Source organism: Gordionus sp. m RMFG-2023, chromosome 2 (assembly GCF_954871325.1).
Source record: "Gordionus sp. m RMFG-2023 chromosome 2, tfGorSpeb1-WG-v2, whole genome shotgun sequence".
Lineage (NCBI taxonomy): Eukaryota > Metazoa > Nematomorpha > Gordioida > Chordodea > Parachordodidae > Gordionus > Gordionus sp. m RMFG-2023.
The window spans coordinates 35,313,722-35,385,810 of NC_088776.1; the positions used below are offsets into that span (position 1 = coordinate 35,313,722).

Sequence of the window (72,089 nt, forward strand, 5' to 3'; positions counted from 1 at the left end):
AAATTGATATTCAAATATTTGTAAAATTTTATTTGGGAGGGGGGGGGGTGGGGGTAAATTTTTATTGGTATAATATGATATTTCTGAAAACAGTCAAATTTGAAATGGGGGGGGGGTCCCTCTTCCCCCCCCCCCAATGGTTACGCGCCTGAAATATAGGCCTTGACAAGGGTGATTGTTACTAAAATGACAACAATGGTATAATCAAGGAACGGAGAGGCGATATGTCAAAATGACACAATTGGGTGATACGGTGAATGGGTTGAATAATGAAGATTACAAGATAACAACAAGAGGGGGCGATGATTTATAAAATTTTAATTGTTGTATATGTGTGATATATATATAATGTTATCATAATATTATATAGTAATGCTATGCTAGATTATATAAATTGGGATATTGTAAGGTACTATGGGTATTTGCATTGATGTATGCGTATGTTATGTGCAAGGTATGTATTGATAGTAACCTATGGAAGAGTGATTTCAAAGAATGGATCTGGGTTATGGAGAACAATACACAGTCAGGAGTCAGAGAGGTTGTTATGGCTCTGATTGCTTTACTCGGTAGGGTCCAAATATTTTATGAAAAAATGTATTGTGTGATTAAAAATTATAAATCGATAGACATCATTTCCCTTGTAATATGAGCTTGTAGGCTTGATTAAAGGGGAGAGATGTTATAATGAAAAAGTTTTATTTTGTTATAAATTTTGATATATAATGTCAAGAATATATCAATAAAAAAGTGATTCGGATTGATGAAGATGCAAAAAAAAGATTCTTTTGTTCATTAAGTAATAAATTATATCTATTATAATAATCCTCAAAAAACGTCAATCAAATTTAGCCAATAGTGTTCTTTTATAAAAAATATTTGTCCAATAAAAATGATTATAGCGTAATTAGTCTAATGGTAATCACCATACCAAATTCAAGATTCATTCAATTTAGCTATCAGTTCTATTTTTAAATCATATGGAAAACTCTGTGATATATTATAGTTACGCAAATACATACCCAGATTTCAGAATTAACTTGATAGAAGATTTAAAGACTCAATTGGAAAAAATTATTGTCTGCGAAATTTACAAGAATAATATTTAATATGATAAGAAACTTTTAATGATTAAAGGCAATGATACACCACATTTATTTTCACAGTATAACTAATTAAATTTTTTAAAATCCTTTATTAATTTTATTTCTAGATCCATCAAATATACTTGATTTTGTTACAATTATGTAAGCATATAATCATTTTAAAACCCATAAATAATGATAACCATCAAAACCAATCTATTGAAACAAATTCTCTAAAAAGATAAGCACACTATTTATTAATTATATATTTTATTATTTCTCTAGTCTTACCAATAATCTATGTAAATTATTGTCAATCAGTGGATCCTGGCTTATCCACAAGAGATACAATCATCCCTCTTTAATTAAATGGGCCCTGACAGTAGGGTAAATTTTACTGCCAAACAGTGGATGCAAATTCACTGCAGAGGATGTCCTCTTTTGGGTGGTGGAAGCCACTTAATTGTGTGTTTCCCCAGTGAAGGGCAAGACATGCTACCAGTTCTAACACATTTAACCATGTATGTCTCTAGGAATTTAAGAGTAAAACAATTAATGAGTTGCTCTCGAAATTTGTCATCAAAAGCATTTTTAAAGTATGCTTTGATAATATCCATGTTAGGAGAGGATTCTGAATATAATACGAATGGCATGTTATTTTGACTTCTCCCTTAACACTCAATCCTAATTGCTTATGCATACCTAATAAATTAAGGCTCTGGATTTTGACCCATGGCAATTATTTTTGCTAATAATATTCTAAATAGCCAATATTGCAATGGGATGTATACCACCACAGAGTTTTTGTGACACACTTAGGTTGACCTCATATTTGATTCAAATCTATGATAGGATGTCTTTGTTTAAAAATGAGAAAGCCTTAAAAGCATTTAAATGATCTTTTGAGATAGGTGTAGGTTTTATATGAAATTCATGTGTATATTTAATAGTTCCTCATCACTTAATTATATAAAATATCATGATATATTTCTTAAAAAATCATATTTATTATTATTCTAAAACTGGAGATAGAATAAATACCAATTTTATTTGTATTATTTTAAGAAATATTATCTCTTAAAATCCAAAAATTTTATTGAATAATAATTACTATTGTAAACAAGACAACAGACTAAAATTTTATTTTAAAAATTTTAATAAAATGAATAAAAATTATGGTAATATTATTTTTCTTAATGTAAACAAGACAACAGACTAAAATTTTATTTTAAATATTTTAATATAATATTTTAATAAAAATTATGGTAATATTATTTTTCTTAAAATAATAATAATAAATATTCTTTTTTTTATTGTTATTGACCCAGTAATATCAGGATCTTTATATAAAACCATACAATCAGTTAAAAAAAATCTTAATTCCATTTACATAATACTTGAAAACGTTTTAAAGAATCATACTGGATGAATTGATTATTTTTTGTTAGTGGAATAATATTTTTTTATCAATAAGAAAAAATAGGAAGATAAAAAATTATTTTTGACAAAAATAACCTCTAATTCAGGTGCCAAAATATTTTAATGATTGAAAATGGTTTAACATTTCCATTAGAGATATTCATGGGGAGGCTTGCAGCATATGGGGTGTCAGGTATTAAATAATTATTAACGTGCCTGGGCCAGGACAGGGTTTTTGATAAAAGCCTAAAAAAATTCCATTTAAATTTGGCCTATTAAACTGTGACTAACTTAAAAATATATTGAATTTTTTTTCTTCGAATATTAATAAATGTCAGTATTGCAAACAAAGTGATTGTCTAAATACACAAATATTGTTTATTTTCATTTAAAAAAATAAATTAAATTTTCGGATATGGGCTTGGGCAAAATTTTTGAAACTTATGATGGGCTTGGGTTTAATATTTTATTAAATAAAACCTTTTTATTTATTTAAAAGAATGATAAAACACTAAAATATTAAAACAAGTATATAAAAATATATAAAATTACTAAATAAAGATGAATATATATATTATAAGTATCGAAGGCTCTAAAAAGAGCTTAATTTAATTATGAATATGTACCTAAAAAACAAATATAATTGTGTTTAAAAATTTCTAGTTGAAGTTTTTGTTTAAGAAATATGGATTCGCGATTTTCGTATGTTATGTTAAAAATTTTTCACGATAAAGTTTTTTAAAAAATATGTAGACTGTAAAAAATTGCCCAGGGATGCGAACCCGGCAAAATTTTTGCCCGGGTTAGGTTCGGGTTTAAGATATTATAAAAATAGGTGGGTTCGGTTCTGGGAAATATTTTTGAACCCGGGTTTGGTTCCGGGTTCAGCTCGGTTTTAAGAATTTTTGAATTGATAAAAAAAATTAAATATTTAAATCAAAAAACTAGACATAAATTTGGCATAAAAAATACATTTTTTATTTTATTTATAGGCAAAATATAGTTAAAAATACAAAGCATAGTCATGTATCAATTTTAAAAATTTAATGACATATTTCCTTAAATTAACAATATTCAATACAATAGCTTTTACTTTGACTTGTTCACTTTCATTTTACTCTTAATAAACATTGAGAATAAGTTAAAAATTAAAAATAAATGGCGTAAATTAATTTAATTGTTTAAAATTTATTAACACTCCAATAGGAATCTTTGAGAATAAAATAAATTTAAAAAATGGCGTATATGAATTAAGTTGTTTAAAATTTATTAACACACTTAATTGGAAATTTGAAAATATTTAAAATCTCAATTAAATTACAAATATTTCTATTTACACAAATATCTTAATATATGATTTTAAACAATAAATTGAACCCGGATTCAAATTCACGGGTTCGGTTCGGGGTTTTGGAAATTGTATAATTTTCAGATTCGGTTCGGGTTCAGATTTTTTCCCCAAAGACCCGGGTTTTCTTCTAAGGGTTCGGTTCGAATCCCTGAAATTGCCGTTAGTTGATATGACTATTAGCTGAAATAAAAAAAAATATATATTAAATATGGACTGGGCCTGCAAATTATTTTTACTGTTGACCTAGGCTGGAGGCTGATGAATAAATCAAGCCCAAGAAGGTCTCTAATTTCAATAACTGAATTATTTCATTTTCCATCTGACTTAATTTGAATCTAAATGGGCAAACCACAGATATGCCTTATTTAAATCAATTTAAAAAAAATTCTGATAATTGCTGGATTCAAGAAATTGTTGTACACAAAATAAAGAAAGCCATTGTGAAGTGTATATATGGAAGAAATATTAATCCATTTTTATTTTAGCATATATAACAAAAAAATATGACGCCTGTTTTGACCTTGCCTTTCACATATATTTTAGGGATTTTTTAAGAGCCTGTTATCAAAAATATAAGTTATTAGCTGATAGCCTGTCAAGAATGACGGGGAATCAGATTTTCTTCTTTATTCAATGATGGATGAATAATAAATTTTACCTTTATTTGATGATGAATGAATCAAAAATTTTCCTAACTTATGAGATGTGATTCAGAGATTTATATTATTTAGATGAGAAGTTATTTTAAAATTTTCCATTATTTTTTATAAATTATGTTTATGAAGTATTTGGTTAGTAATTTTAATATATGTGTACAATAAAAAATCTTTTAAACTAAATTTTTATTCATCTGTATTTGTAATTTATTATATAAAAAAGATATTCTTGCTAGATGAGTTTTGTGTAAAAAAATTAAATTTATAAATCACACCTCATAAGAGATAGAAAAATTTCTGATTCATTCATTATCGAATAAAGGTAAAATTTATTATTCATCCATCATTGAATAAATAAGAAAATTCTGATTCCCCGTCATTCTTGACGGGCTATCAGCTAGGAATATTATAATAGCCTCTCTTTGTCTCTGTTCATAATAATAATTTAAAAAATATTTGCATAAAAATATTTGATCAATTTTGTAACCTTAAAACTTAAATTATAAATAAAATCAGTTGTTACAAAATTTATCTTGACCAAAAATGAGTTGAATATTTAGATATTCCAATCCCTGAATATAGTAAATTTCTTTTTTTTCTATACCAGTTCATAATGCTAATATAGTAACTATAGTTTCTCTAATCAACAGTCAATGGCCAAATGAAAGAAATAGATGGTTGTAGAGTCAATCAACATCAAATCGTTTTTATGAGATTTCTGAATTTATTCAGAAGAAACCCAAATATTATGAAGATGTGCAAGAGAAAAATTGAATACAAATTTTTTTTAAATGTGCACAATACACGAATTTTATGTTTTTTTTATTATTTAATGCAATTTATATATAGAATAAATTTTAAAAATATGACTTTTTGTAAATTCATTTTCATGCTTATTAATATACATAAAAGAAATGTCCTTTTCCAAATCTGGTAATAACCCGTAGAAGTGTCTATGTAAAAACATATTATCATTTTTTATAAGATTATTTAGTTTCATTTATTTGTGATTAAAAGGGAATTTAAAATAATAACTTTTCCCAAGCTAGAATAGCTGATTTTTTACATTATCTTATTTAATGAATATTATATATTTTCACAATTATTCCCTTTAAAACTATTATAAGATAAAAATTTGTATAATATGAAACATCCATAGAAACGATTTACCTGGGCTGTTTGATAGCAACAAATTTTTAAAAAGATCAATAAAATAAGTTCTATTTAGAGATAATAGATGTTTCTTATGATTTCCACTAGCGATGTTAGATAATAATGAGGAGACCGATCTTATGAGCCTTACGGGTTTTTTTCTAGAGTACTCAACTTTAATGGTTAATTTTTTAACCAAATATGTATAACTAAATAATGCTTACGTGTCTACATTCTTTTTAATATCGGATCAAATATAATATTTTTATAAAACAATGATTTATACCCACAAAATAACTTATTAAATGATGCAATTATCAAAAATAGTAAAGGTTTAATTTTCCAATAACTATTTTATATAAAAGATTAAACCCTATTCTATATAAAATTATTTTTAATTTGAATGAAAAAAAATAATTAAATTTTATTGAATCTAGGTTTACTTTTCATAAGTTCATGACTTTTTGGGCGTTATTTTAAAAATTTACTTTTGCTTATTGAAATTTCAATACGGTAAGAAATTAAGAAAAAAATAAGGCACAAATGATGAAATCATTAATATATTAATGAAAATCTCCTTGCTAGCTGTTATGGAAAAAACAAACTTAGGTTATGCAACAGAAATAAGATATAAATTAAGATTAATGAATTCAAGTGCAAGAAATATTATATAATTATCTATAAAATGTTTATGGGTCTTGTCTCACAATGCACTTTTTAGGCACACGGATCCTTTTACAATTTTAATCCAATATGGCTTATTTTTATCGAAAAAGTAGTTAAAATAATATATATTATATTTTAAATATTTAATATTTTGCAGCTCAAAAGCGACTCATGGGAAAGCTCATAAAAATTAATACTGGTGAAAACGTACAATTTTTTTAAAATTATTTTTGTATAGCAGTGTAAATAAGTGGAATAAAATGAGATATTTATTTATTCAATATTATCAAGTAGTTTTAATTTTGTTGAGTGATGTTTGTCTTTTAGGGTCGCACTACCCTATTTACTATTATAAATAGTAAAACTTAAAAGAAATTCACTGTTGGTTGAAATTTTAAAATTACCATTATTAGCAATACATAATTTCAAAAAAGCATTGGTAGGTAGAATTTTTCTTTTTTTTCAAATTTATCACAATAGAATGTTAATTAATAATTTTGGCGCTCATTAAATTAACAATTTATATTTTAAATTTAAAGATCAATTGGTAATTTCTTTATGAAAGATGTCGAAATATGAAGGGTTATAAAACATTGTAAACCTGCATTAACACTCATTCCAGCAAATTTTTATAGAACAGCTTTCTACATATTTTGAGTTAAATATGCAATTTTATTACAGAATTTGATTTTACAGCATCTAAGAGTTATAAAACAAGCATTATCAAATCACTAATGGTAAGATCCAACAATATGAAATCTAGGAGATTTCTAGTATTTTTTTCTCAACTAGAGTATATCCTTGCTTTTTTATATTTGAATCGAGTAAAAATTGAATCATTTGGCTTTAACTGGTCGAATACTGAAATTGATTGAAACAATGTATATTTATAAATTTTTACGGAATTATAAAAATGTATTCAATATATTTATAAATATTTTGTCGCAAATAACATATTTTATGCATTTGAGCAGTCAAATTAATCCAATGTCAACCCTGTGTATTGCAAATTTGAATAAATAAATTGTAATTAAATTCCATGTTACGATTCTATGATTGATATTTTTTTATATGCATAATACGTCTAAAATTAATTGAGATATTTATTAAAGGAATGAATAAGTATTATAACAACGTTTGACCGAAGAACTTAATAAATATTATACTATATTTTAAAGGTGCTAAGGTAGATTTTACTATAAATATATACTATTAATTAGCGAAAAGTAAGATTCCTAAAATTATATACAATATACGAATAATGTTAAGAGACAATTTAAATGTGATGTTAATGTAATAATTATTAGAAGATTGTGCAAAATAATTGTTTTAATATATTTTCATAAATACAGAAAGCATAATTCGCCAATTATAATATAAGATATAAAACAAATAAATATTTGGAATTATATAATATGTATAATAATTACTAATACACGGAACGTGCAAGGCTATAGATATACAACTTTGATTAATTTATATATATAAATATTTAAATACTTTACATATTATGCATAATATAAACAGCATTATTAAAAATACATGTGCATTTGTAAATTAAATTTGGTTTGTGAAATATAATTTTTTTACCCAACTGAAAAAAAAAGAGAAGACTGGTTAAAATCGATTGAAATAAAATTTCTAAAATTATAAACATTATATTTCCAAAATTTTATATTAAAAGTAATAAAACCTATATTAAGGTGAAATAAAAAAAGACAATTCAAATTATTTTTAATCTATAATATATTCGAAATATACGATCATTAACAAAATTTCAATTTACCTACAATTATATAAGGGCTATAATTTAGTAAAAATCAAAATTAGACTATCTTCTTTAATGCAAAAAACAAAATTAGGTGATATATTTTCATATTTACAAATTATTATAATGCATTAACATATTTTGAAAGAAACAAAAATATTATGCTCTGGAATCTACAAATTTTTATTCTATAAAAAATTAAATACGTAAGATTATAATTTTTCTGTAAAATAGGTTTGCAATTCCCCGAGATATACTCTTTTAATCGATAGAATTATCCAGTCACTTGGAGCAAAAATAATTATGAACCGGAAGAGATGTAAATCCGGCCAATGATATACCTGTGGTATCGGCTAGAGAAGCTGCTCCCAAACAAAATTCCCTTTCGCTGCAGTCTTCGTGCTATACGGTAATTATTTTAGAGATATGCAAAGTTAGGCCCGGCCCGTACCCGGCCCCTTCGGGCCAGGCCAAACTCGGGCCTAATTCTATTTAAAATAATCGGGTTCAGGCCGGGCCTAATATTTTTAAAAAAAATTCGGGCCGGGTCGGGTCGGACCTTGGAATTTTTTTAAAATATATCTAAATTTATCAATTTTATATTAAATTTTTTATGAAAAATAAAAATATTTGATTTTATTTATTGAAATTAAACGACATATAACATATGTCTTTTATTTTGAGTAATTATAAAAATTAATTTATATATTTAAATAAATTGGGGCCGGGCCGGGTGGGTAAATTTTTTTAAAAAAATTTCGGGTTCGGGCCAGGTTGGCAAAACCTTTTTAAAAAAATTTCGGACTAAATCATTTATCATATTTATCTGATGTTTATAAAAGCAAGTTCTAAAACCCGTATGCATAATAATGGGGTAATGATATAAAGGTTAGGATTTTATTATGATTTTGGGACAGACAAAACATCTGCTCATTTCTGGTCAGTTTCAGTTTCTGACAGGTAATCATAACGGTTTAATTCGTTCCGGGTCCATGGTCATAAATGACATTATTTTAAAATAATTTGTATAACTTATATTATAAACTTATTGAATGTTTTACTTACATCGTAAGCAATTTTGTGAAAAGTATTGACATATGCTGCACCACCTATAAAGCCTTCGAAGAAAATCAAGACAAACACTATCCAAATGGTCGGAATGAAGAAATAGTGAACGTTGGCTAAGAAGATACACACGTTAATAAGCTATTCAAAAAGATTTTTTTTATAATAACTAAATGTTGGAGGATTCTATAAATAGTAAAAGTTGCTCTAATTATGATTCACTATTCTTTCTTTCATTCATTCATTAACAAATAAAAAACGTGTATAAAAGTGAATAAAAAAGCTTCAATAGACTACCCTACATCTAAAGCGCAGAACTACAATTTTTCCGTATATAATTAAAATAAGTTAAAATCCATGATATTAGTATATCTTAATTTATCTACATTTATAACATATTTATAAGGCATAACTATTCAAGATAGTTTTATTAATACTGACCAAAAATTATGAGATATGATACGTTAAAAAAAATAGTATATCCAAATCAAACTAGTCGCCATTTCAGCCTTAATACCAGGTTACATTGTCTTTAGAGCTAATGATAGCTCTACTTCCTTTAGTAGAGTTCATCAAGGTTTCATACCTTTCTTTTGAAAAATTTCCCACATATGAACATACCAATCAAATGGCATTTGTTATTAGGTCTAAATGTGCCAGTATTTTTTTAAAAAAAGCCTAGGCACATTTTCTATTAGATTTTAATCGGGACTTGATATAGGCCACCCCAGTAAAACCACCATTGTCTAATATAAATTTTTTGTTCGATTTTTATTGCGACATGATGTAAACCATATATTCGTCAAATCAAAAGAGCTCTTTCGAAAAAAATCTTAATATTTGGGGGAATTTATAATAAGCAGTGGCGTAGGCATGGGCGGGGTTTTTAAAATTAGATAATTTACTAAATTGATAATAAATGCTTGAAATATAAAAAACAACTATTTTTATGTTTTTAATTTATTATAAATAATAATTGATCTACAGTATTTGATTATTTATATATTTTTTTAAAATAAATTTTAAATTATTTTGCATTGCACAAAACTTGCTTGGACAGCGACATGACAAAATACAGACATATGTAATTACCAATGACTATTCATAGTGAGCTTTTGCGACGCGACACGACATTCCTGCCAAATTTGTCGCATTAAACATAGATATCAAGTTACAAATCATTTTGTTTTTTTTTCCAAAGCGACATAACTACATGGCCGAAAAAGAAAATTTGCAAGTAATTTTTGAAATGCTATTAAAATAATAAATGTTATATATATATTAGAATATAAATAAATATTATGTTAATAATTTTTTATAGAAAATCAATAAAGAAGATTTGATCAACTCCATTAGACACCATCAGCTGAAAACAATATTGAGACAGGTAATTAAAGAGTATATTAATTTGTAATATTTTTCTTTTGCAGTAGAGATGGCCAAATCAGCATGGAAAAATCTAAGAGATTGCTTTATGAGGGAACATAAAAACTATAGAGCCATGGATTCAGTATACCAATTTGAAAAAAACAAATCCTGTTATATCTAAAATTGATGAAGCAAATATTCCTAGAGCACTGTATGAGCAAATGAGTGGTAATGAAAATTATCAATATGAAGATGGTAAATATACTAATTTTTCTTAAGGTTTTATTAATACATAGCCATTGAAATCCCCTGCATAGAGAAAAGTAGTGAAGCTACATTTTTAAGGAATGATTGTAATCATATTTTATATAAATAATATTATATATATTTATCATCACCATCAACTAGTATAGAATCAAATTTATCTTGCAAAATTTAATTAAAAAGAGGGATATTGATCAAGGTAATTTGCATTTGCAAATATATTTATAATTTTAAACTAGATCTATTTGAGCAAATTCTTGAAATAGAAAAAATAAAAGAAAATAGATTATCAACAAACTCTTGGAGTTATGTTTGAGCAAACCTTTGCAAAAAGATATGAGGGGAAAGAAAAAACTTGTTAAAATTATTTTTGATTTATTGTTAAATTATGAAAGTGATCATGAATAAAAAATATTATATTGCATTGTTATTATTTCTTTGAAGAGCCTTTATATTATTTAATCATATTTAAGACGCATATAATAAATAAACTTTCTTTTTATTAAATAATTACAAATCAATATAAAAAAAATAGAGTAATATTTTTAAAATTTATTAAATTATAAAGCTATAATTGCTATGATAATTTATTTCTATAAAAATATTCAGAAAAGGCATCTCTAAATCTTTAGAAACCTTTGAGAGGTTTTTTTATAGATTGAGGATTCTATAAATAATTATTTTGTTTAGGATCTTGAGTATTCTTGGGGTAGAGATCTATGTTTTCTTTATCAATAACCAAATTGTGTAATAGTGCATAAGTTTTTATAATTGTTTCGCTATTGGTGACATTGACATCCAAGGCTCGATTAAGAATACACCATTTAGTTGCCAATATACCAAAGGTGCATGTCACCATTCTTCTGGCCCTTGAAAGGCGATGGATAGTTACATCCTGTTCCCTAATATCTAGGCAATTTTGATTATATAAAATAAAATTAATATAAACTTATCATCAATTTTTCTTCTACTGATGTAGGATGGATTATTTATAAGTTTTGGGAATAGTACTGAGAATTCTCCTTCCTCTTCTTTTCTAACATTCAGATTATTTTTTCTCCTTTTCATATAAGGATATAATAGAAATAATTTTAAAGTTGTATAGATACCTTTTTTTAAAAAAAAATAAAAATATGCTTGTCGCAACCACTATGAATGCTATGTCGCTTACGACACATCAGCTGCTCTGTCGTTTGTCGTGTTGTGTTTGTCGTGTCGCTTTCTACTGTGAATGCACCCTTAGTCATATTCCATTATAAAAATATATATTTGTCAATATGAAAAAACAATCATTAATTTTTTCCTATTTCAACAAATGTCAAGCACAGACACAACTTATACCTATTAATTATTTCACACCATCAAAAAAGAGGGAGCTGTTTATTCGAACGTATCATGATATTGACTTAAAGAATCAAAAAATAAATTAAAATGATTTTGTCCGACTAGATTCATTGAAAGACAAGAGTCGTTGAAACTCTTGAACTATATGATGTTGTATTTGCAGCACTGGAATTTATATTTTAAGCAAGGAAAAAGATTAAGCAGATTCAATGTGTTTATTTTTTATTTAATTATACATATGATTTTAGCAAAATGCTACAAAAAATTGATTTGGATATAAGGGAGGTTATTATAGAGCAAAGGATATTGTTGAAATAACAAATATCAGAGAGAATGTGGATGAAAAATTTCATGAAATATATGAGAAAGTAAAGGAAATTGCTAATATGATTGAAATTTAAATTTTTAAACCTAGAGTAGTTTCTAGACAATCCAATCGCTCAAATATTGATGCATCTACGATTGAGGATTTTTATAAAATAAAAATTTTTATTCCCCCTTATAAATGCATTTTTATTTCAATTAAAGGAAAGATTTATTTATCATAATTTTATTTTCTTTTTCCGGTTGAGTCTAAACTGTTGATTACACTTAAAACAGAGAGGCCATTAAGAAAATCTTAGTTTTACGCTGATGATTTAGTAGATAATAAGTAGGGCTGTGCCGATATTAAATATCGCGTCGGATTGGCACCGATAATTAGCATTTTTCAAAATCGGATCGGGCCGATAACAATCTTTTTTTGTTATTTTATGTTATGTATATATATTTTACATTATTATAATATTTTCTAAATAATTTTTTTTTAAGCAATGCAAATGCACAACACCCTCTAAATTTTATTACTTTTTTAAAAATAGCTTTATAGTATTTTAAAAGTTTTTTTATAAAAATAGAAAGGAACACCCAAAGTTTTATTTATTTTAAATCTTTTCAAATAATAATGCCAATTTTATTATTTATACTTTAAATAAAATTTTTTTTTAATTTGGTATTTGAATTATAAAAATATTTTATAAAAATCTAATATAATTTTGCAAAATGCGTTATCTGCGGAATCATCTAAGTCTGTCTTCAGTACGGCAGGAGATATAGAGAGTCCATATCGTAGAAGGTATTGCCAGAAAATCTAGAGGCTCTCATATTTATTTAAAAAAAATCTACTATATTATAATTTTATATATTAAATATTACAATATAATTTATACCAACATAAAATGGATATATTATTAAATATATCCATATTTTTAATTATAATTTTATTTGTAGAAATAAAAAAATTAAATTAAATGAACAATTCATTTTTTTGCATAATTTTGCATAATTCAATTTTTTGCATATAAAATATTGATTTCTTAATTACATTTGGTTCAAAAGGGGGTGGTGAAAAATCAGTATAAATATCGGATCGGTATCGGATCAGGTTTGAAGCAATATAGCAAAATATTGGATAGGATCGGTGAAAAATATGTGGATCGACACAGCCCTAATGATAAGTTACTTTGTGATGGGAATTTTGTTATAAAAATCTTGACGGAATAGATATTCTTTGAGACTAAAAAATGCTCTGCAGGACATTTTCAGGTGTAATTGCACTTTAGATTCTCTGCCTAATATCAAAACATTATTAACCTTTTAGCTACCGTACCAATTAGTACTAGCACTAATGAAAAGTTTTTTCCAGTATAAAATGCTTAAAACCCTATTTAAAAAAATAACACCGCACAAAAACGTTTAAATGGATTAGCCCTATTAAATATTTATAAGGAGATTATTGATAAAAATTTGATTCTAGATGAATTAGCAAAATCTAAGAGAATAGTTCTCTTTATAATTCAAATCGAAAAATTGCAATATGATCAAATTAGTTTTAATATATAATATTTATAATAAAAAAATTTCGCAAAATGAATTCCTAACTATAACATTTATATAATTTTTGTATTAACTCTTAAAATTTCTGCAATTAATACTATATTTAATCAAAGTACTGTGTATTAATTATATTTTGATAATATCGTCATATATTATTAAATATCATTATTTTCATAAGAATTACTTTTATTTATGTAATTGTTAAATTACATTTTTTAGTTTTTACACAATAAACCTTTTATTATTATAATCTGTATAAAATATCTAATATTGAAATATATTTTAAATAATATAAATAAATATATGATTAAATTAAGGAATGTTATTTATGCTAAAATATTTATATATAATAAATAAAATCTATAATGAAATACTCTCTAAAATTTTGTTATATACAAATATTTAAAATAAAGCAATTAAATGATCATAAAAAATGAGAGATTTGGGGACTTCACCATCCAACAAATTTTTAAAACCCCCATGAGAAAATCCTGGCTAAACCACTGACCTTAAGCAAACCACATGTTACCAATATCTTTTACCGTTCTACAACCCCAACCCATAGAATAAATATTTCAGTACAGTTAAAAGCGATCAATTTGAAGCATAAATGTCATTTTGGCATACTATTTACTAAAGTTTAAATATTTTTAATAATGATTAATTATATGGCAGGTAAACTACATTATTCTCTAAGGAATGTTATGTTGAAATTTAATAATTAAGAAGATAAATTTATGGGGATGATTATAAGCAAAAAATATTTATTTCGCATTAAAATAAAACTCTGAAATAATATATTTTTAAATTTGAACTTTACATTAATAAAAAAAAAATACACGAAATAAAGTAAATCTAAAAACCTGAAGGCAGGGGAAAATCCATAGATATGGCATGGGCAAGACTTTGAAAGATGATCTAGATATAAATACTCCGAGTTGATAGTCTACCAGATACCTATATAATACATTTATTTACAACGTCCAAAAATAATATATGAGTATGGAAAATGCAAGCAAATAGTGTTGTTAAATGGCTCACTACAAGTAAGACAGGCAGCGAAATTACCAGAAAAGGAAAATTATTTTGAACTCCATAAAAAATTAGACCTTTTAACTGTGCTAAATGATAAGAGCTATAGAAACCAAACGTGTGTGTAAGTGTAATTATTTTAATAACTTGATGAGAAAATAATAATATGGCTTACCATCGATATTGACTAGAGTGATCCAACCATATGCCCCTAAAATAAGTCAGTTCAAACTAGGAAATAAAAAAAAGAAGAATGCAATAAATTTGCAAGGAACTTTTTGTTTCATTATTTATGTGTCTACCAAATTTATTTTTGAAAAAAAATTAAGTACACTTAACGTATATAATTTTTTATTGTTTTTTTAAAATATAAATGTAATCTTATTAACTTTCATTACCACATTTACATAAGATAATTTAAGAAATGAAATTTTAATTATGGTAATTTTATACTATAACAAAATCAATTTTCTATAAAAAAAAATATTGAATATATAATTATATTTATTACCAAGCCCTGATTGATAAAATATTCCGAAAAATAAACTATCCCAAGAGGCAGCATATAAGGCAACAAACGAAAAATCATAACAATTCGGCCTGTAAAATCGAAAGTCCTTCTCGAATTGTAATAAGAAAGCCTTTCATCTTTTTTAGGAAGCAAGGGAGATTTTTTAGTTGTGTTTATATCGCCAAAATTGGACTTACTAGAATTAGTATTAGTTCCTGATCTAGATGAAGGAATATTGGAATTGGATGGTTGTAAAATTTTATTATCATCGAATGTGGTTTTGGATTTGGGAGGAAGTGGCGGGTATAAATCTGATAATTAAATAAAAATTTAATTGAAAATTTTTGGCTAATTAAAACAAATTAAAAAATTAGCAAAATTCGGTTAACCCTTGGAGTGGTATACTGGGGCATGACAACATCCCAGATATAAAGTTGTTACTACAAAGATAATTGTCCATTTGACCTTATTGTTTCAGAAGCCTCCTATTTTATTCTAATTCACCTTTTTAATATTTCATTTACTTCTAATCAAAATATTTAGTATTTTTGATTTTCATTCGTAAAAATAAATATGCTAAATAATAGTGATCTTTTCATTCGTAAAAATAAATATGCTAAATGATAGTAATCTATCTTTCAGTTTTTTGGCATCTTTACATCTAAATTTTTTTATTTTTCGTTGAATTCATATAGAAATTCTAGTTAGCTATAACAGTTTTAAAATATAAGTGAGTTATGCCCCAATATATTAATCGAGTTATTTTTTCCCACCTTTACCACCCAGGGGTAATTTAAGGCGATTTATAATTTTAAGATTCACCATAAGCCATGTATTATAATACTGGTGTGTATACAATGGCGTAGACAAGGGGGAGTTTTGGGGTTGAAAACCCCCTCCCCATAACCTCCGATTAAATATTTTTCTTATTGCGAATAATTTTATTTAAAAAACAGTTTCAATTTATAAATAAAATTATATATGATATCAAAATGAAATATATTTTAAAAAAGCAAATAAGAATTTTCAATTTTAAATAACATGATTTAAAAATATATATTAAAAATTATATGCAAAATATTAAATAACAATAAAAATATATTATAAATTTTTTCTGACATAGTTAAATTTGATATTTGTAAATTTAATAATAAAATTTATATTGTTAAACTAATTAGATAGTTTAAAAGAAAAATCATTTAATTTGATAAATATGATGAGAAAGTAAAGGTAATCGCTAATATGTTTGGGATTAAAAATTTTAAATCTAGAGTAGTTTCTAGATAGTCCATTCGCTTAAATATTGATGCATCTACGATTGAGGATTTTTATAAAATAAATATACTCCCCTTATTGATACATTCAATCATAGGAAAGATTTATTAGTCACAATTTTATTTTAAACAGCTTTTATTTTCTTTTGCCGGTTGAGTCTGAATTGTTGATTACACTTGAAACACGAGAGTATATTAAGAAAATCTCAGAGTTTTACTCTGATGTTTATCAGTATCATATGATAAGTTACTATGTGATGTCGAATTTTGGCATAAAAATCTTGACAGAATAGCGTACTTTTTAAGATCAAAAAATGATTTGCAGGCCCTTTCCATGTGTAATAGCACTTTAAATTCCCTGTAATATTATAACATTGTTTTTTATTTTAGACCTTACTGATTAGTATGTGCACTAATGAAAGGTCTTTTTCAACTTTTAAAAGCCTATTTAAGAAATAGCACTGGTGAAAACCGTTTAAATGGATTAGCCCTATTAAAATATTTATAAGGATATTATTTTAGATAAAAATTTGATTCTAGATTAATTAGTCAAATCTCAAATAAAAGCACTCTTTATAAATTCAAATCATAAAATTGCTATATAATATGTTCTTAGTCATATAATTTTTATATTCAAAACGTAATTATAATGAATTCTTAGTCATAATATTTATATATTATACTATTTTTAATAAAATTATTGTATTTGCAATAAGAATCAGCGATCTGCATCGGGCCTAATTTTTAAAGCTAGGCCTGGCCCGAAATTATTTTAAAAAATTTGCCGGCCTGACTTGAATTTATTAAAATATGTAAATTCATTTTTATAATTACTCAAAATTAAAGATATATGTTATATGGCGTCTAGTTTTTATAAATAAAATTAAATATTTTTATTCATAAAAAATTTAACATAAAATTGATATATTTAAAAAAAAATTCCAAAACCCGACCCAACCCGGTTCGAATTTTTTTAAAAAATATTAGGCCCGACACAGCCCTAACCCGATTTTCCTACTTTTGCAGATTTCTAATAAGAATTATTTATGTTTTATTAATATACTCATTTGTATTAATTATAATTGTTAAATTAGATTTTTTTAAATACCGTATAAGAATTACTCATATTTTATTGTAATTTTATTTTTTTTTAAATTATAGTTATTTAGAATAAATTTTAATATAATCTGTATAAAATTTCTACATTTTGAATACGTAGTTAAATAAAGGGGGGTTATTTATACTAAAGTATTTTAATAATAAATAAAATCTATAATGAAATTCACTGCAAAATTTTGTTATATGCAAAAATTTAATTAAAATAATTATTTTTAATATAGAATAAGATATATTGAGTGATCATAAAAAATGGGAGGGGGGGGGGTGATTTTTTCTTCTTTCCATACCGAATGGATTGAAATAATTTACAATTGACTAAAAATTGATAAAATATTCAGAATGCTTTCAGTCTCGCGTATTAAACATGAATTTGGCCAAAATTTTCTATTTTTTTCATTTATGGCTACTATAGTGGTTAGACACTAATAAAGCACAAAATATTGGCAAATTTTTAAAATGCGGTTTGGGGGCGAAGGTCTTAAAAAATTTTTAACCCCCCCCCCCCCCCCCCATGGATCACTCATGGCTACGCTACTGTGTGTATACATATAAAACTAAGAATTAAAAATATTTCCAGTTTATTTATAACTAAGATTGTTAATTCATTTAAACCAAGTTGATTAAGATCTCAATTTATAATTAAATTATTCTTTCAATTTTTAAATATGTATTTTTAATAATAAGTAAATCTTTACTAGGGGCTTCAGCAGAGTTTTCCGCCTTAATGTTAACGTCTTCCTGATCTTTGACTAGATCAAGTGAAGAAGTGGAAAATTTACCCTTAGTGGAACTCGGCTGTTGGTCATTTTCTAATTGACTATCATCCGCTGTTACGTATCCAGGTTTATTAAGTAGCCAGAAAAAGCTTATACGATTTAAAATAAAAATTCAACTAAATATATAAATGATCACAAGAAGTAACAATACTCTCCCCAGCCCCCAAGAGAAAATGGTATGGGGCCTTTCAGAGATTAATATAAAAAGTAAATTCAATTTATTTTTAGGCAAAAATTGGCTGCTCTTTAGACTGATTAAATTTTCATATTAACCTTTAATGTAAAAGATAAATATACAAAAAAGAATATTAAAAAAAATCTAATAAAATTATCCCTAATTTTATTTATAAATTTTGTTTTTATATAATGTTTAGCTCACTTTATAATTATTTTTATTAGATGATTTAAATTTCAAATTTTTAAAAATTTCAGGCTAAGCTAGATTTTTATTATTAAATCTTGGACGTGATTAAATAATATTGGGCCAATTAGGTATCAGCCTAGAAGTGATATCAGGGAACGCCTGGGGCACTCCAACCCCATAAATATTATAGTCCCGAATCCATCATGGTGGGTCATCGGAGCCATCCATTATGGCCCATCATAATAATAAAATATTTAATCAAATAAAAATTACGCGAATCCCATCAGAACTGGCATAAACAACATAATCATCAAAGTGTTTTGAGAACTCAGTCCTAGAGAAATTAAACCTGCATAGGATAATGAACCAAACAGACCGGCAGCTCCTGAATTTTGATGGTTAAAAAATAAATTAAAGCAATTTATAATCAAATCAATATTAGTATTTTTAAAAAAATTATATTATTTCTTGCAAAAAATAGTAGGGGAAGAGTTTGCTAGAAAATGTATAAATATAATTCAACCACATCTAAACATTAACTTTAGGGATCATAACAAAAAATAAGAATTAAATGTCAAAATTTAATTATGATTTTAATTGTAATAATGGTAATTTTTCATAAAATATTATATCAATATATATATATAGTAAATTTAATATTGATTTCTGTTTGGCATACTTAAACATTCTTGTTAAATTCAATTGTTATATCTCAGAGTAATGTTTTTAAAGTAACACTTAAAATTTATATTTATTAGAAAACAGTAAACTAACTATCTATAAATTAGCCTAAAATATTGATTCAAATTGAATGAAAATGATAATATTCTAAATATTTATGGGCTGACAAAGAATTATAAAAAAAATTAGTGATATTTTATAAATTAATCAAACCTTGTATGAATATGTATGTGAAAAAATGAACTAAACAACTTTTTTGGTCAAATTTCTAAATAAAAAATAAAAATCTAGCCCAATCTTTTTATAATTTGTTATTGTAATAATTTATGAATGCATTCAAATGATTCAATATCAAATAAATAAAATAAAAAATTACAAAGCACACGGCTACAATCTCCTTAAGATTTTGGGGAAAAGATAGCACTAATCGCTGGGGATCATGGAACTTTTTTTTAAAATTTTACAAACAATTTAAATTTCCAAGTAACCTTTAACTTTTTTGTTGTATTTTTTTAAATTTTCAAGTTTTTTATTTTAAATTTATTATAAGATCTGCTTGGCCTCCAGAACAAAAAGTAGTATTAATTTTATAAACCGGGCAGGGCTAATTTTTAAAAGATAATTTTAATATATCAGTTGGGAAATTGAATAGAGTTCAATATTCATTTACAGTTCATATTTTCAATTTCCCTCTGGAAAAATCGGTAAAATTATTCAAAATAAAGAAATTTTAAAAATGATCAAATATCCGAGCCGGGTCAAATAAAAACCCGGGCAGGACTTAAATTTATTTTTCATTGATTTTATATATAAATTGCTAAGATAGAAAAAGCAAGCACTATATAAAGAAAAAATTTATAAGATATAATTTATACAAATTTTTATTCAAAAATTAGTTAATATAAATATAAATTTAAAGGTATATTCTTTTTAATAAAAATTTTTTTTCAATATTGTTGATAAACGGCTCGATTTTAAAAAACAGCTAACTCAATATTTTATCCGGAAATAAATTACACAAGCCTAAAGGTTTTACTCATAGATAGCATAAAGAATTATATATAGAAGACTGAGTATTTAGCGCCGAAAAGGAAAAGAAACAACTTATTAATTTAATAATAAGGGGTCAAAGTAGGATTTTTATTAAGGATCAGTTTTAAGCTCAATATTCTTTGTGATAAAAAGAAAAAGTTACAAATGACAATGAACCTTATAAGCAGGTTGCTACTCTCTCCTGTTATTGCCATATTAATATGTGCATGGAAAAGGTTTAAAGACTATTTTTACCTATTTTAATCTAAAAAGGTGCATTGAAAAGAGAAGATCATTGTGGGTCTGTCATCTTAGAAATAACATGATAAATAAACAAATTGTGGATGCTTTTTGTGAATCTCTTTAAGCAGTTTATAAATTATTTCTCTACTCAATTTATAAAATTATCAGCCAATGTTATAAAATACACAGAGATTCTAATATCGCTACCAAATAGGATCTCCAATACCACCGATACCGTTTTTGGTATATAATCAAAAAAAAATTTAATTTAGAATATTATAAGATTTTCTCCAATCTCCAATTCCAAGAAAATATTTTTTGATTATTAAACTTTCAATATTAATGCAACTTGTAGTCGTATATTTTATTGTAAAGATAATCAACAAAAATTTAAAAGTAAAAAAAAATAAGAAAAAATAATTAACAACGCTTTCTTTCTTTTTCATTAAGATGTAAATCAATTTTTTTCTTATCGATTCCTGGTTTAATGTTGGTCAATTTTTTTTTAATTTATGAGGATTAATTATTATTTTAGGTAACCGTCACTAGTATAGGTTAAAATCAGAGTTGCCAGATTAATTTAAACAAAAAGCAGGAGAAAATATATTAAACATTTTGGCGATTTTAATTAGCCTCTCGGCCAATACATATCCAAAAAATAATTTTAATTTTGAATTGGTATTTTTTTGAGATAAAAAATAAGATTTAACAACTAAATAATTTTTAAAAGTCTTTCGAGAGCCAATATTAATGATAGCCATCTTGTTGGAACAATTTGTAGTTCGGTCCATTCAATATCTTGAGAATACATAAAAAAATTTAAAGCACCCTGTTTGTGGATCTGCTGAATTCGGCGTAACATTTCATGGCAATTATTTCTATGTCTATTGATAATTAAGCACGTCCATTTCTTCCTGCATTGTAAATTGTATGACACAGGCAACCAATGTGGATAATATTTTTATTCAAAATTAATAATCCCGTCATTAATGCCCTTTTTCAAAATTCACACTCGCGTTAAAGGTACAAAAGGCTGTCCCATTTAATAGTGAAAGGTTACAATTTTCAAAACTCTGCACAAGCATAGACGCAATACCCTCAATTTCCCTGAGTCCGATAAAAAATTAAAAGGTAACTTGAAATACCTCTTTCTTTATAAAATAGCGCGAATATTTTGGTATTTCCATTATTTGATTCATCAGTTAATTGAGAAAAAGGCTTTTGTTCTTCCTACATATTATGCTTTTGGCTATTTTTGAATCAGGAAGAGTATATGCAATAAGTTTATACAGAAATCTGTAGACAAATAACTAAGTGAATGTTTTATCATGAGATAGATGAATGTCGTTTAGGCTATTAAGTATTATCATCAAAAATTATTGATTTAAAAGTATGGTTGGATATTATTTGATAATTCCTTATTTTTTAATTTTTTAAATTGGGAATATGTTTATGCCTTGTTAAATGTTTTTTTACATCATGGACTCCTCCATGGCTGATATTAAATTTTGTATTGCATATAATTCAAATTGCATTTAAAAGCTTCTCTGACCCAAAATGGAATTCCAGGTATTCTGATTCTGATATTGCGATTTAGATTTTTTTGGATGTTAAACTTGTCTTTAAACTCTAAATTATATATAATTTAAATTAATGGAATAAAAGAAATTAAATATCATGAGAAAACTTTATTTAATTAATCAAAAATTATTATTAGGCTATATAAAACTATTAAAATTTTATAAATTGCTTAATTCTAAAATATCATTTTATATAGATTGATTTCTAAAAATTATATAAAATACTTACTTCGCCCGTATATAATAATCATTTTGATCATCAGAATCAGATTAGGTAATTATTATATGATTTATCATACTAATTTATTTTAAAATAAAAAGATATTTAATATAATTATTTTATTTTAAAATAAAATAAAAAGATATTTAATATAATTATTATATTTTAAATTGAAAGTTTTAGAATAGAATATTTAGAATTCTTTGTTTTTCCTTTCTCAAAATATGGAATAAAAAAATAAACAAAACAAGATGCCCTTTTAAATGTATGATTGAATTAAAATAAAAAATGATAGCGAAGTTTCTGGTTAGCTATAATATAATTATTTTCTATTATAAAAAAATTAGAGAATCTTTTTTTAAGGAAAATCGGGAGAAAGCGTAAATCAATAGACGACGTGTTTTGGCGTAAACTAAAGTAAAAAATAGGGAGATTACGCCAAAAGTGAAAGATCTGACAACCCTGGTTAAAATTAAAAATATTGGCCGATATCGACTAATATTTGGTGAGTACCTATGAAAATATCTCGCCTAAAAATAAAATTCTTAGCTTGAAATATACATTATATCATAAAGATAAATTATAGGTTTATTATTAAACAACTGAATAAATAATCATTATTTTTTCGTTGTTTTAAATATAAAATTGCTAATAACTTTATTTTACCTTAAATTTATTTTAAAAATGTTTTCAATAAAAAAAAATTAAACCTGTTCCAGATGCCCACGCAGACAGTATGTTTCTAATAATTACGAAAAAATAATTGTATATAATTTGAAATAAAAAATTAATGTAAAGGATAAGATATAAAATTAAATGTTGTTTACTTGTGATAATAAGAAGATAGACTGAGGAAAGAATAGTCGCCTAAGCCAGTGCTCAAGCTAGCAAAAACGACCCCTAATAAAAAAAAATATAATATAAATAGACAATATAATTTGTTTTCTCATTGCATAGTGTATATAAAAATAAGCATTACATATTTAAAACTAATATGCTATGATTTTATTAATAAAATAACTACAATGCTCAAATTCGTTAAAAACATAAACATATGTTATGCTCACGGCCCGATTTGGCTAGATTTTTAAAAACGGCCTGAATAAGATTTTAGCAAAAATAATATTGTAAGATTCAAAATTTGACAAATAGAGATATAACCCTTTCTCAGTACAAAATCTCCAGTCTTACATAAAATTATTATGGTGAATCGGGTCGTTTTTAAAAATCGGCTCAAATCGGGCCTTAACACTATCCTCAAAGATGGAAAAATATGGATTTAGACAATTTATAAATAAAAAACCAGGCAGAGCCTGGCAAATTTTCAATTTTTCAGAAAATTGGGGAAAAATTATATATATCAAATGTGATGGTCGGAAAATTCGTGGAAAAAAATTAAAAAAGACAGGTATCCAATTATTAATAATAATACAATATCAAACAATTGATATATAAACCAGTTGTTATAGAAATAGATTGCCAGAGGAGAGATATAAGAGCTGAATTATATTAGATCCGGGCAAATTTTTAAATAAATTATAACGGGCTGTGCACAAATTTAACAGCCCGCAATATCCAGATCTCTAGTTTAAATAAAAATAAGGTTTATAGTGTTCTGTTATTCTCATTATATTAATTTATAGTTTTCATGATATTAAGTTAAAGAGTGGAAGGAGTTGTGTAGGTTGAAATATTTAAACGGTGTTTGTATGAATGATAAAACCTTATAATTCAATTTTACCTCGTGTATGCTTAGGCATGTTAAATAATTTGCCCCTATTAATGTTATATTTTATTTTTAGATTATAAAAGTTAATATGTTTCTGGTGAGCATATTTTTATAGAACACCACAGTTGAGGTATTCCAAGGCTATAAAATCCAACTTTTTGATGAATAATTACTTCCAACACATTTAGTGATGCCCTTTTATGATCAAACTTTGTAACCCAGGTTCAACCTGTAAACTTTCAAGCATTTTTGTTTTATCATCTTTAATTCACATTTATTTCAATTTTGAATAAATTTCAGAGATATAAAATGCCGATTTGCTTTGTCTCCTATGGAAGCAATTTCAGGATTCAATTTATATTTTTTCTTAAATTTTGCTTTGTAGATAACATTTTATTTACTAGGTAGGAAAACAAAATTGGAAAAAAAAGTTAATTATTTTAAACCAGGGATCCAAACCGAAACGAATATCGGTTCGGTTCAGATAAAAATAACGGTTCAAGGTTCAGGTTAGGTTCGCAAAAAATAAAAATAACGGTTCGGTTCGAACCTCTAAAAACAGGTTTGAACACTTTTGTATTCAAACCTACATTAGGATTATGTATTTGTATAAGGAAAAAATTTTTTTATTTCATAATTATAATAAAAACCTTCATTTTTATTAATTGCACATTATAAAATAATATTTAATATATAAATATAACAAATAAATATATCAATGATTAATTTCAATATAAACAATTACTTAAAATTTTTTTATTAAGCCGCACAATTAATATATTTTTAAATTCGTCTCGCTCAAATTATATCTATAAGGAGAAAATATAAATTTAATTGTTGAAAAACATCTTTCCACACATACTTGGGTAGCTGGCATTGCCAGTATGATATCAGATTTGATGTGTCATTTATAATACTATATGTAAATAATTCATGTGGCATTATAATTTATAAGCTTAAAATATTTAAAAAATGTTGTAAAATGGCTTTATACTAAAGTTTATAAAAATTGACTGATGTTTATCAATCAAATGTGATTGAAAATAATTTTAAAACAATTTGAATATAATTAAAATTTTTGCAATATACTACTGCGTAATCGGCTAAAAACTACGCCTAAGCCTAAAAATCGGCTAAGCCTATATAAATCTGCTAAAATTAAATTAGTCAAAATTCTGCATCGATGCTTAGTATTAATTATTATTTATTTATTTTAGTAAAATAATTTATTTTATTTATATTTAATGTAAATATTTTATTATTATCAACAAATAAACATGATATGATTTAATATTTTTTATTTATATTATTATATTTTGAAATGAAAATAAATTTATTTATTTGATGTTATTTTAATAAAAAAAATAATATGCTGCTGGTTCCACGTTAATTCGGCGCGGAAAATTCGGCGCACGACAATTCGACGCAGAAAACTCGGCGCAACGTCAATTCAGCGCGGCGACAACTCGGCGCAACGTCAATTCGGTGCGGCGACAATTCGGCGCAACGTCAATTCAGCGCAACGTCAATTCGGCGCGTATCTAATACAGTTGCAATTTATTATAAATTTATTAGTATAAAAAAAAGGATGATTAAATAGAATTGATTTTGAATGTTGGTCATATTAATTATTTCTTCGTATTTTTTTTTACAAAAATCTCAATTTTATTTACTAAATGTGTAATATCAATAAAAAAAAATTAACAACCAATATTTATACCGATTTCCTTGCTGGACAAATTTACCAGATTATAAGGTAGGGGAGACTGGGGTTAGTCGGACCGATTTTTATAAAATTGGCTATAGCTCCTGGTTTTTTAGATAATATAAAAAAAATATATGATTAGATACTTAAAACTATACTCTATAAAGGTTCCTTATAAAAAATTTTAAGAATATAATCATTTTTTTTTGAATTTTACTTTTTGTAAAAAAACAATTTTGTCCAACAAGCCCCAATAGCGGGTAAATTAAGGCAAGTTATATATAAAAATTGAAACTTAATTTTGGTTAATTTAATAAACATTTTGTATTTTTTTCATTATTAACTGCCATAATTGACGTGTATGGTTTAGCAAGCCCTGCTAACTCTAAATTTCTGGATATAATAAATACTCATAAAACTTTCCCAAATTATAAAAACTTCATCAATATTTTATTTCTTAAATAAAATTTTTAATAATTATTGCAAAAGATTTTTTGTCTATAGACGTAAACTAGTCAAAACTATATTATGATAAAATTTTAACCTTCTGGTGTATTTAATTTTAAGATGAGATTAAGTGGTTTGCCAAGCCCCGGTACCTAACCCCAGTCTCCCCTATTTTGATTAGTAGCCAATATTATGTAAGCGAGATTTTGCATTAAATGTAAGAAAAGTTTGGACTTCTATCTCTAATCTTACATGTTATTATGGCTAAAATCTTAATCGACCCAAATCGGACGTTTAACAACACTAATGTTGATCCAATAAAATTCAAATTAAGACTGATTCATTTTTTAGATTTATTAAAAATCCTTAAAATAATTCTATTAATCATTTTAAATATATATTAAGTTTAACTAATTTTTTCTATTATAAAATAATCAAAAAAGAATTAACGCACAAAGGCAATTTCATGGCTGTTTATGATTGGTATTTAGGATTTATGCTAAGAAATCATAATATCTCATTTATGTCCAAAATGTTTATTAAATTAACCTAAATTAAGTTTCATTTTTTATATATAATTTGCTTCAATTTATAAGTATTATGATATTTTTAACAATAAAATTATTCTATACGTATCATTATCATTGGCGTACGCAGCGGGGGTGGGGGGGGCAGGGGGACAAATCTCCCTTCCCCCCAAGCCAAAAAATGCAGATGCCGGATAAATTTTTCAAAATTGTTATTGTTTTGTATTTTATAATATTTAATCCATTCTCTTTTGTTTTAAATATATTTAATTACATTCATTTACTAAGTTATTTTATCAATTAATTTCGATTTCAAGTTTTTCTTGCCGAAATATTTGTCTATTTTCTAGTCAAATAATAATTATGGACATAAGAAATTTTTTAAACATACTGATGATGATGAAAATCCTAGTCATCTTACAAAAAAGCAAAAAAGTACAAATAATTTTATAACATTTCATAATTAGCCTAGAAGTAAAACATAAGCTTCTTAAAAAGGTAATAAAGATACCTAAGATTAATATTTTATTTAATAATAGATTTATATTCTACCCCTCAAATTTCACACAAACTTTATGTGCTAATTGAAAGTTAAAATTTCAAAACAGCTATTTTACTAGATGGTTGTGGCTAGAATTCTCTACCGAGACAATGTAGCTTATCGCAAGTTATGAGTCCTGTTAGTTAAGTCAACAAGTACAAAGATGCTGGATAAATCTTTGACAATAAAACAAATTTATCACAAACGCGGTGAACCCATTATTTCTTCAAATTAATTGTGGGGATATGATTCCCATTTTATCACATATTGACAAAAATAGGATTAAAATAGCAAAAGAAAATAGAGATCAAGCTAACTATTGAGGCTATACTATATTGTGGATTGCAGGGCCCGTAATTACATTGTCATTGGATTCAGGAAGCTTGAATTTCAATAATAATTATAATGAAGGTAATTTTCGTGGTCTTGTAAAATTTTAGGAGATTCTGTAAACAGAATTATTTCTGAAACTCCTTGTCCAACAAGGAGAAAGACATTGCAAAAAGCTTGTCCAACGAGATGGAGTCTTTGCCATCAAAACAGCTTCTATAGAGTTAGAAGAGTTGATTATTATGCTCTTACTGAAAAATCACACCTGAAGGAGATATATCCTCAGAAGCAAGCATATCATTGGTTTCAATACTTACTTTTTTTCTCATTAGAATATATATTATGTATTTTTAAAAACATAACATAGACTTGATTGAAATGATGAGAATAGCGGAGAGCATATTATTAGAACTCAGAGAAATTAGGGCTAATGTCTTTGAAGAATTTCATATTTTATATGTTATTTTTGAGTCAAAAGCAGAGCTATATGAGATTAACATTTGCTCCCTCGGCTTGCATCGAGGCAAGCTTATCGTCCTAACATTAATATAGGGTCAGTAGAAGAGTATTATAAAATAAATGTCTTTATCCCTCTCTTAGATACATTTATAACCCAAATAGAACGGGTTTTAATTCATCAGGTAGGACTTAGCAGTCTGCAGATATTACTTCCACAAAAGCCTTACCAACCTTTAGTAATAGAAAAAAAATAAAATATTTATCAGATTTTTTCATGAAGATGTTAAAGTATCTTATGATGCCTTATTAGCTGAATGCCAACTATAGTATATAAAAGATTAACTATGGTTGATATAGTCCCAAAAAATGCTATGGATGCTTTGCATCATTTCAAACATCTTTAAGATTATTTTCCCAATGTCTAATAAATTATATATATTAGCAACACTTCACATTAGTACTGCAACTAATGAGAGAACATTCCCTTCTTTAAGAAGAATAAAAACATACCTAAAGGAGTACAACTTCTGACAATATATTGAATGGTTTGGCCCTTTTGAATATTCGTAGGCATTTGAGGCCAAGCACAGATGAGATAATTGAACAATAAACCTAATCTCAATGAAGATTGGATTTTACATATAAATTTATAATATACTTCTTAATTATTTTATGTGCGAATTAATATTTTAATTATATTTTTTCATGAATACTTTTTAAGTTATTACATACAAAATACAATTATTCCTAAGAAACTTGTGTAATAATTTATATTTCCAACATTTAAATTTATACTTTATATATAAATTTTAAAGGCTTAAATTTAAATTTCTATTTTGGGTCATTTATTTTATAGTGATTTCTGATTTATATGCTGGTTATATTTATTTATTTATAATTCACATTTATATTATAGTTTTTCATATGCCGCCGGTTATATCCGTTTAATATTTTTTTAATTCACATTTATTTTATAGTTTTCTATATGCCGGTTTATATATTTATTTTTTATAATTCACATTAATTTAAAATTTTGTATTAGAAATTGTTATTAGTCCTAAAAAAATTTATGCTTTATATTTTTAAATAACAATGATTTTATTTAAAAAAATTTTAATCCCCCCCCCACACCAAATTCCTGCGTACGCGCATCATCATTATTAATAAATAAAAATGCATTTCAATTTATTATGGCTAAAAAAACCAATGATTTAGTAATAGGAAGCCCCTTGAATTTGCCTCACCCCACTATTGGGGCTTTTTCGATATTATTTTTACTTTTTCAAAAAGTAAAATTTAAAAAAAATGATTATATTCTTAAAATTTTTATAAGGTACCTTTATAGAGTATAGTTTTAGGAGGTATCTAATCATATATTATTTTTTATATTATCTAAAAAAATCAGGAGCTAAATTTTGTAAAAATCGGTCCAACTAACCCCAGTCTCCCCTACCTTATAATGTGGTAAATTGGTCTAGCAAGGAAATCGGTATAAATATTGGTTGTTAATTTTTTTTTATTGATATTACACATTTAGTAAATAAAATTAAGATTTTTGTAAAAAAAAATACGAAGAAATAATTAATATGACCAACATTCAAAATCATTTCTATTTAATCATCCTTTTTTTATACTAATAAATTTATAATAAATTGCAACTGTATTAGATACGCGCCGAATTGACGTTGCGCCGAATTGTCGCCGCGCCGAATTGACGTTGCGCTGAGTTGTCGTCGCGCTGAATTGCGCCGAATTTTCCGCGCCGAATTGACGTGATACCTATGCTGCTATATTGTAAAAATGTAATATTCTTTTTAATATAATTTATTAGTGATTTTCACAATCTTCTTTATAAATACATCTTTTATTGAGGAATTATATTGTAAATTTTATTAGATAAATAAACAATCTTTTAGGTGAAATCTTTTATAATTTTTTTATCATTTTTTTAAAATTATCTATTTTTTAAAATGAGGTGGATTTTATGAAACTTTTTTGATGATTTTATATGATCTTTTTAAGGATATATTTTAATGTGACAATTGTCATAATCGTTATTTTATAAGTTTTTTGAATTTTTTTGAAGAAAATAGGTTAAAATAAGTATTAATAACATGTGTAAATATAAATTTAGTGAAGATGTACCAATGAAAAGTGACAATTGTCATAATCGTTATTTTTAAAGTTTGAATTTTTTTGACAATATGTTAAAATAAATATTAATAACATGTTTAAATAAAAATTTAGTGAAGATGTACCATAGAAAATTGACAATTGTCATAATCGTTATTTTATAAGTTTTTTGAATTTTTTTGAAGAAAATATGTTAAAATAAGTATTAAAAACATGTTAAAATAAAAATTTAGTGAAGATGTACCATAGAAAAGTGACAATTGTCATAATCGTTATTTTATAAGTTTTTTGAATTTTTTTGAAGAAAATATGTTAAAATAAGTATTAAAAACATGTTTAAATAAAAATTTAGTGAAGATGTACCATAGAAAAATGACAATTGTCATAATCGTTATTTTATATGTTTTTTGAATTTTTTTGAAGAAAATATGTTAAAATAAGTATTGATAACATGTTTAAATAAAATTTAGTGAAGATGTACCATAGAAAATTGACATTGTCTTTTTAAAGTTTTTTGAATTTTTTTGACGAAAATATGTTAAAATAAGTATTAATAAGATGTTTAAATATAAATTTAGTGAAGACAATGAAAAGTGACAATTGTCATAATCGTTATTTTTTAAATTTTTTTGACGAAAATATGTTAAGATAAGTATTAAAAACATGTTTAAATAAAAATTTAGTGAAGATGTACCATAGAAAATTGACATTGTCATAATGGTTATTTTTAAAGTTTTTTGAATTTTCTTGACGAAAATATGTTAAAATAAGTATTAATAACATGTGTAAATAAAAATTTAGTGAAGATGTACTCTAGATAAGCGACAATTGTCATAATCATTATTTTTAAAGTTTTTTGATTTTTGTAGAGGAAAATATGTTAAAATGAGTAATAATAACATGTTTAAATAAAAATTTAGTGAAGATGTACTATAGAAGAGTGACAATTGTCATAATCGTTATATTTCTTTGATGTAAATGGGTAAAAATATAGATTGTAAAATTAAAATTGCCTGAGTATATGCCATATAAAAACATATGGTAATAATAGATTCTTACCCAAAAACAGGAGCAAATTGGCATTTTATTACATCCGTTCATCGGTTCAAAAATTAATATGCAAAATTTATATCATAATATCTAATCCTAAGTTAGAAATTATTATTTTTTTACCAATTTTCACCAGACAATCTTGTTTAAAATTTGGGTAAACTTTTTTTCCTATTTTAAAATCAATATCGATGCAAGTTAACTATTTTCGTCAAAAAAAATCAAAAAACTTTAAAAATAACGATTATGACAATTGTCACATTAAAATATCATCCTTAAAAAGATCATATAAAATAACATCAAAAAAGTTTAATAAAATCCACCTCATTTAATAATAAATAGATAATTTTAAAAAAATGACAAAAGATTTCACCTAAAAGATTGTTTATTTATCTAATAAAATTTACAATATAATTCCTCAATAAAAGATGTATTTACAAAAAAGATTGTGAAAATCACTAATAAATTATATTATAAAGAATATTACATTTTTACAATATAGCAGCATATTATTTTTTTTATTAAAAAAACATCAAATAAATAAATTTATTTTCATTTCAAAATATAATAATATAAATAAAAAATATTAAATCATATCATGTTTATTTGTTGATAATAATAAAATATTTACATTAAATATAAATAAAATAAATTATTTTACTAAAATAAATAAATAATAATTAATGCTAAGCATCGATGCAGAATTTTGACTAATTTATTTTAGCCAATTTTTAGGCTTAGCCTCATTAGGTTTAGCCGATTTTTAGGCTTAGCCTAATTAGGTTTAGCCGATTTCTAGGCTTTACCTAATTATTAGCCGATTTTTCCACCTAAAATCTCGGCTAAGCCGTTTTTTAGTCGGCTAAAATTAGCCGATTACGCAACACTATATACTACTAGTAATAACTTACGCATTATTTAATACAGGGTTGGCAAGTTGGTCAATTGACCAGTCAAATTCAGTCAATTGACCGGAGGAGTATTTGACCTGTCAAATACGGTCAAATACTCTAAAAAATTTAAAGGAAAAATAAATTAAAAATATGTTCAAAAAAGGAAAAAACGATGTAAATATATGTGATCACAATGTTTACTTATTTTTTGGGTCCACAATATCAAGAGGAGAACTCACTAGTAGTGAAATTAATGAAGCATATGATATAATTCAAGAATTAGCTATTTTACAAGGTAGTGATGACCAAAATATTTTAAGTGATATAATTAATTTCAGAAGCAAAAACAGCATGTTTAATATAGCAAATTATGTGCAAAGTAGTAATTTCCAGAATCAATCAATTCCGACCTCAAGTTAATATATTAAACTTTGTCTACCCTGCCCATTAAGAGACTAATTCCTAGTTCTAGTTTTTCTTTAGAAAGAAATAGGTCGATTTGGGTTAATATTCTTATGGAAATAGAAATCGATTTAAGATCTAAGACATCAGGAAAATTGATTAGAAAATATTAAAGAAACTGATAATATTGAATATGAATCAGAACAAGACTCTGATACAGATAGCTACACGTTAGTTATTGAATGACAATGAATTTAAAAAATTAATATTATAGATTCATTTTACTATTATATTCAAAATAAAGTTAATATTAACTTAAAAAAACATATAATTGAATTTGACCACATTTGACCGGTCTATTGACCGAAACGTATTTGACCGGTCAAATGCACAACCCTGATTTTATAAGCATAAAATTATGAGACTGAAACCGGTTCAGAGGCATTTTAGCGGTTCGGTTCAGGTTCGGCTAGAAATTTTTTTAGAGGTTTGGGTTCTGTTTAGGTTCGATAAAAATACCGGTTTTAGCGGTTTAACAGTTGGGTTCAGGTTCGGTTTGGATCTCTGTTTTAAAAATTTCGGTAAGCTTTAAAAAATAAAACGAAATTTAAATGTAGAATATTGAGGTGGCAAATCGTTACATAAGTCTGGTTAAAGTATTTAAATTAAGAAGGAATACGGAGTAAAGATTCCAAAACAAGCAATGTTTGCAACATCTAATAAAGTTCTACTAAAAAAGATCACTAAATGTTAAGGAAATAATTATGCGTCAAGAAAATATACTTTATCTTTATCGTCTTGGAAACATCAAAGTGTTCTAAAAAAATATGTTGACGAAAAAAAATGAAACTTATGAGATAGAGTGGCAAGAGAATTATTATGCTTAAATATAACAAGAAAATCGTTATATAAGAATTTTTTTAAAAATGATAAACACTCAAAAAGGTGTAAAAAAATAAATAATAGGTGAAAGTTATAAAAAAAATAAATAAAGCATGGAGGAGATAAAGTAAAAAAAAAAATAAAGCATGGAGGAGATAAAGTAAAAAAAATACATCAAAAGGAGAAAAAAAGTTTTACATTGAAGAAACTTAGAGCTGTGCAAATCCACAAATCTTTCATCGATCCAATATTACTAAAACCTGATCCTATATTTATATTGATTTTTATTTGCCATCTATCTTTGAATCAATGTCATAAAAATATTGTTAAATATCTTTGCCAATCCAAAAAATTAATATGATATATTTTTAAAAACTGTACTGCTGACCCTTTAAAAATTTTGCACAAATTTACTGGCCAATCAGGTGGCCTTTTAAATTTTACGAAAAGTCTGCCCAGGCCCACTACTTTTTAAGACATTATATTTTTAATATCCGCTAATTTTTTTCCTCCTCAATGTCAAATAAGGCTCTTATATCTGTCCACTATGGGTATCCATTTCTATAACAACGATTTTATAGATCAATTGTGTTTGATATCTGTATTGTACATTTGTAATTGAATCGTATCATAAATAACTTGTTTAATTTTTTTGTGAATTTACTATATTATTTATAGATTTAGTATTTTGTCTAGACAGCCATAAAAATAAAAAGAAATAGGCATATTGAAATTTATTTTAAAATGGTTTTAATCAAATTATTTGAAATTCAAAAAAATATATCAAAATTTTAATGACTGGTAGTGGGAAGGCTTATCAAAACTTAAAAAAATAAGGCTGGGCTGAATGAAATCATTATGAACTGGGCTGGGTAATTAAATAATTTTATTTTCAGGCTGGGCCTGACAAATTATACATAAAGAATCAGGCAGGGTCTTACAAATTTTAAGGTAAAACTAATTATTGGTTTAAAAACATTTACAAAACTTTGGCTAAGTGTGCCCATAATTATATTTTGCACAATTTGTCTGGCATAGCTCCGTTTGTAAGCCTCAATTCATGCTGGCTTTTAGTTTTGAAGCTAGCAGTTGTATGATAACTAGCTTGTAAACTAGCTAAATTTTTAGTGTAATCAGGCAATTTGTGTATTACCAGTAGTCAAAATCGTTCTATTTGCATCGATTTTTAAAATGGCTAAATCAGTATTTTATCCAGAAAGATATTACACAAGCCTGAATATTTTGCTCATAGATGGCACAAAGGTTTGGACATCTATTATTGAAATTTCGAGGCTTAGGCAATATTTTTCTTGCTACTAAAATATTGGGTTAGACTTTTAAATCACTCAAACGTAGCAATTTTGCAATTAATGGTCTGTAAATATAAAAATTATTCAAAAATTCATGATCAATGGCAAGTATTCAGGGTTGGGCAAATTTTCAGAAAATTGTATTCGGATACAGATACAGATATTTTATAAAATTTTGTATTTAAGACACAAGATACTTTAGAAAAATTTCAATAAGATATAAGATACAAGATACTTGTATTTTTTTTAAAAAAAAGTATCTAAGATACAAGATACTTTTTTAATAAACTTTAAATAGTCAAAATCAAAATGTATAAAGCTTTATTTTCATATCTATAATATAAATTTATAAAAATATTTAAAATAAATTGTAGAAAATAACAAATTTATTATAAAAGATAATGCGATATTCCATTTAATAATTATATAAGTAAATAATAATAAATCAGCATCATATATCAACATTATTTTTTAATATTATTAATTTTTCAAATGATTTATCGTTCAATCTTTAACGATTTGGTCTATTAACCATATTAGCAAAGCTAAATAATCTTTCAACGGGGGCCTAAGAAGGTAATATTGTGTTATGTTTAATAAATATTTCTTTTATATATTTATAACTATTTAACATATTTATACTCCGCCTGTCATCTTTCATATAATTTAGGACCTCTATTTCAATATCATTTATTGAATTATTAGAATTGGATGTGGTACTTTTAAGGCAAAAGTAATCATCATCTTCATCGATTAAAGATTTTGTTGAATTATTAATTTCAATATTATTTTTAAAAACAATTAAAACTTCATGTAATAACAAATCCTGAAAGCATTTTTTTTCTTTTTCACCATCAATCTAACGATTTTTAAAATCGGGATGAGAAATTGCCAAAAATGCACTTTTAAAATTGTTATCAAAATCATATATATTTTTTAATCTTTTATTTAAATAATTTTCTATGGCAATAGCTAATGGTTTGCAAAATTGTAGATTGGTTTGAATTAAATTTGTAATTTTTTTTAACGACATTTAAAATTAGAGCTGATTCTTCATAATAGCAGTTGATTTCACTCTGTATTTTGTAAATCGCTATAGCCAATGGAGCCATTATATTGCAATATTCTTCTAAATATTGAATTTCAATATCTCTTAATTTAGGAAATTCTAATTTTTGACATAATTTAGGAAGTTCGCCTTTAAATTTTAATAAACTATGAAGACTATCATACAAACTATTCCATCTAGTGCAACTGCTTTGATAAGTTCTGCAGTTTTAGGCCTATTATTTGCATTCCATAGCTTAGTACATTTAGCTATTTCAGGATGATGAATTTTAGAAATGTTAGGAGAATCCTTAATAGCTCTCTCGACATCTGTTGTGGCAATTAGACTTGTATGGCACAAACAACGAATGTGTTGAGGCAATGTTATTGAGGCTTCTTTAGACCCTTAAACAAATAAATAATTTTATTTGAATAAAATTTTTTACTAAATTTACAATATCATAATAAATTTTAAAGAAGTATTTTAATAATACTTTCAATGATTTCGAATTCTATACATTCATCATCATTGATGTCAAAGTCATTCTCTACAGCTTCCATAGAATATCCAAACTCCTTGAAAGCTCAAAGTTAGAGCCGTTATCTGTAACAGTTGCTATAACTTTTTCGTCAATACCAAAGTCACGATGAATTTCTTTATTATGATCATCTTGAAGTACTTCAAAAAATTTACGATTAAGTATGCTTAGTTTAAATTTATTGTTATAATTTTCGGTTGAAGAATCTTCTGAAGACGAAGATAAACATATTATTCTATTTTCTTCTTCCATAATTTTAAAATAGACAGATATAAAACGATTCAAATATGGTAGTTCTAATTGTTAGCAAATTGCTATATGACGACCAACGTCATATATCAAAAATTATCTTAAAATATCTAAATTTTGATTAAATTTTTCATTTAAATCTTAAAACAATATCATTTTAAATTTTAATACTATTTAAATTAACCAATATAAATTTTTTTTAAAGTATCTGAATTTTTTTGAATACAAAGTTGGTTAAGATACAAATACTTTTAAATAATATGTATCTTAGATACTGGATACAAGATACTTTCCAAAATTTTTAAAAATAGATACAAATATCCGCGATACTGCCCAACCCTTCAAGTATTCTACACATATTGGAATACATTTTTGGCAACTAAAATATAAAAATGGACTTTGATAAATGATCGTGCTATTCCCAGCCTAGCTTAATGTTCATTTAAAAAAAATTAAACAACTAGAACTTAAATCATTTAGCACATTTTTAAATGTAAATAAACTAATTTTTCAGGAATATATTTCAGAAAGCTAAATACCTATCCTAAAAATTTTCATTCTATAAGATATTCTATTATTTGAATAATGCAATAGATGTTTTGACTGATTATGTGATTTAACCGTACTGTATACAGTTGAAAATAGGTTAATCTATAAACTGAGTTATTTGTTGCTAAAAGACCTTCAACTATAATAAAAAATTGAAATAGTATAGATTTGAGGAATAAATCAAAATATGATTAATTATTTTTAATTTATCATATAATTTAGAATTGGTTGAATTTAAATTACTAATTTTAATATTTTATAGCAAATATAAATTAAATATACCTAAAATATTTTCCCAAGTGCTGTAAGCCACAGAGACAATCAATAATGATAAGAATCCAAACATAATGACAAATGAAATTCGAATGCTATTTAATATTTTTATTGTAAATAATATTATAATCTGTGACATAAAATTAGGTAAAAGAAAATTCTGACCTAATACAACTTTTACAGGATTTTTTTTTAAATTGGATTATATATAATATTAATTAAATAAATTGGTTTCTTAATTTTCTTTATGGTCAGTCTTACTTCCCAATACTATGTAATAATACAATTATATTTACTTAATAATGGTTTAGAAAAATAGTGACTAGAAAATTTAATTCTTTAAAATTAAGTTATATTTACATTTAGAGCATGTTAATAATTTTTTAGGAAAACTAATCTTGTGGTCTACTTACAAACAATATTTATAATGGAATACATAAATAAATAAATATAACAAAAATACTTACTTATAAGAAATTGCAATCAAAAAAAAAGGAGCCAATAATTTTAAAACTAGCGTTGGTAATATATCTGCAAGTAATATTGCCTAAAAAATTAAAATACATATGAAAATAATCTTCATCAAAATATAGCAACTTACCCCAGTTGATATAGTGTTACATTCATAAAGTGAGGAACGTTTATTAATCACTGTAGAATTAGATAATTGCAACTTTGGTTAAAAAATGTTAATTGTTTTTCATATAAAATAATTTTACTTTTATTTGTGGGGGCTGATACTTAATACTGTGTGCTGTAGATGATTCTAAAATATCATGAGCTGCACTCAACATAACTACATAAGCAAAATTATTACATAGGCCCAAAATCCTATCATTTTTAAAAATATATGTAAAGGTATTATCCATAGATAATAAAACTTCATATATATATATATTTAAAATATTAAATTTTCTCCAATCTGTACCAGCTTTGAATACATAATCTGATATCAATTCAAAATCATTAAATTATGTTGCTAAATAATTTTTTAAAACTTTTAATTTTAAAAAGTTATTTATTAAAAATTTAGTGTTGTTAAATGGCTCGTTTTGAGCCGATTTTTAAAAACGGCTAACTCAATGTTTTATCCAGAAAAATATAATACAAGCCTGAAAATTTTGCTCATAGAAGGAGCAAAGGTCTATACATTTAGTATCGAAATTTCGAGGTTTAGTCAATATTTTTCTGGCGAAAATATTGAGTTAGCCGTTTTTAAAAATCGGCTCAAAACGAGCCGTTTAACAACATTAGAGTTTGTAACGTAATAAATTATTAAAAACTTTCAAAAGATAATTAATAAATTTATTTACCAAAATGATATAACATTTATTCCAAATGAATCGGTCCTTAATTTTTTCAATTTTTCCGAGAGAGTTTGCATCTTCTCTGTTGCTAAAAACATCTTCAACGATAAGAATTCGTTTGCGCTGAATTCATTTGCCTTTTATCTATTAATGATAAGATCATGTTTGATTCGATCCAAAAAAATCAATAAAATTTGAATAAATGAGAACACATTACTACACAAAATATATAGGTTAGTTCTAATTTGTCGAGGTAGAAATAAATAGGTAATCTGGTTGGCAAAACCTTAAAGGGGAATATTGTTCCGGTTATTTCAGTATAAAAAATAACATACAATTTACAACTTCAAGATAGAGAGAAAGGATCCTTGTGAATATAGTGTTGTTAAAAAGTCAGATCTGGCTCGATTTAAAAAACATCTTCATTAAGATTTAGCCAAAATAATATTATGCAAGCCTAAAGATTTTGCCAATATATGGAAGATTTGCCAAGTCTCGAAGCTTATTTAACGTTATTTTTGCTAAAATCTTAATTGGACCGTTTTTAAAACGTCAGAGATTTTTAACAACACTAATAAATAAATATAGGATCTTTTTAAATAATGTAAATATCGTATTTCATAGATATTTTTGGGGGAAACAAAGTTTCAAGTAAGATTTGATATAAAACTTTAAATATATTAAAAATTTTCCATATGTCATCGCTAACGTCATATCATAACTACATTGTCCAATAGTACATTGTTTTAAAATTTGGCGTGGGTGGGAGTTATAATTTTTTTTATATGATATAAAAAAAATATGCTATTATAAATAATCATCTTTTTTTATTTATAATTGTTTATAATATATTTCAAAATATTGTCACAAATTTAACACAATAACTATACAAAAAGTATTTATCTAAATATGAATTTTTCCATAAATCTATTTCTTCGTATTCTTTAGCTGTATTTTTTTCATAAAAGATTTCATCCATCTCGCGATGATTGCTTTTCCATATTTTGATATATGAATCTGGAATCGGCTCCGATATCGAAGGTTCATTAAAATTTAACAACTTAAAATTTTTAATTTCACACACTGCATAATAAAGTGTCCATTTAGTAAAATATGTTATCGAAGACCAACAATTGTTTCATATTTGTTTAATTTGAATATCAATACTTAAAAAAGGTTCATTTATAAAAGGACACTGAAGAACTTGATAAAAAAGAAATATCATAACTTATTATATCTTTCAAAGTCTAATTTATCTTAAAAATATACCTATATGAAAATTTTAAATTCCAATCTAAACATTTGAAAGATTTTTTTAAAATTGGACTATTATTTGCCTTTAGTGTTGTCAAATCCGCTCAATCCCTACCAGTGGCGTAGGAATTGGACCCCCTCCCCTAAAAGATTGATAATAAATGCTTGAAATTTAAAAAACAACTATTTTTATGTTTTTAATTTATTATAAATAATAATTTATCTCCAGTATTTGATTATTTTATATTTTTTTAAATAAATTCTAAATTATTTGCATTGCATAAAAATTGTCTAGTTTGTCATATTTTATTTTATAAAAATATATATATATGTCAATATGAAAAAACAATCATTAGTTTATTCCTATTTCAACAAATGTCAAACAGAGACACAACCGCTACATACTACTATGATTGAGGATTTTTATTCCCCTTATTGATACATTTTTATTTCAAATAAAGGAAAAATTTAATATTCATAATTTTTTTAAAAAACTTTTATTCTCTTTTGCCAGCTGAGTTTATTGATTACACTTGAAACACGAGAGGATCAGAAATTCAAACCAAACCGAACCCGAAGAAGAAAACCCGTGTTTTTGTAAAAAATCTAAACCCGAACCGAACCTGAACCCAGTTAAAGTTTTAAAAACCCCAAACCTAACCCGGGTTCAGTGTATTGTTTAAAATCATATATGATATTTGTATAATTTTATACAAATATTAACAATTTAAATGAGATTTTATAATATTTTCAAGTTTCCAATTAAGTGAAGTGTTAATATTTAAACAACTTTCTTTATTCATTTACGCCATTTTTAAATTTTTTTAAATTTATTCTCAAAGATTCCTATTAAAGTGTTAATAAATTTTGAACAATTAAATTCATTTACGCCATTTATTTTTAATTTTTAACTTATTCTCAAAGATGAGGAAAATGAAAGTGAAGAAGTCATAGTAAAAATTATTATTGGATATTGTTACTTTAAAGAATACGTCTAAATAAAATTTTTAAATTGTTACATGACTATGCTTTGTATTTTTAACTATATTTTGCCTATAAATAAAATAAAAATTTATTTTTTTACACTAAATTTAGGACTAGTTTTATAATTATGATTTAAATATAGAATTTTTTTTTGTCAATTCAAAAATTTTCAAACCAAAGCTGAACCCGGAACCAAACCCGGATTCAAAAATATTACCCTGAACTGAACCCGAACCGAGCCCACCTATTTTTTTTAAACCTTAACCCGAACCCTAACCAAAATATGGAAAATATTTTTCCGGGTTCGCATCCCTGGAGAGGATTTTAAGAAAATCACAGAGTTTTACACTGATGATTTAGTAGATTCATATGATAAGTTACTTTGTGATGTCGAATTTTGGTATAAAAATATTGACAGATTAGAATATTCTTTGAGACCAAAAAAATGCTATGCAAGCCCTTTCCATGTGTAATTGCACTTTAGATCTGCCTAATATCAAAACATTATTAATTATTTTAGCTACCTTACCAATTACCTGCGATAATGAAAGGTCTTTTTCAATTTCAAAAATGTTAAAATCCTATTTAAGAAATACCACTGCACCGGTGAAAAACGTTTAAATTGATTAGCCATATTAAATATTTATTAGATGATTATTCTAGATAAAAATTGATTCTAGATGAATTAGCAAAATCTCGGAGAAAGTAGATCTCTCTTTATATCAAATCGAAAAATTGTAATATGGTTTTATTAGTTTTAATATATAATATATAATATTTATAATCAAATTTTTTCGTAAAATGAATTCTTAGTTATAACATTTATATAATTTTTGTATTAACTCTTAAAATTTATGCGATTAATACTATTTTTTATCAAAGTACTGTGTATTATTTATATTTGATATTATCGTCATATTTTGATAATATTCACATTTTTTAAATACCATTATCTGTATAAAAATTACTTTTATCTTATCTTGTGTAATTGTAAATTACATTTTTTTTAAAATGGAGTTTTTATACATTAAAATTTTTAATATTATAATTTGTATAAAATATCTAAATTCTGAAATTTATTTTAAATAATAAAAATAAATGTATGATTAAATAAAGAAATGTTATATGCTAAAGTATTCTTATATAATTTTAATGTATTAATATAAATATAAATTGTATTTTGTTGATTTGATTTTAAGCTACATTTTTGTAATAGATTAAATAGATAAACGATTTTATAAAAGTATATATGAATATATATTACCTTATTGTAAAAACATATAATATATTTTTATACATAAATAAATCACTTCATTTCATTTGGCGTGATTATTTTTATTAAAAAAAAAGAGAGACGTATTAAATAAAAAGGTTAAAAATATATTATGCCTAACGAAGACTCAAAGAAGATATCTGAACAAAAACGAAGAAACATTAACTTCTACTCAATTCCATATTCTAGAATTCGTCAAAGAAAAAGTTAATATTTAGGATTACCTATATAATATAGAACTCATTTTCAAAGTAAAAAATATTGTTGACCAAATAAATTTTTTATTAGTATACACAGGTACTTATAATTTAATTAAAATAAAAATTTTTCACTACCCAAATAATTTAGAGAGCATTAATTATTATTTGATAGTTAAAAATATTTAAGGATATCTCTAGTATTTTCCTATATCGCAATAATTTTTATACTTTAAAAAGAGGCGGTGAAACTGTTATCCATTTTTCGATCAAATTGAAAAGTATTTGCTCCTTATGTAATCTTAAATCCCCGGGTGATGAACTTTTAAGAGATATTTTTAGCTTAGGAATAGAGTTGCCTGAGTTGGATAAAGACTTCGGTCTAAATATATCGAAGACAATATTACTTTTTAAGATACCGTTGCGTTTAGCGGTCGCGCTATTGGAGAAGGAAACCCAGGCAGATGTTAACAAAATATTAAACATAAGCCGACGCAAGGCTCTAAAAATTGGAATAATAATTATAATAACGTTAATAAATACAATAATAATAATAATTATAATGCTAACAAATTAAACTATAATAATTATAGATCAAGTATTAAACCTAATTCCATAAAAAAAAAGTCATATGCTTCCATGCGAAAAGGCAAACCACATAGCTAAAGAGTGTAGAATTCATGCCATACAAATGATTCTACCATGGACACCTCACCTGTCATTTTCTAATAAAGCTACCATCGATGCGAAGATAAATGGGTTGCAGTTTACTATGGAATTTGATATTGGTGCTGCATGTAGTGTGATAGATGAGGTTACCTGGAGTCGTATAGGCAAACCATCATTTTCGTTTGCATATATACTAGTGGGATATAATCATATCAAAATCGAAGTATTAGGTAAATGTTTAGTGGAAGTCGAAGTAAAGAATATTTCAAAATTTTTACCTATTTGGGTAGTTAAAGGTGAGAATTCCCTTATTTTTGGAATGCCCTTTTTTAGAGAATTTGATATAAAAATTTCGGAAGAAGTTCGGATTAATAATATAAATTATTCCAGTTTAATTACTATTGTTTCAAAATTTCCGCAAGTTTTTAAAAAAAAATTAGGACAATTAAAATTACAGGAAGCCATTATCAAGATACAACTGAACACATTGCCGCGCGTTACCGGCAAGAAGAATTCCATTTCCGTTGCTTCGAACCGTTGAAGCTGAGTTAGACAGACTTTTAGACGAAGGCGTTATGGAGAAGGTGGATCCAACAACAACTCCAATTACTGGGGCTACGCCAACGATTAATATCTTAAAGAAATCCGGTGCCGTGTGAATATGAGGAGATTTTTATTTAACAATCAACAAATATTTTGCGATAGATAACGATTTGCTACCAATTTTCGTTGTCCTGACAAATAGGATCGCGGGTGGTATATTTCAACGATAGATTTAAGAGATGCATTTTTATAATTCGAAGTTAGTCCAGAATATAGGGAGCTTTTAGTAATTTAATCATGTCGGTTATTACCAGTACCAAAGAATCTCTTGACTAGCGCTCCGATAATATTTCAACCTTTATGCAAAACCTATTAAAGGTAATTCCTATGGTAAAATTTGATAAGGCTGGACTGACAACGAAGATCGATAAAATTAAAAGTGGAGAAAAGTCAGTTACTTATTTAGGTCATGTTATTGACGAATTCGGAATTCACCCTACAGTAGATAATAATGCCTACAAAAATTGTAAAACACCGTCAAATGTTAAAGTACGTTCGTTTCTTGGAATGGGGAATTACCTTGTCTCGTTTATAAAAAAAATTATATTCTATGTGCGCTTTTACACCGACTAACGTGTAAAAATGTTAGTTGGTTTTGGTCAACTCAGGAAAATGAAATATTTAATAGAGTTATAAAAATATTATCAAAAGAAGATACAATAATTCCTTATTCAGCCGATATTCCTGTCTTGATTTCTTGTGACGCTTCCAAAGATGGTATAGGAGCTGTTAATATACACCGATTTTATACTGGCTAGGAGTAACCGATGGCTTATGCATACCACCATTGATCGGGAGGCTTCGGCGATCATGTTCGCTATTGAGAAGTTTCATCAATATATTTATGGATTACATTTTATTTTTGTTACAGATCATAAATCTTTAAAATATATCTTAGGTGATAAAAGAGACCTAAATAAAATAACAAATAACGGTTTAATACGGTGGGCGACGAAGCTATTAAATTACGACAATGAGATAATTCATAGACCTGGTAATCAAAACAAGTGCCGACGCTCTGTCCCGTGGGAGTAGAGAGAGAAAAATCTAATGAAGTTACAAAAAAATTCGAAAATGAAATTAGAGAATTAAAAATTAATTTAATATAAGATTTATCTTTCACTCGCAGTAAAATTGTAAGTGAAACGAACAATGATATGAATCTGAAAGAAATTATTAAATTAATTAAAAATTTTGTATATTAATAATATAAATAATTATTCGAAGATTTTTTAAAAAATTTTTTTAATTAAAGATAATATTTCGTTCGAAGAAAGATTATTATTTTATAATGATAGAATTATTATTCCTGATAATCTAAAGAAGAGGTTTTGAATGTTATTCATCAAGGATATCCTGGTATAGTGAGGATGAAATCATTATATAGATACTATGTTTTTTGGACGAATCTTGATCATGATGTTGAAGAGTTCGTTAAATGCTGCAAGAGTTGTCAGGAAGAAAAGCCTGGAGTCGGAGTAGTGCCGTTATACAATTGGAACATTCCTACCCGAACTTGGGAACGAATACACCTTGATTTAACAGGCCCCGTATCTGGAAAGTATTGGTTAATTTGCGTAAACGCTTTCACAAAATGGGTTGAAGTTGCAATTTTAACACATATTAATTCGGCGAGTGTAATAAATAATCTGTGTTTTTCGCTAGATTTGTGTTATCTCGCTACATTGTCTCAGATAACTGTACTAGTTTACTGGATCTGAATTCAAAACGTTTCTTTTTAAAAACAACATAAACATTTTAGATAGGCCCCTTATAGCCACAAATCGAATGATTTGGCTGAGCGTTATATACGTACGATAAAACGCGTTTCTATGCTGGAAGGAGAGGTGGGACTCTGGACCAGTTAAATTTAGCGAATGTTTTAATTACTCACTGAAATACTCCAAATGCAACTACCTGTAAATCCCCTGCCGAAATAATGATTGGAAGGTCGCTCAGGACGACGTTAGATAAATGGAAATTATCTACGAAGGAAAGGATTGAAAACGCATTATGGAAACAAAAATATTATAAAGAGTGGAACGTTGAGCCCCGTGAATTTGAAGAGAAGCAAAAGGTTTGGGTAGAAAATGAAAGGACTGAGGGATGGCATGAAAGAAAAGGGGTTCAACGGAAAAGTGCAATATTCTATGTTGAGTCTGAAGGTATTGTAAAAAACAAGCATGCCGACCAACTGAGGGATGCTTATGTACAAGCTAAGGAAATACCCATAACAATGACTGAGGATTTGGACAATGCAGAACACAATGGAATACAACTCTTAAAAAAAGAGTTTCGAAACCCCCATTACGTTATCATGATGAATTCAATTTGTAGTGGGGAAAATTGTAATGTATAAATATAAATTGTATTTTGTTGATTTGGGTTTAAGCTATTTGTAAAAGTATATATGGATATATTTTCTTATTGTGAACATATAATATATTTTTATACATAAATAAATCATTTCATTTCAATAATAAGTAAAATCTTTAATGAAATACTCTGTAAAATTTGTTATATGCTGTTATTTTCATAGAAGGCAGGTAAAGTAAAAGAAAAAAATTTATTTTAAATCTTTTATTTAATTTATCTTTATTTTTATTACTATTACTACTGAAGATATTGAAAATTTTACAACTATATATTTTATTATTTTAATACTATTTACATATATACAATTTACAATTTGTTTTAAGGTTACTTTAAGAAAAGTTATTTTAACGTTTTACACATACAAATACGATATCTTTTTTTAAAGGTCGCACAAAAAATTTTTCACAACAAGAAAAAAAGATCATTAAATAAATTTAAAAGAAATTAATAATATATATAAATTTCAAAGGTTATTAAAATATGCAAAATTTATATATTAACATTTCCCTCTTCTTTTTTTTTAATGTCTTCTTTCCTCAGGTTCTTATCTTCACTTCCAGTCATTCGTTTCTCAATTGCTCCATTAGTCATTTGTTCGTTAGATTGTTTGTTTGACCATCTGATTATCGTTTGTTGAATCGATTAATCGAACATCACGAAACATCGTTGGTTGTACGTCGTTGGTTGAACATTGCTTGTTGATTTGCTGTTTGTATTGATCATCCCATTTCTCTTTCAAAATTTTACATATATTTTTTTTTTACAAAATTTTTATTTATTTATAACAATCATTTTCTATGTCGTAGGTCATATTCTCGCTTTTGAACTTGAAATTTTGAACTTGACTTTGAATTTTTGAATTTTGAACTTGAACTTGTTCACTTCTTCCCCCTCTAAAAATTTTCATTTGTTTGTAGTAGAATTTTCATTTGATATTTTGTTCGTTGTTTAGCCTGAGTCATATCATTTTCATTGATTTGTTCTTAGCTTGTTATCCTTATCATCTAATCATTCGCTTGAACATCATCTTCACAATAGCTTGTTCATCTCGTTATTTATTATCATTTTTATTATTTATCAATGTTTGTAAATATATATTATGATCAATATATCTCAAATAAAATAATTTTTGGAATAATTGAAATGATAGTGGAATAAATAATTTATCAGAATCATTCATAAGAATAAGAATCATAATTTGGAATATAGAATAATAGAATATTTGGAATTGTTTCATTTTATATTATAATTTTTTATTTATTATTTAATTATTTTTATTTTTAAATTTTACTCCTTAATTTTTCAATTTAAACAATTTTTTTATATCATAATTACTCTTCAACTTGTTCTTTATAACAAAATTTCTCTTTCTCCTTCCAGTTTCAACATACTATCTCCATATCGTACTCTTAATCTCTCTTTCAACATCACGATATTTAATCACCTTAATATTTGTTTTAATTTTCTTTATAAATTTTTTATTAATTATAAAATTTTTTATTTTATTATTTTCTTCAATTTTTATTTCATTATTGTTTTTAATAACTATTATTTCTTCAATTGCTATCATATGATTTATTTCTTCTAATTTGTAAGAATTTATTTCTTTATTAACATTTGGTATTAATTTACATAATTCAATTTTATTCAAGTTTTTATTATCTTTAAAATTTTTATTAGGATAACATATTATATGATCTAGTTTTTCCATTTATCTCTTTTACCTCTTTATAATCACAAAAATATTTTAATACAGATATTGCTTCTTCATAACTTGAAGCTCCATATATTGGTAACATTGTGCCATAAGCAAATATAAGTCAATTGGTAAATTAAATGTTAAACTCAAAACATCTTTACTCTCATGGTATGTTAAATAATTTTCTAATTCATCTATGGATTTTGTTTTATTATTATTATCCCATATAGGTTTTTTCATATTTTAAATATTTTATTATTAAAATTTTATTATATTTATTTTTAATTTTACATTTTAATCATCTCTTACGTGTTTTTCGAATTAAATTAACATCATTTTCCATAATCCTCTTTCTTCTAGCTTTACCATGTTCCAGTATCTAAAATTATGCTAAAAAAATTTTTTTATACATATTTCAATTTGTAGCGTAATAATTATCTGCCACCATGTTATTTTCATAGAAGGCAGGTAAAGAAAAAGAAAAAAATTTATTTTAAATCTTTTATTTAATTTATTTTTATTACTATTACTACTGAAGATATTGAAATTTTTACAACTATATATATTATTATTTTAATACTATTTACATATATAAAATTTACAATTTGTTTTAAGGTTACTTTAAGAAAAGTTATTTTAACGTTTTACATATACAAATACGATATCTTTTTTTAAAGGTCGCACAAAATATTTTTCACAAAAAGAAAAAAAGATCATTAAATAAATTTTAAAGAAATTAAGAAAATATAAATTTCAAAGGTTATTAGAATATGCAAAATTTATATATTAACATATGCAAATATTTGAAATTATTTTAACATAGCCTAAGATTTAAGCAATTAAGTGTTCATAAAAAATGGGAGGTTTGGGGGGTCTTTAACCCCCCCCCCCCGTGAGAAAATCCTGGCTACTCCACTGATCCCTACAGTTGAAAAAATTCTCTAAACCTAGAGTATATTTATTTTTCAAGATTAATCTATCCTTTAAGTTTAAACCCCGATCAAGGCTAAGTTGATATTTTTCGCTTTGATATTCGGTTTAGTCATTTTAGAGCCAGTTTAAAATATACAGAAAATGGAGTCATTTATTATCACTACTTTCAGGTGGCAAACCTGACTCTACACTATAAATAGGGAGAAGCGGCGTCGATTTATAAAAAAATTTATAAGGTGTTATTAATTTTTTTACAATTCGTGTTCTATAATCGTTTAAGGATATATCTGGTAATGGACAATATGCAAAATGGATGTTAATTCCGATAATTCCGATAATTCTAGTAATTATTTGTATAATGTAATTTATATAAAATACTTCGATATAAACTATTTAAAAAATATATTAATATAAAATAATTAATTTCGTCTCTAATTCTTGCAAAAATAAAAATTCCCTATTTTTTGCTCATTTTAGCATGCCCCTTTCTATTTTTTGGAGTAATAGTGTGCCTCCGCTGCTAATTTTAAGACTAGAGCACTCCTATGATATTGCGTCGTACCATCGTGAATTAATTATTAATAATAAAGAGGCATATATCATTATTAACTATTTTAGAATTAATTTCCAAACCTTAATCTTTATCAGTTTTTTAAAAAATACGGTGGTAGATGTGCCCCATCCTAGGTTGCCAGGTCAAAAATTTTGAATTGCGAAAGAAATTCTTCAAATTGTGTAAAAATATTTTTGCAAAATCAGTTTTATATAGTACTTCCAAACTAGTACTTTTGCGTTTGGCTTCAAATAATATACTTCAAATGGTAGGTATCAGGGATGTGAACCCTTTGACAAAAAAAGGGTCCGAGTCTGGGTCCGGATTTATGATTAAATTTTTAAAAATGGTTCAGGTTGGAGGTCCGGGTTCCAGGGTTTGGAGAACATAAAGAAATATTGATTAAAAATAACACCATTTCTTTTTTCATTTATTAATTTTTAATACTCCATATTTGGTCTATTCAAAAACTAATACGAACCGAATATTTACTATTCGTATTACGAATAATAAAATACTATTTGTATTCGATTCAAATTATTCGTTTTTAAAAATATTTAAAAATAAATAATACGAAATCTATTGACAAAATCTTTAATTTTATATTGTATATCTAATTTTAACAGAAAAGATGCTTATAATAATTTGATAATAAAAAATATTTGATCAGGTTATTAGCGAAATTATGCAATTTAATTTATAATGCATAAGGCAAAAGATTTTTCTTATTATTACTTCTTTGGACATGAGATTTATGATAGCAAATTAGATCCAACTAAGAAAATCCTTTAACAAGCACTTTATGGTATACCTTGTTAATCAATTAACCATTAGATTGATAAGTTATCAGTAGAAATGAAATGACAAATGATTAAATCTTATCAAAAAGCATATTTATTAATTCGAATATTCGATTAAATTATTTGAATATTTAGATTAATAAAAAAGCGCAATTTTTTTAATGCTATAAAAAGCCAAAAAAATCACGTATTGACCATTTAAAAAATAAATACTTCAATTTAAAAAATGAAAGCAGAAACGCTCAATTTGGAAGCAGTAGAAGCTGCAATTTTAATATATTTCAGAATCTGTAATTTTTTATTCTTAGTGCTTCAATTTGTTGAAAGATTAGAAAAGTAAATCCATTGATCTGTTTTTTTGCTGTCTAAAAAATTAGTTCACTCAACAAAATTTTATAAATATATTTCTAAATTTGTTTTTAAGGCGAGATTATAAATCAGGAAAATGTCTGGTCTTCTATATAAAATGAGATACTTTTTATAAATTAGAAATTAAAGATTCTATTTAAAAGACAGAAATAATATTTATAATACTGGGAATCAAATTATACAAAGCAATTTTTCGTTTTACCTTCAAAATAAAGAAAAAATGTCGTACTTGTGTGTAATGTCGTGATATTGGTTAAAACATATTTATCATAATAATCTAAACTAAATTCTAATAGAAAGAAGGAGGGGTTTGAAGTTTCTTCATTTGAGGATACACTTCGATTTACTTTTTTTTATAATTAAAACAAACTAGACACATGGTTGATAACTATTTTAAATTTATTTATAAAATAAAAAAATTAAACAAATACTGTTTCTAAAGATTATTATTTATCATTTAATAATGATAAAGAAAATATTTCGTTATGTAGATATTAATACGGGAGATTCGAATTGCGAGAAATTTGCGGTAGATTTTTGTTCCTGAATTGTGGAAATATCTCTTTAATGGGATGGGTAATGTAATAGGTTTACTGATTTATTGATTAAAAGAAATTTAAAATTTCTGGCGCAAAAAACTACCATTGTAATATATAAATACTCAGTAAAGTTTTATCAGTTTTTTATAAATAATTGTTTCTAGAATATTCTTAATTACAATAAAATTAATAAATTTAAATGTGAATTTTTTATAAAAAACACCGAAAAAATGGCGGAAAAAATGTCCCATGATCTAAATGGTAATTTTATTTCTAAAAATTTTTTTATTTTTAATAAAATATAATTCTAGGACTATAGGTCAATTCTTGTCCACATCTGGCATGATTAAGTTTTAAAATGATAAGAAATAATATTTAGGAATTTGAAATTTGATTTATTCGTTCGAATATACTAAACTTTTACAAATTTGGCGCTCTACTATATCTTTGAAAAGTAATTCTTAAATAACTGTTCATAATTTGTGATGAGCTCAAATATTTCCAATTTAACAGGCAGATTATTATAAAAATTGATGAATTCTCTCAGGTTATCAATATGTCTAACATTATCTATCATTATCCAAACGATTCAACACAAAGGTATGATAATATTTTTTCAACGACTATAATAGCATATATACACAAGATATATAAAATAAATTTCGAAAATATAAGATGAGACATTATATTTGGACGAGGGCGCAATGGAAATATCAACTGAAGACGACCCATGTTCACGCTGCTCTAAAAAGAAAGATTTGCATTGTGGTTCAGATAATATGGTCTACAGAAATCCGTGTTTGGCTAACTGTGTGGATGTACCGATAAAATATGCTGGGCTATGCATCATGAGGCAAAGTAGCAAAGCTGGTGGAGGATTATGTTTTTGTCCTAACAATCTTAAACCCGTGTGCAGTGAAAAAAAGGTGACCTTCCATAACGAATGCTATCTGATGTGCGAAAAGGAGAGAAAAAAGTCGGAAGGAAAATGCGGAGATTTAACTAGGTGGAGCAGTCATCAGCAACGTAAATTGATTAAAAATAAGCAATGTAGGTTAATTATATTTTAATTATATGATTTGCATAAGAAAATAAAAAAATTATTTTGTGTTATTATGAAAATGGTATGTACAGTAAAACCTCCGAGGTTAACACTCATGGCGCTTTTTATCTAGTTAGATCGGGTTATCTCGGATAAAATTATATTAAAATATTCAATATATATTGATTGACCACTTGTACATATATATTTGTTTATCAAAACACGCCATGGTAATCTTACTTTATATAAAGTTTAGTTGAAATCAGAATAAATAATGTGATTTCTTCCTTTCTTTCTTTCTTTCTTTCTTTCTTTCTTTCTTTCTTCTCTTTCTTTCTTTCTTTCTTTCTTTCTTTCTTTCTTTCTTTCTTTCTTTCTTTCTTTCTTTCTCTTTCTATCTATCTTTCTCTCTTTCTCTCTTTCTTTCTATTCACATTTTAATTAATTAGTATATAAATTTTCATATTATCAAAAATCACAGATAAAATCTTCAAAAAAGATGAAAATGAACTATTTCTTAATCAAGGTGACAGAAAATACTATATCGATAGCATTTTTGAAAAGAAGGAAGTCATCATTGGAATGTTTTATATATACAAATTATTAATTGTTTGATAAAAAACAATAGTTTCTTAACAAAAATTATGTAAAAATTATCATTTAATCAGTATTTGTAAAAATAAATAAATAAGCATTGAATCCAAATATAATATCTAACTTCTCTCTCTTGTGTAGGCACTGCAGCAATATTGGTAATAACTCAATACTGCCTAGACTGAAGATCCATTTGTTTGTTTTTTAATACAAATTAGCAGGTGATATGGCGTTTTGGTTTTCCGTGTAAATAATTTTTATTTATGAAAAGAGTTTCTAATATTTATAAAAAAAATTTATATGAGATTAAAATGGCGTGTCACCAGCTGATTTATATTCAAGGAGGCTTAATTAATGAGTAGTCAATGTAAACTAGAGGTCTGCAATGGGGAGATTTTAGACCGCCCACCGACGCCCGCCCATATTTCGGGCGGACGGGTAGGATTAAAATATTTTAAACATTGGGTAAGTGGCCTGGGGTTAAAAAATTTTGAAATAATGAACGAGTATAGGCGGGTGAAATTTTATTAAACACACAATATATTAAAAATAATACTTTTCTTACAGTGGCGTAGACAAGGGGGGAGGGGGTTTGGGGTTGAACCCTCCCCCCATAACCACCAAAAATAATTTTTTTATTTGAAATTTTTTTTTTTAATTTAAAAATTTTTTTTTATTGTGAATAATTTCATTTATAAAACAGTTTCAATTTAGAAATAAAATAATACATACGATATTAAAATGAAATATATTTTAAAAAAACAAATAGGAATTCTCAATTTTAAATGATCACATGGTTTAAAAATATATATTAAGAATTATATAAAAATTAAATAACAATAAAGATATATTGTAATATTTTCTGGCATAGTTAAATTAGATATTTATAAATTTATAATAATTAAATTTATATTGTTAAACTAATTACATTGTTTTTAAAATTTAGTTTATTTTTTATAATTAATTTTTAAATAAAAGAAAAATCGTTTAATTACAGCTTGGATATACGAAAATTTTATTTCACATCGTAATCAAGGTATATTTTAATTTATTTATAAAATTTATGTAATTTGAATTAGAAGTATATATGAAAGTTGCTAGTGAAAATCACCCATCAGTTGATTTGGTTACAAAATCCTCAAATGACATTTAAATCAATTAGAAATATAAGTAATACTATATACCCTAGGAAAACAAATGAGTAGCTATAAAATCATCAAATGATGATGGTATATTCTAAATTATTTATAATTTCTCTCAATATTTTATAAATATAAACATTATGTGTTATAAAAGCATGTGAGCTAGTTGATTTGGCTAAAAAATCATCAAATGATTATGGTTTGTAAATTATATTATTTTCATTTTGAGTTATTAAAATCTTGCAATGGCTTTATTTAGTTATAACCCCTTTTTTATATGATAAAGCCCATCATTTTGATTAGTGTAGTTTCCCAAATAATTTATAAATAGTCCAAAATTATAAGCATAAGCAGAGTTGGGCAGTATTGTGAAAACTTGTATCTTAGATACAAATAATTAATTTCCTTCTATGTCTTATACTCTGTTTTTATATTTTTAATAATAAACTTGAATTTTATCTAAGATACATTTTTATAAACTATATTCTTTTCTTGTTGTGCTGCTCAGATCCGAACTCTAAAATTCATATTGAAATATATAATTTAATATCTAAAAAAAATATAGAAAAACACGGTCCTCAAAATGATATTTCATTATAATTAAATTTTCATTTTAAAAATGATAATTAAAAATTGTTAGCTATTGAAAATATTTGGATACCTGACAAATGCTATAAATTTTCATTATCCTTGGATAAAAGAAATTTAACATTTCAAGCATCGTGGCTTAGCAAATATAAGAGGCTTGCTTACTCCGCTAATGAAAAGGGAGCTTTTTGTAAAGTGTGCGTCATTTTTTCACCAAGAAATGCTGGAAACGGGTTAAAAAAAACTAAGAACATTGGTAAGTCATATATACAAGATGAAAGATGCTCTTGATAGTTTTAATTATCATCTAAATTCTTGTGAGATATCGGATGCTTTAAAAGCCATCTATATCAATATCTAATGTATTGAATAAAAAAATAATATTGTTATAACCAAAGAATAATTATAATAATTGATGCAATCATTTGATTAGGGATAGGAAGGCAAAGCTTAGCATTAAGAACTCATAATCTGCTGGCCCCTTAACACTACATACTCTTCTCATAATGAAGGGAATTTCAAGGAATTGTTGAAACTTTATGCAATAATAATGATAACTATATAAAGCTTTTTGAAAGCTCTGATAAAAATGTCACCTATCTTAGTCCAAGTATTCAAAATGAAATAATAGTCATAATAGGTTCACATTGAAAGAAATTTCTACAAAAGTGAAAGCATCACCATTTTTTAGTGTTTTGGCGGATGAGATTTCAAATGTTGGTAACATAGAGCAATTATCTATAGCAGTAAGTTTATTGATATGGAATCAAGTGATTTCAAAATGCAGTAACTCTTTGTTCAATTTATTGACTTACATGACACTAAATCAGAGACGAGACGATAGCCAAAGAAATTTTTGCAACCCTTCAAGACCTAGATTTAAATTTAAATCTAGTGAGAGGCCAAGGATATGATGGAGCTCCCTTGGTCACGTTAATGGGATGCAGTCAAGAATTAGAGAGATTTATAGAACAGCTCTATATGTTCACCGTAGTTCACATTATAGGTCTGCATTGGGTAGGTTTTTGGACCAAAAGCCCGCCCATCCAATGTTTTAAAAAAAATTTAACCCGCCCGCATAGCCCGCCCACAGTTTTCAAAAGAATTTAGCCCAGTCTAAAATTTTTTACCTGCCCTCCCATTATTTATAAAAAAATTTTAACCCAAGCCCGCTTATAAAATTTAATTATGGTCATTTTTTCATTTTTTTAAGCATCTAATAAAAATATTTCATTACTCCTCTACAAAAAGTTTATAATTTAGGAAATTAATATAAGTATAAAAATAATCAATGTAATGGACAATTTATTTGATCAAATTGAATATTTATGAAAAAAATACAAATGTAAAATTAATATTATATGTAATCTAATTATAATGCAAAAATAATAATGAATCGACATTTTTGGGATTTAAACACGTTCTTCTTTGTTCTAATCTTCCAGCAATGCTAAATCCGCATTCGGAAGAAGCACTGTTGCAGGAATTGCCAATATTTTTCTTGCTAATCTTGATAGCTTTGGCAAATCTCTTTCTTGTCGTTTCCATCAAAGTAGGATATCCGTTTGAAGTATATCCTCTTCCTCAATTGAGATCTTTAAATAAAAGTGAAACCAATAATAATAAATTTAATAAAGGAATTTAAAATTTAAATTAATTGTAATATGCAACTTAAAATTTTGCTAAATTATACATATCAAAACTGGTTACTTTAAGATTTAAATATTTTGTTATGTCATTAGGTACAATACTCTCCTTTGTAACAACCTCATCATCCCATATGTTGGGTTTTAATTTGGAAGCGGATGCTATTTATTTCAAACATTGCATTTAATAGAGCTAAGCAATTTTATAATTTATTAACACCCTTTAATTTGATTCTCTTTGCATTTGGGGAAAGGGGTAAAATCAGATTTTCATCCACGTCTATGTTATATTCTTCGATGCAAATCAAATCCAACATGTTTTCAATATGTTTTTACTTCATTAATTTCTTCCGACGTCAACATCCTCATTTGTCGGAACTTTGGTATCAAAAATGTTGAAATTTTATGAAGCATATGGATTTCAAATGTTTCAATTATAATATTTTTAGCTCTTTTCTTTATTAAATCTATTTCTTTTTCACAATTTATTTTTCCCATTATATCCATATTTATTTGATTATGCTCATGTAGAAGAAGATTATACCTATTTTTTTAATAATTAATGAAATGATATGCATAAATCCCAAAATACTAATTTTTATACCATATAAGAACGTTCTGTAGTGTAGGCCTGCAGTCGCTCTCAAGAACATTAGTTGCATCTTTATATGGCTCCAAAATAATCTATCAATGTTTTTAAACCTTCCTTTCTCATAGATCCCATTTTTTCACTCATATCACGAGATTGTAAGAACGATAAAATCTCATCATACATTATATAAATGCTTTGTAGCATCTTATGTTTTGTATTCCATCTTATATCAATATTTTGTTGTAACGTCCTGCTCAGATATTTTATGTTGCCACTTTGTTTGAAATAAGTGGTCAACGATTTTGCAGTGATCAAAATGTTATTTATCTCTGGAGTATTTTTCAAAATAAAAGTTGGCCGGAAAGCATTGCGGAGAATTGTGTTCAACATATGTGCTGAACAGTTTAGTCTATTAAATCTAATATTTAAAAAAATAAACGGAAAATATAGTTCTCTAAATATGAATGTTTTTATTTAGGTGTATACAGAACAGAATCTCTCATAAATTATTATAATATCTACCAATTAGATAAATTTTATAAAATTTAACAAAAAATTTACCCTTCCAGCACTTTTTTAATATTTGCTCCTTGGTCGGTGACAAAGATGAGCTTGGAAAAGTATTCTCGGGGCACACCAAGTTTTAAAAATTTTTTTAATAATTCTTTAAGAATATTTTCTCCCGTCTTTTTTTCCTCTTGAAATTTTGAAATAAAAAGAATTTTTTTTCTAATTTCCATTTTTGTATATAATGGATTGATAAAGATATATAATCGGTTTTTGTAAAATCCTCGCACCACATATCTATAGTACATAAGCAAATAGAATTTTTTATCATTTCTCCAATTTTAGGAAATAATATTTCCTTAAGATCCTCAGTAACTTTGGATATGTGCCTGCTAAGGGTTGTGGAGTAAGGAATAATTTTTTCGGTTTCCAATTTTTCATATATGGCCCCTAAGTCTAAAAATCTTTGTAAAATATTTACAAATCCTGATCCTTGAACGGCTTGAAATGGCCTAAATAAAGATAAAAGAATAATTTAATAAAAATTAAAATACCTAATATCTCTAGCGCAATATTCTACAAAATTGGCGATTAGACCCGATTTTATCGTTTTGTTTAATTGAGAATTGTCTTTTTGAAAATATGCGGATATTATTTTATTATCTATCAAATCTTCACAATTTGCAGATGAACATTGATGACGAAGGAAGAAGGATGTGCCAATTTTGTTATTATTTTTATAGATAGATTCGCAATCAATGCAGCGAATCCAATTTAGCTTTTTGTCATTTTCATCGAAAATGATTTTAAATGTTTCCACATTGAAGATTTTAGTTTATTATTATCTGAATTTTCTTTTAATTTATATAAGTTATTTTTTATTTTTTTAGATACATTTTCTTTATTCATAATAAAATTTTAAAATAATAATTAAATTAAAATATATTTTTTAATTAAAAATTATGTTATAAAAAATAAAATTTATATATTATATAATAAAATATAATAAAAATGAAAAGGGCAATTATAAAGATAAACAATTATTACTAAAATAAAATAATACAATGCAGATTGCAAACCCAAAAAAAGGAAATTTTAAGAGAAAAGTTTTATTACATTCCCATAAAAGGAAATTTTTAATAGACAAAAATGTTTATTTATTCTAAGAAAAAACTTTTATTGTTGTGTTTATTACATAATATAGTTAAGTAAATGTTCTCCACTTTAAAAAAAAGATTGTTACAATAAAAAAAGAAATATTGTTATAGTTCATTTAAACAATTATTTTTTTTTAGTTTATTTTAAATTTCCTTAACCCGCCTGCCCAGCCCGCCCATAGTTTCAAATTTTTTTAACCCTCCCGCCCAGCCCGCCTATAGTTTTAAATTTTTTAACCTTCCCGCCTGCCCATTTTCTAAAATTCACCCCCCCCCCCCCCATCCACCCGCCCACTTAGATGGGCGGGCGCAGACCTCTAGTTCATATTGCCTAAATTTGATGATATATGAGGCATGCGAAATTCGAGACATACGGAACAGTTTACGTATAATTATTTTAATTTAATTGGAATTTATTAGATTTTATTATGTATTATAGATATCTTTTAATAATTCTAATATATTTTTCAAAATTTAGAAACAACATCGTCAGTTTGTGATTTTTCACACCACCCAAGAAGAGGCAGCTTTTTATCCGAACGTTTGATGATATTGATTCAAATAATAATAAAAAAACTAAAAAGATCAAGTAGATTTATTAAAAGATAACAATCAGTGAGACTTTTCATCTAATTATATGAAGAAATTTTTGTAGCGCTCGAATCCTAGATATCAAGCAAAGAAAAAGATTCCTCAGATGCTGAAAATCTTTTGCAGGCTATTACGAAGCCACAATTTTTAATATCAATTCAATGTGTATATTTTTTATTTAATTATAAATATGATTTTAGCAAAATGCTACCAAAAATTGATATAGATTTAAGGGAGGTTATGAATAGGGCAAAGGATATTGTTGAAATATTAACAAATATCAGAGATAATGTGGACGAAAAATTTCATGAAATATACAAGAAAGTAAAGGAGATCGCTAATATGTTAGGGATTGAAATTTTTAAACCTAGAGTAGTTTCTAGACAGTATATTGATGCATCTACGATTGAGGATTTTTATAAAATAAATATTTTTATTCTACTTATTGATACATTTTTATTTCAATTAAAAGATTTATTAGTTACAATTTTATTATAAAAAGCTTTAATTTTCTTTTGCCGGTTGAGTTTAAATTGTTGATTACACTTGAAACGCTTGAGGATATTAAGTAAATCTCATTTTTATTTTATCAGGATCGTATGATAAGTTACTTTGTGATGTCGAATTTTGGTATAAAAATCTTCTTTGAGACCAAAAAATGCTTTGTAGCCCCTTTCCATGTGGCACTTTAGATCCCTGCCTAATATCAAAACATTGCTTTTTATTTTAGCTACTTTACAGGTACCTGCACTATTGAAAGGTCTTTTTCAACTTTGAAAAGGTTAAAAATTATTTAAGAAATAGCACCAATGAAAACCGTTTAAATGGACTAGCCCTATTCAGTGGCGTAACCAAAATCGATCCATGGGGGGGGGGGGTTTGGGGGGGGGGCTTCGCCCCAAACCGCATTTTAAAAATTTACTCATTTTATGCTTTATTGGTGTCTAACCACTATAGAGCCAGCATAAATGAAAAATATTAGTAACTAAATTTTGGCCAAATTTATGATTAATACGCGAATGAAAGCATTATTCTGAAAATTTTATCAATGTTTAGTCAATTGTAAATTAATTCAATCCATTCGGTGTAGAAAGAAGAACAAACGCCCATCCCCAAACCTCCCATTTTTTATGATTACTCAATATATCTTATTCTATGTTAAAAATAATTATTTTAATTAAATTTTTGCATATAACAAAATTTACAGATAATTTCATTATAGATTTTATTTATTATTACAATAAAATAAATTTCAAAATGTATAAATTTTATACAGATTATATTAAATCTAAATAATTATATTTAAAAAAAATAGAATTACAATAAAATATGTAATTCTTGTGCGGTATTTAAAAAAATCTAATTTAGCAATTATAATATAATTTACAAATGAGTATATTAATAAAACAAATAATTCTTATTAGAGATCGGCAAAAGTAGGAAAATCGGAATCGGGCTGGGTCAGGCCATTTTTAAAAATATTCTGGCCGGGTTGGGTGGGCCTTAGAAATTTTTTTTAATATGTCTAAATATATCAATTTTATGTTAAATTTTATATGTAAAATAAAAATATTTGATTTTATTTATAAAAACTAGACGCCATATAACATATATCTTTTATTTTGAGTAATTATAAAAATGAATTTCTATATTTAAATAAATTCAGGCCATGCCGACAAAACTTTTTTAAAAAATTTCGGTTTCGGGCCGGCAAAACTTTTTTAAAATAATTTCGAGCAGGGCCGGGCTTGAAATATTAGGCCCAATGCAGATCACTAATTCTTAGTGCAAATGCAATATTTTTATAAAAAATAGTATAATATATAAATATTATGACTAAGAATTCATAATAATTACGTTGTGAATATAAAAATTTTATGACTAAGATCATATTATAATAATTTATCAATATTATAATTTGAATTTATAAAGAGAGGTCTATTTTTCTCTAAGATTTGACTAATTCATCTAGAATCAAATTTTTATCTAGAATAATCTCTTATAAATTTAATATTGCAAATCCGTTTAAACGGCTTTAAACAGGTTTTTATCCTTTTCAAAGTTGAAAAAGACCTTTCATTAGTGCAGGTGCTAATTGATAAGGTATCTAAAATAAAAAGCAATGTTTCGATATTAGGCAGTCTAAAGTGCAATTATACATGGAAAGGTCCTGCAAAGCATAATTTGGTCTCAATGAGTACTCTATTCTGTCAAAATTTTTTTACCAAAATTCGGCATCACAAAGTAACTTATCATACGATTCTGATAATTCATCAGAATTAAACTCTGAGATTTTCTTAATCTCCTCTCGCGTTTCAAGTCTATTTAGACTCAACCGCCAAAAGAAAATAAAAGCTGTTTAAAATAAAATTGTGACTAATAAATCTTTCCTTTAATTGAAATAAAAATGTATCAATAAGGGAAGTAAAAATATTTATTTTATAAAAATCCTCAATCGTAGATGCATCAATATTTAAGCGATTGGCCTATCTAGAAACTACTCTAGGTTTAAAATTTTTAATTCCAAACATTAGCGATCACTTTTACTTTCTCATTATATTTACCAAATTAAATGATTTTTTTTTATTTAAAAATTATAAAAAATTAATTAAAATTTTTAAACTATCTAATTAGTTTAACAGTATAAATTTTATTATTAAATTTATAAATATCTAATTTAACTATGCGAGAAAAAATTTACAATATATTTTTATTGTTATTTAATATTTTACATTAAATTTTTAATATATTAAACCATGTTATCATTTAAAATTGAAAATTTGTTTTTTTAAATGGATTTCATTTTCATATCTTATATAATTTTATTAAATTGAAACCATTTTTTAAATATAATTATTCGCATTCGGAAGTTATGGGGGGGTTAGCCCCAAATCTCCCCCTTCTCTACGCCACTGGCCCTATTAAATATTTATAAGAAGATTATTCTAGATAAAAATTTGATTCTAGAAGAATTAGCCAAATCTCAGAGAAAAGTAAACGTACTTAATTATAATGAATTCTTAGTCATATTATTTATACATTTTTATATTATACAATTTTTAATAAAAGTATTGCATTTGCAATAAGAATTATTTATATTTTGATTCATTTGTAATAATTATAATTGTTAAATTATATATTTTTTTAAATACCGTACAAAAATTACTTGTATTATATTTAATTATATCTTTTTTAAATATAGTTATTTACAATAAATTTTTAATATAATAATCTGTATAAAATTTCTACATTTTAAAATTTATATTATTGTATATTATCATTAAAATAAATGCATAGTTAAATAAAGGGATGTTATTTATACTAAAGTAATTTTGTAGATGAAAGGGCAGGCGGTAATTTTTTTTGAAAAAATTATAAGTGAGCGGTAGGGTTAAAATATTTTTAAAACAACGAGGGGGGGGGGCTTCTTGGCTTTCAACCCGCCCATTGTTGACCTTTAATGCAAACCATCCCTGAAAGATTTTATGCAATAGGTATTTTAATTTTGTTATATTTTATTTTTCTAAAGGGTAAAAATCGTTAATGACTTAGGGGGATGTAGAAGTCTCTGATGTCATTTAATATATAACAGAGACCTGCAGGCCCGGCCCTAAATCCGGCCCGACCCAGGCCGGGCCGTATTTTAAATTTTTTAAATATACCCGGGCCGGGCTTTAAAAAATTTTTTAAACATATCCGGGCCAGGCCTAAAAGTTTTTTTTTAAAATATATCCGGGCCGAGTCTAAGATTGTTAAACCTGGGCCGGGCCTTAATATTTTTTATAAAAATTTTTACATTATGAGTTAATGGTTATAAGATTATATTATATTATAGTATGATTAATATAATATTGGGTGATAATTAACACTACCTAACACCCATAGATCGATCTAATTATTAATTTCCTGCAAATTTATTCAAAGTATTAATATATTTTTTTATAATTCATATCTAAATTTTTACAATATATTTTACCAAAACAATCAAATAAAGGAATATCTTAAATAAGCCCCAATATTCAAGTATTATTAATATATTTTTTTATAATTAATATCTAAATTTTTAGAATATATTTTACCAAAACAATCAAATAAAGGAATATCACTTCTTGAAGTTTGTAATACCTTTCAAAGCGAAAAAGGAGAAATAAAATTGATTTTACTTAATGTAAAGCATTTTTTAATTGAAAAATTTGTTTTACACAAGTATCATTTTATTTCTATTTTTCTCTGTCCCAAATTCAAGCAATTACGTATGTAGTCAGGGACAGATCGCAAGATGACGGAAAACTATATAAAAGATTATATTAAATTACAAGAGGCTCAGGAAGTAAATGAAATCCATCGACCAGTCAAATTACGACTGTTGTTAAACAAACTGAATCGTTTTATGACAAAGGGGGCGATGATAATTCTGGTAATATGTCAATACCCGATGATGAATATTATAATTACATAAATAAAAAAATAGATGAAACATTTAAGGTGGATAATTTGTTAGAGTGGTGGGCGGCTCATCAAAGCGAATTTCCAATTTTAGCAAAATTGGCAATTCCTGCTTCAAGTGCAAGATGTGAGCGGAATTTTTCCACTACTGGGAGAATTCTTGAAGAAAGAAGAAGTAATCTTCAACCTGAAAAGGTAGATATGCTTCTCTTTCTTCATGATAATTTGTGAATTTTTAATATATTTCTTGAGTATAGGGTTTCGTCAATCATGCTGGTTTTTTACTTTGCAAACTGTCAAATATTTATTGCATTTATTATATTTACCTTGAGTCATGAAAGTTTTTAATCCAACATTTTTCATTATTTTTTTTACAATATATTATATTCTCAAAATATTTTCCATTTTTATAAATTAAATATTAGTTTTATTTTTTTTAAATGCAATATAAAATATAGTATATGCTCAAAATATTATTACCATTTTTATGAATATTAAGTTTTATTTTTATAAATCCAATATAAAATATAGTATATGCTCAAAATATCCATTTTTATAAATAACAGTTTTATAATTTTTATAAATTCAATATAATATTCTCAAAATATTAGCTTTTTACATGTATTTTTTAAATAATAAGCGATAATACTCGCTGAAAAATATGGTAAAATACCTCATAGGTGAATTTTTGTATATACCAGGTCGAATATAATTTTTAAAAATTCCGAGCCGGGCCTGAAATTTTTTTTTTTAAATATCCGGGCCGGGCCTTAAATTTTTAAATCCGGGCTGGGCCTAGCCGTAAAAAATTTTTTAAAAAAATATCCGGGCCAGGCCTAAAAAATTTAAACGGGCCGGGCCGGGCAAATGGTACCTCTGCAGGTCTCTGATATATAATAAGAAATAGTATAAATGTAAAACAAAACCTTGACAATTTTGTGCACGCAGAACATAGATTTTACTATTATTGATATATAAATCTTCATTACTGATATGTTAATTATTTTAAAATTTGATCAAATATTAACAAAGTTATAGGAGTTGTTAATTATTATACAGAGAGCCAAATATTATTATAAATCTATAAAATTAAATAAATCCTCATATTAATCCTTATCAATATCATTAACAGAATAAACCAATTATTTCAAGAATAATTCCTTAACACGTCATTACCGTGAAACGTTTTAGCAAGAAGTACTATCGTGAACGTCGTTTGCTGCAAACATATTTACGCGATTGCATTACCACATGTATACTACATTAAATGTATTACTGCGAAAACAAAATCGCAAATATATTTCAAAGAATATATTACCACGAAAAAATCATTGCAATAATTTTTCAGGAATATATTGCATCAAAAACATTATACGAATGCATTCGCAAATATATTCCTTCGAAAGCATTATCGCGAATGTATTTCAGATAGAAAATTATCGTTGATATATTATCATAATATTATCTCAAAAATATTACCTTAAATGTATTATTGTGATTTTATTTATAAACTATTTACATTTAGTTCGTCTAATATAAATAATGTAAGGAATTCAAATTATTTTGATGATTATTGTACATTCCTATTTATATTAAATTCATCAAATAACATTTTATTGAGAGAAATTTCCATATTTTGTTGGTATATATGGGTATTGATTCTATAACTGGATCTGTTTATCTCTTATAAAAAATGTTTTTAACAGTCTTCTCATTGGTTTTACATTAATTCGGCTCCAAAAATTTGGTGCAGTGTTAGTTCAGCGCAACATCAATTCAGTGCAACGACTATTCGGTGCAGCGCTAATTCAGCTCGGCGACAATTCGGCACTTATCTATTGCAATTATAAATTTATTAATATAAAACAAAAAAAACATTAAATAGAGGTCATGTTGAGGGTTTGTCCTATTAATATTTCATTTTTTTTACAAAAATCTCAATTTTATTTACTAATGCGTGCAATGACATATATTTCATTGTTATAAAGTGAGTAATTTTAATTAATTTATCTTAATAAAAGTAATATAAATAAAACTATTGATAAAATCAAATCATGAATTAAATAAAAAAAATTAAAGCACAATACAAGCAGTGGAATATTATATGTCATAGATTTACAGTATATCTAATTTCATTATCATATGACAATCAAGTAATTTTTACATTTTACAGAAGACTATAAAATATTGATAAGGACATCAAAAAATATCTTTTAAAAACATTGTGGGATGAATACTATGAAGATTAATTTTTAATATCATTTATTTAAAATAAATAGATGTCGTTAAATAATTAAATGCAAATTGTGGGCTATATTTATTATCAAGAGCATTGATTGGTAAAATTATTAAAACTAGTAGAAAGCCCGTCAAAAATGACGGGGAATGAGATTTTTATTCATTTTTTACGATAGATGTCATGCTAGGTTCAAGCTCACAATATTAGGAAGCATCCAAGATCTTATAATTATAAAAAAGTTTATCAAGCCCAGCTCAACCCTTAATAATTTGTAAAAGATATTCCCAAGTCAGGTGCAAGCTAATATTACTTTTGAGGTTCCAAGCCCAGTCTTACCCGTTATAATTTTAAAAATTTTTTCTCGCCTCGGAGATAGTTAAATTTTTAATATCATCACATGAACGGGAAATATATGATTTACCAATTAGTCTGATATGGAAAAAAAACATGTAAATTACGTATTAAGGGAAACTGGGAAGGCCTGAGCAAGCACTTATTAGAGAATCATGACAAATAAAATTAAAATATCCGTCTCTTATACTTTTTGGTAATATGATCAATTAAAATTATACCTAAAAAATATGTTGTTTATTATATATAGTTATTGTAGCTTTTCGGATAAATTTAATGTATGTCTTGCATTTCTCAAATTATTTGTCAAAGAATTTGATAAGGGATATATATTTTTTTATGTTAAGTAAAAAAAAAATGCTGTCTATTTAAATTACAAAAATGTCATTAAACACTAATGAAACTTATTTGCAAATTATTTATATATTTTTTAAGATATTTTTTTTTATTGACATATAAATTTTGGATAATTTTTTTAAAAAATAATGAGGAATATTTATTATGTATTTGATAAAATTAAGAGCAAATCCTTGTTGACATTTTAATTTTTGATGGAAAAAGTGACAAAATAAATCTGGCCGGTCGTCTGGGGAGGAAATAATTAATGTATAATTTTAAATCATTTAGGGTTGTAGATGAAAGTAATGACGGATTAACAAAGCAGTGTACAAAACACATTGCGTCCTGATAAAGATGATATGCCTATGCCTTGGGATACTGGTAAAAGAAGAATACAAAACGATATTTCTGTCAATGTCAGCATTGGTATCCCCCTCTAAAATAGAATCATGAACGACAATGTTAACTCAACCATAAAACGGTCCTATATTAAGGTATATACAATTCAAGTAGTTTATTATATTTTTATTTTATATAAACTAATAAAAATATATTTCATATTTGTTCCAGGCTTATTTTTTTTATTAAAATTTGTAAAAATATTTTATGACTATATATAGACTAAAGTAACCCGGCCGGAGGCCGGGAAAAAGAATCCTGGCTAGCCTGTTTATATCAATTCAAAGACTATTTTTCAAATCTCTCAATTCATGTTAGGTATGTGTACACCATCTATTCTCTAAATTCCATTCATCTGTTTGTATAAAATAAATAAATAAAAAAATAAAAATAAAAATAAAAATAAAAATAAAAATAAAAATAAAAATAAAAATAAAAATAAAAATAAAAATAAAAATAAAAATAAAAATAAAAATAAAAATAAAAATAAAAATAAAAATAAAAATAAAAATAAAAATAAAAATAAAAATAAAAATAAAAATAAAAATAAAAATAAAAATATAAATAAAAATAAAAATAAAAATAAAAATAAAAATAAAAATAAAAATAAAAATAAAAATAAAAATAAAAATAAAAATAAAAATAAAAATAAAAATAAAAATAAAAATAAAAATAAAAATAAAAATAAAAATAAAAATAAAAATAAAAATAAAAATAAAAATAAAAATAAAAATAAAAATAAAAATAAAAATATAAATAAAAATAAAAATAAAAATAAAAATAAAAATAAAAATAAAAATAAAAATAAAAATAAAAATAAAAATAAAAATAAAAATAAAAATAAAAATAAAAATAAAAATAAAAATAAAAATAAAAATAAAAATAAAAATAAAAATAAAAATAAAAATAAAAATAAAAATAAAAATAAAAATAAAAATAAAAATAAAAATAAAAATAAAAATAAAAATAAAAATAAAAATAAAAATAAAAATAAAAATAAAAATAAAAATAAAAATAAAAATAAAAATAAAAATAAAAATAAAAATAAAAATAAAAATAAAAATAAAAATAAAAATAAAAATAAAAATAAAAATAAAAATAAAAATAAAAATAAAAATAAAAATAAAAATAAAAATAAAAATAAAAATAAAAATAAAAATAAATACGTACCAGGGGCGTCGCTAGCCTTTACAATCTCAAGGGGCTCAACTAACCCCCAATTTGTTCGGCCGGGTTTTATATTAATATATTATACTTTTTTAAAATTTACTAACTCTAAATAATTATTCTGAATGTCATTTATTATATTTTGCATGCAAAATAAACTAGCATATAAATCATTAAAATAATACAAGACATTTCTAAGAATAATATTTTTTTAATACAAAATCTATTTATTACAGTATAAAATATTTTCGATTGTTGATATAAAAAAATTTTGTGTCTAAAGAATTATAAATGATAAAAAAGGTTAATTAATTCATATATATATATGTCTCAATTGATAATGGTTTTTGAAAACTACATAATATAATATAATCTTAGTAACTTACATTGACAAAAGGTCATGAAACCATTGGCGTACGCAGCGGGGGTGGGGTACAGGGGGACAACCCCCCCCCCCCCCCAAAGCCAAAAAATGCAGATGCTGGATATATTTTTTAAAAATATTATTTATATTTGTTAATATCTATTCGTATCTCATATTAAATATATATTTAATTACATTTATTATCACATTCATAAGTTATTTTATCAATTAATTTCGATTTCAAGTTTTCCGGCGTAATATTTACTTATTATTTTCAAATTTTTAGTGGCGTTATATTTATCTACCATTTTCAAATTTCTAGTCAAATAATAATTATTTCTGAAACTTCTGGTCCAACAGGGAAAATGAAATTGCAACCTTGTCCAACGAGATAGAGTCTCTGCCATCAAGCAGTAACATCTTTTAAGGAGTTAGAAGAGCCAATTATTTGCTATTACTGAAATAACACAATGGCCTGAAAGAATCAGAAGCAAGAAAATTATTGGATTCAATGCTTATTCCAAATTTTATTTCTCATTAGAATGTATTATTTAATTATACAACTATTTTAAGTATTACTTTTCAAAAACATGACATTGACTTGATTAAAAATGAGAATAGCGGAGAGCATTTTATCAGAACTCAAGGAAATTAGGACTAATGTTGATGAAGAATTTCATATTTTATATTTTATTGTTGAGTCAAAAGCAGAGCTATACGTGTTTAATATTTGTCTCCCTCGACTTGTAGCAAGGCAAGCTCATCGTTAAAACATTAATATAGGATCAGTAGAAAAGTATATCTTAGATACAGATACATTTATAACCCAAATAAATGAATTTTTAATTCATCATGCAGCACTTACTAATCTGCAAATATTACTTCCCAAAAGCCTTCCCAACCTTTTTCAGATGGTGATAGAAAAAAAATTATTTGTTAGATTTATATTATGAAGATGTTAAAGTATCTTATGATGCCTTATGTGTTTATAAGATTAACTATGGTTGATATAGTCCCAAAAAATGTTATGGATGCTCTGCATTATTTCAAACACATTTTAGATTAAATTCCCAATGTCAGCGTCTACATGACAGTATATTCACTGGGTGCAAACCCCCCTCAAAAATATATATCTACCCCCCTAAAAATACCAAAATGTTATCCATAGATAATTTAAAAATGTAAGGAAAAATTTTCTAGATTATTATAGCCTAACCCCCATAATGCCTACCCCCTACCCCTTTATAGATATTAGGATGCAAACTGTTCCTACCCCCCCCCCCCGCTCATGTAGACACTGCCCAATGTAAAAAAAGGGTTTATAAACTCTTCCCATTAGTAAACTAATGAGAAAACATTCTCTTTTTTAAGAAGAATAACAGAGACCTGCAGAAGTACCATTTGCAGGGCACGGCCCGGATTTTTTTTTAAAGATTTTTTACGGCCCGGCCTGGGTTTTTTTTCAGCCTGGCTTTTTTTAAAAAAATATTTAGGCCCGGCTTGGCTTTTTTTAAAAATTTTCCGGCCCGGCCCGGAATTTTTTAAAATACATTTTATTTATTTTTGATTTTTATAGCTAATAAAGACGATTTCAAATATAGGCTGTTTTAAAAAATACAGCCGGCCTAGGTGTTTTTTTAAAATAATTCAGGCCCGGCTTGGGTGTTTTTTTTTTAAATTCAGGCTCGGCCCGGGTGTTTTTTAAAAAAAAATTTGGGCCCGGCCCGGGTATATTTAAAAAAATTAATATACTGTCCGGCACAAGGGCCGGGCTTGCAGGTGAAAAACATACCAATAAGTACAACATCTGAAAGTAGATTGAAAGGTTTGAATCTTTTGAATATTCATAGGCATTTGACGACAAGCAAGGATGAGATAATTGAAAAATTAGCTCAATCCCAACGAAGATTGGATTTTACATTGTAAATATATAACATACAAAATACAATTATTCCTAAGAAACTTTTTGTATAAAGGCTTAAAAAATTCAAATTTCTATTTTGGGTAATTTAAGTGATTCTTTACATATAATTTTTTTATAATTCACACGTCTTCCGCTCTGCCCCACTTTTCTTATACCCGGAAATTCTCACCCAAATTGAATCAACAATCAAAGACTCTTTAGAAGGCATCCTTAATATAAAATTCAGCCCTAATTCTTGGATGCAGGCCTCCTTACCCTCGAAATTTGGGGGTCTTGGCTTAAGATCACCCGTGTCACTCAGCCTTGCTGCTTTTTTAGCCTCAGAATCAAGCTCCCGCTTAATTATGCTATCACTTAACAATAATCGCACAGACCCCCACTTTCTCCACGCCCTAGCAATCTGGAAAGAGAATTCCTTCTCCGCTCCAATCCCCACATCACGAAAGCAACATGACTGGGATCTTCCCTTAATACGCCACTCCGTTGAATATTTAATATCGAGTGCTGCTTCTAAGGGATCCCCATCAATCCTTTCACATTTATTATCTCCCATTACAGTTGATGAATCCTTAACAGTTGATCATCTCTCTCTCCCACAACTGCAAGTTCCACAACTTTTGCCTTCCTTATCGGGCTATGAATGGTTAGAAGCTTTGCCCAGCTCAAACTTAGGACTTCTCTTAACAAACGAAGAATTACACATAGCAATAGGTCTCCGTCTTGGTTGTAATATACTGGCCAACTCAACATGTACATTATGTTCCCAACCCGTTGATTGTTTTGGACACCATCCTCTTCATTGTCGATTCTCTAAAGGTAGACATTCTCAACACAGTGCAGTTAACGGCACCATTCTCCGTGCTCTACGCTCAGCTCAAATTCCAGCAACTCCCGAACCCTGTGGCCTCTCAACCGAGAATAATATACGTCCAGATGGGCTGACATTAATACCATGGAGTAATGGAATTCCATTAGCATGGGACTATACCTGCATCGACCGATTTGCTCCCTCCTTTAATAAGAACTCATTCATGCGAGCTGAAAACTCGAAAATTAATAAATACACTAACCTAACAAATTGCAATCTCATACCAATCGTATCCGACACAACCGGGTCTTTTGGCAATCATGCCCTAACCTTCTTCAAAACCCTCGGTAAAAAATCCGCGCCATCACTGGTGACCCTCAGGAAGGCTTCTATCTCAGACAGCGCATATCTATTGATATATGCAGATCTAACTGCATTGCCATCCATGGCTCTCTTTCTTGACCTCCTCCCACCCAACATACAATTTACTATTCTAATTATTTTATTTTTTTTATTATACAGTTTTTTATATAGATGTTATATAAATTATTTACATGACATTTTTAATATATATATTTTTTTAAATTACGTATATATGTTTTACTTTTAACGTTCAATGTATTAAATATTATAAAGTTCTTAATAAAAAGTTTATACCTTTAAAAAAAAAAAAAAAAATTAAAATTGTGTATTAGGAATAGTTAATAGTCCTAATAAATTTATATTT

General features: G+C 25.8%; 1 protein-coding gene across 1 annotated transcript; it reads right to left on the reverse strand.

The window, feature by feature from the left end:
• Positions 1-7,687: 7,687 nt before the first annotated feature.
• LOC135923180 (battenin-like) lies at positions 7,688-39,420 on the reverse strand. Its single transcript, XM_065457787.1, has 14 exons — positions 39,224-39,420; positions 38,630-38,741; positions 38,512-38,583; positions 38,378-38,457; positions 37,920-38,005; positions 23,673-23,745; positions 23,556-23,587; positions 19,363-19,474; positions 18,645-18,814; positions 15,557-15,867; positions 15,221-15,276; positions 14,877-14,970; positions 9,163-9,303; positions 7,688-8,499 (listed from the first exon to the last, which is right to left on the reverse strand). The coding sequence occupies exons 1-14, from the start codon at positions 39,313-39,315 to the stop codon at positions 8,380-8,382; spliced, it is 1,551 nt and encodes a 516-aa protein (XP_065313859.1). The 5' UTR covers positions 39,316-39,420; the 3' UTR covers positions 7,688-8,379.
• Between the last annotated feature and the right edge of the window lie 32,669 nt (positions 39,421-72,089).

Bases quoted from the DNA above. Each gene is read 5' to 3' on its own strand.
- LOC135923180 (XM_065457787.1), bottom strand. From the start codon at position 39,315: ATGTTTTTAGCAACAGAGAAGATGCAAACTCTCTCGGAAAAATTGAAA. The intron at 38,584-38,629 runs GTAAAATTATTT...TTTTAACCAAAG, and splicing joins ATCAGCCCCCACAAATAAAA to TTGCAATTATCTAATTCTAC. The intron at 8,500-9,162 runs GTAAGTAAAACA...ATTACCGTATAG, and splicing joins TTCACAAAATTGCTTACGAT to CACGAAGACTGCAGCGAAAG.